The sequence below is a fragment of the Setaria viridis genome, chromosome 8 (genome assembly GCF_005286985.2).
Source record: "Setaria viridis chromosome 8, Setaria_viridis_v4.0, whole genome shotgun sequence".
In the NCBI taxonomy this organism is placed as follows: domain Eukaryota; kingdom Viridiplantae; phylum Streptophyta; class Magnoliopsida; order Poales; family Poaceae; genus Setaria; species Setaria viridis.
The window spans coordinates 645,060-708,125 of record NC_048270.2 but is presented as its reverse complement, the minus strand read 5'-3'; the positions used below and the strand labels follow the sequence as shown (position 1 = coordinate 708,125).

Sequence of the window (63,066 nt, the reverse complement as noted above, 5' to 3'; positions counted from 1 at the left end):
GGGAGATCCGCAACGTGCTCGCCGTCGGCGGCCCGGCGCGCACCGGCGACGTCAAGTTCGGCAGCTGGCGCGAGAAGCTCGCACAGTCGGGGTTCCGCTCGGCGTCGCTCGCTGGCAGCGCCGCCGCTCAGGCCTCTCTGCTCCTCGGCATGTTCCCCTCCGACGGGTACACGCTCGTCGAGGAGAATGGCGTGCTGAAGCTCGGCTGGAAGGATCTTTGCCTGCTCACTGCATCTGCTTGGCGCCCAATTCAGACCCCGTGCCGTTAAATCTGAGAGCAAAATTATTACTATTACTACTAGATCTCACTTGAGGTTCTTGCCCAGATCTTTTGCCTCTGTTTAGCTAGCTGCTCAATTTGGTCAATTCTGAGATTAGGAAAATGAAAACATTTCTGATCACTAATTGCTAGATCTCTTCACAGTGATAGTTACTGATGTAAGCTTAGTTTTTCATGGTAGATTTTGTTCCACTGTCGATCATCTTCATCAATCTTTCCAATCAGTCAAGTTTTCATCTTCATTTTCTAATTAGTAATTCCTTTTGCTTAATTATATAGAGTCCTTTTACAAATGTTGTTGAGATCAGAAGTGGGGCAAGAAGGAATTGTTGTTAGTACTAGCTAGGACCCTGCTTAGCTTGCTTCCTAGTCACATTTCCAAACTGGGTTATCAGCCAATCTTGTTGGAAAACATGACATTCAAGGCTTCATCAAAGCACTTTGCCCCCGCAGCCACAGGGGTGCCGGCCATGCCATTTGCAGGATTGTCCTCTGATAACATGCTGCTTGCTCATTATGGAGTGTCCATGAGAGAGGTTGAGGGAGGCAAACAAAGCATTGTTGGATTGTCATTCCTAGAGGGTGGAGTGCCATGATTGGGGATGGCTCCTCTATCCTACAAGGCTACAAGGCTTGCTTTTGTGGTCTGCCCTCCCTCTCTTTTTTCTGTCCCAGGGGTCCACCATTCTTCCAAGTGACTAGTCCTTTTCTCACAGCAGAAGCCGTGCCCTGTTGTTTCTTGTTCTGGAGTAGGAGGTACTGCAACTGGCACGAGGTCAGCAGCATGGAAAGACACTGATGATTTTGCTAACCCCCTTTGTTGCTCAGCTCAGAGGCTTGGACTCGGAGAAAAAGCTGCGAATGGTTTTTGGGGAGGAATGATGATGATAGTCGACCCGAAGAGCAATAAAGATTGTATTGTTGCTGGAGGAGGCATGGGCGCATATATCCTATTTGTTTGGACCGAGGGAGGATCTGGACATGAGTTCATTCGGCCCGCGTTGTGGGCCTGCTTCAAACGCACCACAGAGAGAGACGGCCTCAGCGAGTGAGTGGTGGAACAGGCCGGCCCTATCTTTGACACAGGTTCAGCCTTTTCCGTTTCCCACAGGACAGATTATACACTTTGTAAATTCTGATCTAATAATAACGAAAGAAACATAAAAAAGAACAGCTTTTTATTTTCAGCCACGGAAAAAATAGCCACAACCACAAAGTGCCTCTCGAGTCTCGATCAAATGTGCACGGCCACGTCAGCATGTGTGGGTGTAGGATGCCACTGTTGGGGATCCGGATCAAGGTTCTTGATCGTCACCCTCGCACATCGTCATTTAGGAATGGAATGTTGCAAAGCTTATCGGATGGAATCTTACCCTCGTCCGCCCTTAGCGTCATCCAATTGTTGCTTACCTTCGTCAGGTCATCAGCGAAGGTACAAGGCTTTTGTTTTTGTGTGGTTGCAGGTTCGCGGATTCAGTAGAGTGGAGCGGAGGTACAGGGCGAACCCGGAGGGGTGATGCGGAGGTCTTGGGCACCTTCTGTAACAACCAGGTGTTTAAAAAAAGCTTAAGAATGGCTATCAAGGCATTAATGATGGAATTTGGATGGTAAGAAGGTATTATGGATCAAAGTCAACTTTAGGTCAAAATTTGACAAAAAGGAAAATTTGAGAGTCAAAACTGAAAAAATTTGACAAAAATGTGAAGGCAAGCTTGGAGGGTATTTAGAACTTGAAGGAATCAAATTGGAAGTGAAATTCAAGTTCTAAGCACCTCAAATGCATAGATAAAGTGGTTAACTTGATGTTACTATTCATCATCTGAAAAATGACCAAGTGTGAAACAGTAACAAACACCCAACTTTGAAATTGATTTCAGAAGAATTTTTCATCTAAGCTTTGGAAAATTTTGGGTGACAAGTGGACTTGGATGTTCAATAACTCTTATGGACATGTTGTTATTCAGAGAAGTCAAAAGTTTCAAATTTTCAACAAGACTCAAAGTTTGCAAGTTGGACTGTTTTCAGCTCAGCTGCTGAATTGAGTTAAGTCTGAAACCGGTGTGGAGTATGCCACTTTTCTGGAGAATTTTTCTTGTACACTCTGAAGAACCTTGGATCCCAAGTGAACTATGATGTCCATTAAACCTTTTGAGTATGTTGACGGACAGGGAAAAGAAAATTTTCAATTTTATTTGGAAGTTCAAAGTTGGGAGTGCACACAATTCAGACTCTGTCGAACTGAATGGCAAAAGCCATTCAGTTCAAAAAACAGTGAAAAATGGCAGTTTTTGGTTCAAATTTCTGGAGGAAATTGTATCTACAAGTTGGACCTTAACATGCAAAATGGAACCCCTATTATATGGTTAACAAGTTCCAGAAGTTGTTGGGCAAGTTACACCGAGTTTAAATGGTTGAAATTGAATTCAAATATGAGTCCATGGACTGTTTTGACACTCTGACGAAACTGAATGAAGGTGGGAGCGATTGAGTTAAAGAGCAGAGCTCTAGGGCGACTTTGGAGCTGAAATTGACAAGGATGGAGTGATTTTTAGCACTTGAGGAAAATCAATCAAATGTAGAGTATGTAGTCCTCTACAACTTTGCCTAAAGGACATCCGAGAGTTGGAATTGAATTTTGGTCGAAATTTTGATCTGAACTTTTAGTTAGTTTTTTTTTTTGGGGGGGGGGGGGGGGGGGGGGGTGGCGGGGCGGGAGGAAGAGAAGAAACAGAGGAAACCGAGTGCAGCACAGCTGGGCGCCATTGACGGCCAGAGCAGCGCCGCCGTGCCACGCGCCGGCAAGGGTGAGCCCCACGGAAGCTAGCAGGCCGGCAGGAGGTGGCGCTCGGGAAGGCGTTAAATTTTCGTATAAATCACTGCTCCCGCCGCCGGCGCCATCTTTTTCACCGCATCCTATGTTCTTCGCTCGCTCAGTCGTCGTCCTGCGCCGCCGCTGTTCCACCGCCGCCAGTCAGTCCACCTCGCCAAGAACCGCCGCCTTGAGCTCCTCAACCAACCCCTACAGCCACCGTCCAGCCTCAACAGCCACCGTCACCTCCCCGCCATGTTCTTCTCCAAGTCCGGCCGCCACTTGTTCTGGTAAGGGTGCCGCCGTAGAAGTGCCTTGTGCCGAGGTTCCGGGCGTTGTTCAGGTGCTTGGGTGTGTTGTGCACGAGCTATATATGGTGTAGACAGTGCTTGTTGGCCGAGCGTTACGCCGGCTTGGCTGGAACGCATGCGCCGCCGCGCGCCGCGCGTTGGCCATGGCCGTCGCCATGGAAGGGCCTGCTTCGGCCACGGCTAGCTCGGGTAAAGGCGAGTGCTGCGCTGCTTAAGTCGTAGGAGTGCTCTCGTAGAGCTTGCTGCCTTGGCGCTGCCGCCGGCGAGAGCTGCGAGCTGCCGCTCTTGCGCGCCGACCGAGCTCAGCCCAGTCCGCCGCCGCTGCCGCAAGCTTCTGTTCAGCCCACCGCCCAGGCCAAGAACCCCACCAGTAGATGCGCGGTAGCCTAGGGAGTCCGCCCAGCTAGTCCTCGTCACCGGCAAGGTCACCGGCGGCGAGTTGCCGGCGTGACCCGCCGGACACCCGCGGTCAAGGGTCGGGCCGTTGTGCCTTGACTCGAGGACCCGCGCGTTAGTGGCCTTGACTAGGAAGGGCGCCGGTGAGGATAGGGTTTCCCAGGGTTTTTTTTGGAAAAATTGGATTTAGGCGTTTTAGATATTAGTTTTAAATTCAGTTTCTTATTTAATTCTTTATAATTTATAGAGATGTCCAAAAATAGTGAAATCAATTTTTTTAGGCTTTTTTATTTTCCTTTATGCATTAAAAATTCTTAAACCCTAGGATAAAATAATAAATTTAAGTATTTATTAAATACCTTTGATGAAGGTATTTAAATAAATACTTAATATTTATAAAATGAATAACATTTTGAATAATATTTTATTATTTACAAATAATTATTAATCCATAGGAATTAAGTTTTATAATCCTTTTCTAAATAAAAGAAAATGCTTAAGCTAGGTTAGATAAAGAAACTAAAATTGTGGGTAAATCTTTATGGGTAGATTAGTGTTGACTTGCAACTTTATCAGGAAGATAAGTTGTATAGTCTCTGATTTCGAAAAGTTTACATCTTTAACTAATGCATATACTCTATCGTAGACATAGAAGTCCTAGAAGTGGATTTCTTGGAAATATCTGAAGAGCCTCAGGATTTCGAAAAAGTTGTTGAATTGATCCCTTGTGAGGGAGGATCTTCTAAAGATACTAACCTTTTGCGGATCAAGACAAGCCCCAGTGCATCTAAGCCTATCTACTTTCAGAAATTATTATTCATGAATCCATCTATTGGTTATTTCCTGATGAATGCATTAAGTCTAGGAATTGATTGCAAACCACTCTTGTGCATGATCCTACCTTGTTTAGAGGAAATCTTTACCACTTGTTCAACTAATTAGTAACTATCCTATGCTTAGCAATGCCTAGATATCTTTAAGTAACTTTGGTTACTCAACTCTAAGATTAATTTGGTCATACATGTTAATCAAGGAAAATAGCCTGAAATTTTGAAACTGTGGACAAAAGCTAGAGATGATAGTTCTAGAGATGATACTTCTGTCTGTTAAGTTCAATTTGGTTAAGGATTGTTCATTGTTTTAACCAGTGATCAAGTGATTTTTACCTGGTTGCTTACTGAGTATGGAGCCAGCAAAGCTCGGCAGGTTAGTTGGCTCTCTGATCGGAAATATTTCGTACCCATGTTTGACGTGCTGGAGAATGACAAGGGTATAGCCTGAAACTCACATGGAGATCAGGACCAGACGTGGGGTGCCATGTGGGGGTGCGTCCCTGGGTTCGGGTAGTCATATTTCCGATCGTTGGGTTCGGCTAATCGAAAGGTTGTTATGTGCAACCTGGACAGTTGTGCATGGTTGGTAGTCGGGTATCTCCTGCAGGATGTAAATCGGTCCGGATCACCACAATTCTCAGTTATGAATGCACTTGATCATCGCTTAAGTATTGTAGAGTAATCAAGTTGAATATAATGTTTTCCTGAAATTAATATGCTGTATGATTTAGTTCCACCTGGTTGCTCAAAAATATTTATTCACCTAGACGGGCTAGATAAAAACTAATTTGAAATAAAATGATAAAACTAAGGTTCTACTAGTAGTAAGTTTTCCGCAAAAATGTAAGTCAGCCAGTACATCATAAAACTATCATATTCAAAATATATTGGTTAGTCAGGTCAGTCTTGCTGAGTACCCTCGTACTTAGGGGATCCCTGGTTATTGTTTTCAGAAGCACAGCAGGGGACAATCGAAGAAGAAGTCCCGAAGAACTAGAGTATTTATGAGTCTCACAATACCCTAGAATAAAACTTGGTTGTATAATTACTTGCCCTTGGACTGGTTTTATATTAAAAACTCCTAGCGATGGTCTAATTTGCACTGTTAAGTTTGTTTCAATCTACGGTTTGTAATAATTCGCACCTTCTGTATGTATGTAAAAATGTAATATTTGTTGATGCTTTCCCATCGTGGAAGCGATCCTGATGTATGGCTATGAAAAATATCGTGGATGTTTCAAGACGTCCTAGGGACACTCGACGGACTACCGGGCTTACATTGTTTTAAGTGTGTTTCATATAATTGCTGCTTAAACAGCGATTAGACGTACTTAAGCTAGTTTAAGTCGGACGGTTCTGCCACACCTTCGCAGTCGACAATTCAAAACTCATTCGGGATCGTCCGAGCGAAGGTGTTTTGGAATAGGGTCTGCATATTACATGACCCTTTAGGGTGTACAAGTTGGATTAGAATTCTTTCTGTACAACGTATTTCTATAATACAGTGGTTGAATGAGAGTAAATTCGGTATGTAAAAGTCGGTTGGCCTCCCTGTATAAAAAGGGAGTACCCCTACTGTATAAGAGTTCATATTTTGAAGAAATACGGGTCATAAGAGAGTTCTATTTCCCATTTATTATATACATGGTTTCTTTATAAGTGTTTGAACCAACGATCAAAATCCATCCACCGCGCAAAGAATCGTCAACTCAACACACGTGCACCTCCCTCGCCTCACTAATTCCCCACGACGGCGATGCAACCCGAATTCATCGACCGCCCATAAAACGACTGAAAGGGAAGCGACCGTCCCTTTCCGGCCCACCAAGCCCACCCACCAAGGCCGCCATTACTGGACTAGTAGTAAGCCGACGAGGCTTCCGACCACCGCCCGCCCGCTGCCGTTCCTCCTCCGCCACCACCAGGGCACCACCACCACCATGTCCTTGTGGCGCGCGGCCGCCTCCCGCCTCCTCCTCCGCCGCTCGCCGCCCCTTTCACCGTCCACCGCCTCCTCCTCCTACGCTCTCCTCCTCCACGCGCGCCCCTTCTCCCCGCCCCCGCCGCGTCCGGCCCCAGCGGAGGCCGAGGTCACACCGGCCGAGGCGCGCCGGCTGGTGCGCCTCGTGGGCGTCGAGGTGCTCAAGCGCCGCCTGCGGGACGGCCGGGACGAGGTGGTGGGCTACTCCGAGCTCCTTGACGCATGTGTCGAGGCCGGCGCGGCACGGACGCACGCCGAGGCCGAGGAGCTCGCGCGGGCCATGGATGACGCCGGCGTCGTGCTGCTCTTCAGGGACAAGGCATACCTGCACCCCGAGAAGGTCACATTTCTGACCGTTACATCATCCAGTTATTTCCTTTTAAATCACCTGCATCTCATGACCGTTTTATTCTGGATTACGATTCAGATAGATCCCTTTTACCAGCCCATTTGGATGGGTTCACATTCTTACTGATCAGTTAAAAATGGAACTTAACCTATAAATTCCCTCTTTATTAAAAACAAAATTCCATCAAATTCCCAGAGAAACACCCTGTTTCAGTATCCCTCTATTGTTTGAGATGAATTAGTCACCCTCCATTTCCTAGTCCTGTTTGTGGCATGTAAGAAGGTAGTCCTGTTTGTGGCATGGGGGTTCTAGCATCAGTTACTAGAAAACTGAGGAAAATGGTAACATTGGGTATTATCAAGAGGTGACATATGTCAAGATGCACATGGAATTACCCAGAGGATCAACATCTAGATGGAATTACAGAAATGTAAAGATTCAATGTAGGATGGTTATATGTTAACATTACAGCTATTTTGATTTGACTGTGTAGCCTGCAGTCCACCTCAACCGTTGTTTGTTCTTCACCTACCCTGGTCAGAACAAAGACCAGAGAAAAAGTGGAATCTTGTTAGTATCGTCCACGACACTTAAAATATCTAATATCTAAGCATCCGCCTCAGATAAAGCTATTATTTTATTCTTTGAGTGTAGATATTACATCAACAAAGGCTAAACGTTCAACCAACAAGGATTGCATCATGTGTTTGAGATTTTTCTTTTCTGTTGCTTTCAGATGTAGACTGTAGTGAAGTGACAATTTTGCTATCGTGACAGTGAAAATAATGCATATCAGCCTATTTAGTAAGAGTCAGTGGTTTCCTTACTTGGGTGCCAAGATGGGCAAAAGGAATCATGATGTAATTTTCTGACTGAATCTTATATTGATTGATTATTCACTTTTTTAGGTGGTGGACCTGGTTAGAAGAGCTGTGCCACTTGCACTCGGACCAGAGAATGACCCGAGAAAAAAGGAGTTTAAGCAGCTCCAGGAAAAGAAGGAAGAGATTGACAAGCTGGCACACAAGCAAGTACGACGTATCCTATGGTCTGGCTTAGGGTTCTTCATGTGCCAAGTCGGGCTCTTCTTCCGTCTCACATTCTGGGAATTCTCATGGGATGTGATGGAGCCAATTGCCTTCTTCACCACTGCTTCTGGCCTGCTTGTTGGCTACGCCTATTTCCTCATCACCTCAAGGGACCCGACGTATCAGGACTTCATGGAGAGGCTGTTTTTATCGAGGCAGAGAAAGCTTTGCGCCGCACAGAAGTTTGATATGGAGAGGTACATGGAGTTGCAGAAGCACTGTAGGTGTCCCCTGGAAGGCCATCACCCTCATGGTCCCAAGATTCATGGCTTGTGACACCACAGGAACTAAAGTTTCTCCTCTGTTACCTGAAGCTTCACACTGCACTCTCTAGGTTGTAGAACGGGCACTATTCACATGCCTTTCATCTGATACTATAGTCCGAGATAGCAATGTAGTCCTGATAGAATGCATGGATCATATAAGAGTTACCCTTTAGCTACATATCAGAGATAAATGGTGAACCCAACTGAATGTTCAACCTTGCTAATATATCATGTGTATTTTGACAGATTGTTTTGAGGACCTAAATACCTAACATGCTGAGCTATGCCGGTATATGTTCCAGGCATAGCCACCAAGAATACAAGATGACACAGGTTATGCAAGTCTCGAATAACACTTTCTTTTTTCGTTTGCTGTGCTTGATCGCAGATCTAAATCCAAGTTCTGTTAGGCACAACCATCTGAATTCTCACTCTTTGGAGAACTGATGAAATTTGTACAGCAAAAAGATCCTAAATTCAAAAAAATGAATGCCATCGAGCAGAACAAACAACCATCCATTACGCTGCCAGTGGGATATCAGCATCACACAATAACAAAAACAATAACAAGCCTTGCGGCAGAGAGCTACAGGCGACTATTTGCTAATTTAGGCATCATTTGCTGTTCCCTGTACATGATGTGCCACAGTCAACATTTGCCCTAGTATTGCTCTTGTACAATGAGCAAAAGAATAGCATAAAAGAAAATTATACAAAACATGAGCAGCAAGGGAACTGCACTTTTGCAATTCCAAGCAGCAAATGAAAAAGGTCATTCATCTGTGTATAAACTGGTGAAAGAACCGACACATCTCTTAGAGGGTCTGTAACTTTACTCCAAAGGTTTCACGCTGGTGTCCTTCTGATGTCTTAGATGCTGAGTTGCTGACAATTGCAAGGTTTTGCAGAGGACATTTCAGTTTATTAGCCTTTTGGGATTTGAGCATCGCCTTCGCAGGGGTGTATTTGGGTCATCTGTAGGCCTGGAGTGATTTTCTAGTTACCATAACTTTGTCAATTCATTAAGTCCATGAGGTCTGCGGTTCAAATGCCCAAAATGGTAGTATTTGGTGCATTTCATGGTACTGTTAATTAGTGGATGTTGCATTCCATCATGAATTTCTCCCCTGTAGTCATGTACTTCCTCCAGTAGCTTTTATAATTGTGTATCCCCAAATCAAGCCAAGGTTTCATGACACCATTGTAGTGTAGAGTAGGAGCCTTTTCTATATCGTCTCGACTAATTCCATAATCATGTCCAAGGCCTGACTGAACCCATGAGTCTTCCAAAGGGTATATCAGATCTTGAAAGGCAAGTATACTAACAGGGAGTGCTTTCAGTTGCTTTGATGTTAGGTTCTCCTTTTGCAGCTATAAGAAAAGCATAGGCAGTGCATCAGAAGATATATACACAAGATAAGTAGGTCAGTGAAAATGGGTAATTCCACCTATGCCCCTGAAATTTCACAGTTCCCTTGCCTGTCATTGAGACATCAATGGCATATAAGAGAACTTCAGAATTTTCAGTGGCATAGGAGGAGTTTATCTGGAAAAAGGAAGATAATGCTAGAGCTAATACATGAAAACCAAACAAAAAACTCTTAAGATAAGCATTGATAATTTCAGGTGAATCTTTGGATAGGACTATGGGGTACTGACCTTTTGGAGTGATTGATGATACAAACTGGTGACACGGAGGTCCCTCCATTTTTCCAATTCAATGACATTCAGACCAGACAACCACACACATGCATCGGAGTTGAAACTATGTTCGGCAATATAAGCTCTTAATTGTCCTAATGTAACTCCACAGAACTGGACAGCACCGACCACTTTACCATCCATATCGAGGTTCCACAGAGATGACAAGTCTTTTTGGACAATCAAATCATCATCCAGAACTACTACTCTATTCAAGCTATGAAGAAGGTCAGGCAACAGGAAATGTGAATGGCCAAAAACAGATATGTACTCAGTTTTCATCTGCCTCTGGGAAGATTCAGAATAATTATGAATTGTAACACGGAATTCCTCTGAAGGCCATAATTGTTGCATCTCAAGTGAATCTTCATGCTTTGGGAACTTCAGATGATCCTCAATGTTAGTTACATGAACAGTAGCCTCCAAGTATGAATTTCTGTCAAACCAATGCTTCATTGCATAAAAGTTTTGCGCATCAGTGAACAAGTGGAAAACAATACTGCCAGAATCCTGAAAATGTGTGTACATAAGTTAGCAATAAGATGGATATCTCAAAACCTTTTCAGTTATTTGAAAATAACAGTATACCTGGGAATTCAAAACTGTTGAATTAATAGTGGTTGAAACTGCAAGCACGTTTCTGGAAAATATTACATAGTGCTGGAAGGTAGGACTTTCAAGCATCTGCTTATTTAGTTGGTCCGTGTGGATTGATCGAGATTTGAAATATTCTAATGTCAATCTCATGTTCAAGCAATGGTGAGTTTTCGGCATAGTCTGGACACCAAGATGATATAGAAATGCACTCTGTCTTGTATGGAAATAAGCTTCATCTTCAGTTATATCAAGTAGCTGCCTAAGTTTCCGTTCAACATTAGAGCATCCTACTTCACAAGACTTGGTTCTCTCAATTGTGTTCTCCATTTTCTCTAGCTTTTCTGTAAAACTGAAAAGATCAAGCAGCCATTACCTTCAGAAACAAATTGAGGACAAAATAAACAAAAATGAATTGCAATGCGATATTTTTTTAGAAGTCACATGCATCATAATGGTCTATGCTACATTCTTCATTGCTTGAAGAAAACCAGATGTCAATTGAAACAAGAAATGGAGCCATCTTAATGAATTGCTATAGCAGTGTAGGCAAAAAAGTTTAGAAAAACAAAAAAGATCATATAATATTTTTTAAATCTAACATGGTACTAACATTGGTGGCAGATCAGCATCTGTGATGGTGTCACTCAGCATGCGTTCATGTTCTTGAATGCTTTGTTTCAGTTCACGTGTAAATCTTTCATGCTGCTTTATTTTTGCAATACTAGGATAATGAGCTCTTGCAATAAAAAGTTGATCTTTAAGCCTCTTCACAATAGCATCTTTCATAACTTCCCTATGCTCAGTAGACCAGAGGCAGTAACTTCCATATTCATGTTCACAGGACTTGGGATTCCCCTCATGCACTGTCTCTTGACCATGGTTCTCTTTCCCATTAACAACAGTATCATGTCGCAAAACAGTTTTAGATTCCTACGGCACAAAAGTAGAGCAGAGCAGTTATGAAGGATCCCTAGTAGAAAAAATGCCAGGCCTTAAATTTAAAGCACAAATCATCACAGGAATACAGGAGTCACATCCTGAACCAACAATTACAAAGCTGTAGTGCCAACATTTAAACTAACTGCAATTGGCTCTTACAGGGGTTTGCTGAAGTCTTGAAGTACTAAGGATGAAAACGTATATGCTTACTTCTAACTGGTGCACATTATAGAGCACTGTATGTAAAACCAATTCACAACATGGTATATGGCCATAAATGATGAGTGGTAGTAGGATTGGCGCAAAAGCCTCATACCATGAACTGAGCTCACATTTTTCTTGTGTAAAGCCTACAGTCTAAACAGCTGTTATTCAAATACAAAAAATACAGAGTTGCAGACTACTTTAATATAAAAAATGCAGCCAAATAAAGAGATTGTCTGTTACCTTTGATCTCCAGGACAGGTCCTTCCTTTGATATCTTTTCAGCATATCAGGTCCTGAAATACCACTGGAAACGGTAAGATGGATACTGGCACTGTCTTTTTTTTCGAACAAAAATACTAGCAATGCTTTGCTGTTTGTACGTTCCTAATGCTTACCATTGCTTTTGAAGGTGTCATTATTTAGCTTAACTAAATACAAAACACCCTTGAGCTTTGCTTTTGATTTGATAGCATGATTCTTAGACTTTGATCTAGGAGACATCTCAGCTGAAATCCCGTTGGATCCAGACGACGCCTTTTTGGAAACATCCTGCATACAAAGTTAAAAAAAGAAAGGAGGTTAGTCAAGATTGAAAAGGAAACATTTGACCTTAAGTACGGCAGGCTCTTGATTATTGTTTTAGGCAAGAGTCAGGAAACATCCATGTGGCAAAGGTGTTCATGTAGCTAGCTAATTGCGCACCAGATTCCAGATTTGAGCAAAGTTTCATCAGCAGTATTGGACACACTACACGCTGCCGGATGATCTGTTTTGGTATCACTACTCACAAGTGTTACAATATGCTTATCGCAACACAGTTAATTCAGAAGCTGTGTAAGAATATTTTGCATTCACTCTTCTATTCAGATATGGATTGGCTGAATGGTGGTCACAGAATATAGAAAAGGCCAACCTCAAATTGTTTCAAGAAGAACGGAAAAGGCCAAGCAATGGAAGAGGAATCGCACAATGGAAGAGAGCATCTTGACAGCAACAGCAGTTTTGGGTACATTTTTATCGGAGGCATGGCAAGGCATGATGAAAGAAACAATCTTGGGTTGCCACCTACAAGAATAGCAACTCTAGAATGGAGAAAAAGGCGGTAGGTTGTTAAGCGTCACAACACGCAGCTATGCAGACGTCCGCAAAACACGCACGCACACGCGGAGCGCATGAACGCCTTGAAAATCCGTAGATGCAAGTAGTTCAATTCCTCATTTTTTTCCGCGAAAAACAGCTGGGAAAAAAAAATCAACTCGGTTCTCGTTGTTGCTGACATAAATTTTAACCGCGTCTCGCCCAACTTGGTGCTGAGCCGCAGTTATTTCCCTTACGCAAAAGATGGGGAAGCAAGGAGCGGTACAGTAGCGTGAATGCGTAATCACTGTAGCAGAGCGTGGTAGTTGAATGGTAGCGGTACCTTGAGCAGCTCGTGCTTCATGGCGCCCCCATTCTCCAGATGCTGCTTGTTACTACGCGCCCCAAAACTGGCCAGCTCCTGATGAAGCAGAAGAACGAAATCAATCAGAGGATGAAGTTTAGTGCTCAGAGGATATCAGTAGAGTTTGAGAGCAGAATGTGAAGTTGGCGCGAGAAGCAGCAGCTAGCTTACGGTGCTGATGACGACCGCAGCGCGCTCCTCCGATCCATAGCCTGCAGAGGGAACACGGTTAGAGAAGCAAAGGAAGGAGTAGTCGTGTACAGATCCGAGGCCCTAGAGATGAGGTAGCAGCGTGTGCACACCGGGACCGGGGCGGTGGAGGCCGAGGAGGAAGACGAGCGGGAGCAGGATGGAGCAGACGACGAGCGCCGGCACGGCGGCGGCCAGGCCGCTGCAGCGGCGCTTATTGGGCGGCGGCAGCGACAGGGGAGAGGAATGCTGCTGCTGCAGCTGGTGCCCCTTCTTCATGCTCTACTCCACTGGCCACTGCTGGCTGCTGCTCTGCGTCCGCTCCCAGCGCCAGCGCCTGCAGCTCGGTAGTGGGGCTGGTGCCTGGTGATGCAATTACTTCTGCGTTAAGCTGCAGGAAACAAGGAAAGCAGGCGGCTTTCTCTGTTCTCTCCCTCTTTCTTCCTCCTCGGGCAGGGCGCGTTGGAGCCTCCTCTGCTAGTCTGCTCCGCTCTGCAACGGAACCAAGCACACCACCGCTACGCCTACACATTCACAAGGCAAGGGTGGAGTGAAGAACTCGCTGGGCCCCTCGTGGCCCCAAAACCCCTGCTTTTGCAGTTTTGCTTTGGACGAGTCTCTCTCTCTCTCTCTCTCTCTCTCTCTCTCTCTCTCTCTCTCTCTCTCTCTCCCTCCCTCCCTCCCTCCCTCCCTCCCTCCCTCCCTCCCTCCCTCTCTCTCTCTCTCACACACACACACACACACACACACACACACAAATGGAGTAGTGGACTAGCCAGCCCTGCGCCCCTACCGGGAAAATACAGATGCTGCTCCGCTTGTTAAATGAGTCAAGACAGATTCAGTTTATCACGAATTACTTTAAATAATGAGAAAGTTTGCATCGAAAACTAATTTTATACTAGCATATTTGTGCTATGTGTTACAAAGATATTATAGCACAAATTAAATTAGATTTCTTTAGAGGCTAGTAGTCTGTAAAGGTTGAGGACAAGCTAAGTTTAGGGGTGAGTTGCTCTTCTTTTCCGCGACATGTTTCCATCATTTCCTTCCTTTCCCACAGGAAGAAACGGAAAGCACCGGAGATGATGGTGAAGGAAGAACTGAACCGAAAGGAGGGAATAACAGTCTGAACTACTGACCGTGGTGGACATCTCTGTAATGTAGTAATGTAGACGATGGAGATGGAGAAGGCAGGGACAGAAGAGGGCCCTGCCTGCGTCTTGTGTGGCCATCACTCACCACTGGACGTGGACGGATTGATCTCATCTTGGGTCCACGCTTTCACTTATACCGTGCCTGGTTGTTGATTGCTTTAATTTGGTACCGTCTGCTCTCGACCGATCGTCCGGATCATCCATATTTTTTTCATGGTACTCTCTTCTTCTTCACATGCTTACTACATGCATTGCATTTGCATCGCATCTACCGCCCGTGGGTATGATGTGCTGGGTACTTCACTCAGTTCACTGTTCCGACTTCCGAGCCAGCTACGCTACCAAAAGCTTAAGGAGGGAGGGAGGGAGAGGGAGGGAGAGAGCTGTGAGTAGAGTACACTAAACAAAAGCTGCGAGTAGAGAAACACGCACCATCTATCATCCGCATATACACTATGTATTAACACAAAGCCAGTATCAACAGCCTGGTCAGCTACCTTGTCAACACACTTGATTAGATACACTATGTATTAAACAAAGCCAGTATCAGTGAGTCAGTCAGTCAGGCGCTCTGCTCTCTCTTGCAAGTTGCAACAGCCACAAGCTTGGGAGGTATCCTAGTACTTAACTTACGTAGTAATATTAAACTATATGGTCGGCAGTAAAATGCTGCGTAATTCGTGCTGATCCATGTCTCAGATCTTCGGGATTCTAATTTTTCTTCTGTTGCATGCACGTGCTGCACTTTACTACGTTAAACCATCAGAATGAGCTAGTGTTGTCGCCCACAATTGTCCGCACAAGCACAACGCAAGATCGCACTACCACATGCTGGTCCAGTAACCCGATCATGCGGGGCCCAAAGCCGCCTCCTTTTAGCCTTGCTACCAATGTCAAGATGGTTGGAGATTGGTGCCAGAATTAAGCATTATCACTTTGAATAGTACCATCAATATTCACTCCACTCCACTCGTTAAAAGCTTCCATGGAACAATGCAGTACAGTGGCGTCGCCGCTGCTCTTGTCCTCCTGACCGAGCAGTCAGAAAAACCAGCATCGACTTCATTTATAATCTTAGAATGATAAGAGGAGGTACTCGTTGCAACAATACAACAAAACAGAGTTCGAGCTACCGCACACGCAGCATCACGTTAAGGAAATCGATCATCACGTTAGTGCAGGAATTTGTCAATACTGTTCGCCAGCAAGCAAAGCGGCCGAGGCAGTGCAAACATGTCCAAAACGCAGATCAGATGCGATACTACGCACAAACCTGAGAAACAAACACTTTATAGCTAGAGGAATCAAATGCCCAAGGCCCTCCTCCATTATGCACATCTTTAGCACCAAATTCACACATACTAGTCCAGTAGCGGGCCAGAGGCACATGCTGGGAACAAGATGGGCAGCATTATGCCATGTACGCCAAACAACTGAGCGTGCAAACCACTTCAAATCCTGCCACTATGCATCACAACTAGCTTCCATCATCATTTCTTCATCTTTTCTTTTAACACTCAGGGTCAAAATCCAAAACTAGAGGTAGGCGTACATCAAGAGCCTTCTTCGATTTGAGACAAAAGACCCATAACCAATTAACCATATCCAAAGCTCTTCCGGTTGGCCTGGGCCCAACAAAAATGCAAGCTTCAAAGTTCCCATTGTATGTTTCCGTGAATTCTGATGGCCTGCTTTGTACACAGGGGGGAAAGGAAGGCAAAGCATCATGAAAGCAAAGATATGGCCACCTGCTTTAGCTTACCACTTCACTTGTTATCATAACTACCCATATTCTCCTTTGACACATACTTTTTCTTTAACTTTCAGAGCTTCAGCAAGGCTTAACATTTCCCCGTGCAGATTAAATTGAATTGGTGTATGAATAGTGACACTTTGCCAGTAATGAACAATGCACATTACACAGTAGGCGCATATTTGTAATGGTGAATTTGTGATATATATATATATAGTAAGATGGATGGATGGATGGATGGTGCCAATAAGAAACTGGAAGTGCCTGTGCGCGTTTAGTAACATCAGAAAGTTTCCAGTTTCCCTACAAATACAAATGCCCTTGTTCTATGGCCAAGCTACACAGAGAGTAATAATTGATGGCAGTGGGATGACATGTTTGCCCCAAGCTATAAAAAAAATCAAATTCTGAATAGCACCAACTATTGACAGCACCAGGAAAACAAAAGGAGGTGGCATGTTCCAAATTACGGCACACTATTGGCTGCATCCCTGCATCAGCTAGACAGCTACTAAGAGCAAACCTGTACTGAGAGCATCAAGATTGCAAGTGCTGGCAGAATCTGGTTTTGGTCTGATCTGATGTCACGTGTCAGTGGATCAGTAACGAGTCTGGAAGGAGAATAAAGAAGGGAGATATAATGTCAAAGAAGCATTTCTACAAACATAACTGTATATTAAAACTCATTGACTGCAGTCTTTAAGGTACCTCTTATCATGACTGAACGGTCACAGCTGATTCCTTATCTGAAGGGCAACAGTGATCTTGATGATTTTCAGATGTTACCATCTTGCTTTGCATGCTTCCATCAGCTGAGAACGGAATAATATGTTGTAATTGTTAGTGTCCTAACAAATGAATAGAATTTTTGCAGCTGCGGGGAATACTCTATAGATTAAACAATGCTTGTCATCATAAAAGAACCAAATTCTGCATTTGAAGGAACTAGAATTTCATAGGCGTAATACACAATATCTTAACATGAGGAATTGAAACTAACCGTCTGTTTTATCCAACTCAGTCTTTTTGGATTTGGAGCCTCTCCTTTGATCATCTCGAGATGGCCTGTTGTATAAATCCTTGTATTTTTGAAGCAACATTTCCTTTTCTTCTAGTAGTCCAAGCATTTCGTATGCATCTTCAACTTTCCGTATAATATCTTTGCTTGGAGGTTTACGACCACATGCTTCTAGTTCTTTGAAGAGCTAAATCATCAGAAAAGCAGGGCAATTCAGACGTATGTGTTGTCACATGAAAATAAGTGAAACATAACCTGAACTGGATCAGAAGTGACGGGGTTAAGGTTCAAACCTTCACAAGCCTTTCTAGCCTATTATTTCTATAATAGATAGCCAGCATAAGATGGCAGAAACGCCAAGGAACTGAATGGAGGTCATGGGCTATTTTCTTCTGCCAGATTTTATGTGCTTCCTCAGCTCTATTATCCTTCTCAAGTGCACACACTAATTGCTCATAAGTTCTCATTGTATTTCCTTGCCCTTTGCTTAGCATCCATTTTATCACCTGAATATGTTGTCAGACGAAATTTACTTCAAATGCATAGAAGACAAAAACAGTTGAAAGTAACTTAGAAGATACAATACCTGGACAATTCTATGCCATTGTTGCTCCTTTTCGAGAGCTGAAAGTGCTTGCTTTAGTGACGCCAGAGGAAAATCCTGCTCAAAGGCAACCCAAGCATCAAGGGTGCCGTAAACAACTTCTCTTGAATCTTTGAGGCCAAGGAGCTGTAGTTGGATAAAGTTCTATTTAGTAATTTTGTTGCCCAGGGCAAATAGCAGCTAAATGACTGCAATGCAAAAAAAATCTTATTGAAATTTTTCAATTTGAACAAGTGGTGTAATTTTATCCACGCTAAACAAGAATGGAGGCTATAATATATGCACCCAGGTCAATATCAAAAGATTAACGCACTGCTTTGTTCATTTTATACATGGAAGGATACGATCCTATTAGTCATTCAAAGAAGAGCCGACAGGTCCTAGCATAATCTACTTTCCTAGGACAACAATTCATTATATAACGAATTAGCTGCTATCATTCCTCCACCAAAATCAAGAAAATCAAGCAAAATGTGAATTAACTACTATATATTATCCTGCAGGTGAAAGAAAACTGTCTATAAAATGTACCATACAATACAATTTGAATCTGGTTAATGAAAAAAAAGGGAATTACATGCAAGCTAAAAAAAATCTTGTCGATGTATCTTTCATTGTCACTTATAATTTTCAAAATGTAAGCACATTATTATCGTGTGTATCATCATCGTTTGAAACATAATATGTTATATCCATTATATGAGAACATATGAGCAGTGTACATACAGTGTTGACAAGAAATTTCCTTTTCTCTGCCGAAGCCAATTTTTTTCCAACAGGCCCTTGTTCCAATTCCCTTGTGCTCTTTTGTACGCGTTTGATTATTATATCAGAGTCCTGTGTAAGAAAGATAAATTCTTTAATCCACACCTTAACCATATATAATGCCACAGTTTTGAAGCTAAACATAAACCACCAACCTCAAGAATCATAAATGCTCATATGGAAGCAACCTTGAAATTGCAAGAAACTATCCTATGCAATCAGTGCATCCAAGTAGAAACACTTAAGAATTACATCTAGTTTGAATATCAACTAGGCTATTTGACATGCTGAGCAAACAAAAATTTTATAGGCATTCTGAATAGTGAACAACCAGAAGGAAAGACTGGCAAGACAAAATAATTACAAAGAAATAGAATTGTTTCAATACAAAACAAAGAGTGATGGTATTGTGCCTACCTTTGCAGGCGTAGTTGGTTCTAACTCCTTTTGCTGATATGCTCGGCCTCCAGCAACATTTTTGGAAGTCGAGAAATCTCTAGTAGCATGCTTAAACCAACCAGATATGGGCTAAGCAGATGTGCCAGAGGTGAAAACGTTTTAGGACTAAACAGCATTAAGGAAGAGCAACTTCTTGCTTAGGATGGGGAGGCGTGTACCTCTATCTGCGAACTCAAGAACCTGCACAATGTAAATAAAAAGGAAAAGTTTATCAAACACTATCTCCTTAAGAAATCATAAACGGCAAACCTAGTAAGAGGGAATGCAATAGGAACTTGCAATTTTATAGTTCAACAATCGAATTATTTAGACATGCAATTTCCACCCTCATGGATATACAGACGATTGGCAACCCAAAAAAAATCTACTTTTTATCTGTAACTGGAAATACTTTAGGCTCAGAAAACATAATTTGGTTTCTAAAGGGAAAGGGGGCAAAATCCCATTGCTTTTGTAACTCTGAACACCTGCAGTGGCATGAATGACAAGCTACTCGTTTCAACAACTAGTAAAGAACAGTACTAGGTAGTTAATTGTTGCATTTTAGTTGGACCACGACCATCCAAGAGAATTATAAAACTGGCAGGAACGTTCAAATGCGAAACAAGAATGAGTAAGAAAAGCTATGGAGAAGTTCCAAGTGTCTCTGTACTGTCACATTAGCAACTCCGATCCATTCAGCAGCAGTTGACAACACTGGGGGTAAATGAGATTGGGGTACCGTAGCGTGAAGAGGTAAGAAGAGAAAGAGCGCAGTCGGCACAAGCTCGGCATCAAGCAACAATCTTTTTGCAATTAAAAGTGAACTGGTTGTTGGGCACCGCTACTACTGCGGCTAGGTTAGTGGTAGACTGGTAACAGTGGTGATTTGCTGGGAGACAAGCATAGTGATTTGAAGGAAGGAAAAAAGATGGGATTGTAGAGTTACGGAAATGGGGCAGGGAAACGGAAGTGAAGGAACTCACCGGTGGAGGGGAACGGGGTCGCAGGCTGCGTGGCCGCTGGCGGGTAGGCGGTGAAGAGCGCGGAGGGATCGTCGGAGATGCCCGAGCATGGCGGCGGCGGCGGCGGAAAGTCCTGGCACGTCCGTCTGCTGGGAGCGGCACAGGCCAAGGCAGCCCAGGCCGATGGGCCGTAGAGTAGATAGAGCCCATATATCCACACAGCAGCGTACGTAATTTTTGCTGGATCAGCAGCCGTGTGGAGTGAGCGAGCACACACATTGCAGATCGACCTGTCTGCCGGTGAGCATGTCACTGCGGTGGCGGGCACGATCTGGCATTTCGGGAGCGTTCCCGATGTCATCCTCACATCGCTGACGTAGCACCGGCAGGACGTATGGGCCGTACGGCAGCAAGGCCGGCGGCGGACGGCGCCTGCATCGTCGGCTTCTGGGGGCGCTCCGGCTGGCTTCTCGATGCCATTGGGGTCTACATCAAGCCATCATGCTCCTCCACAAACCCGGCGTACAAGACCGACCATGCGTCAGGGTAGGGATGAAATAAATTAACTGGCGCTATTATATTATATATACACTGGAAATTAATTGCCATTCTTGTTGATGTATGCTGGTTTGTGAAGATCATTGTTCCTGAAAGAACACAGGAAATCTTGTATTCTGTTTCTATCTGGTGACTGATGAGTCAACCTTGGCGGTGGCAGTTTTTTTTAAAAAAATGGTGGTGGCAGATTTGCAGCCCAAACGTGAAGACTGGCCAATATTCAAATTTCTCAAATTGAAGGAAAGAATAGAATTTTTTTCTGAGAGGGTACAATGAGAACACCTCAAACCTACGCACACCACACTCACACTATACGCACACACACCATGGAAGGATTGGGAGGCTCTAAGCCTCCAGTGCGCGGGAAACGCGCAGAACCACCGTGCACGCGTGCATACCCTATATCTAGACTAGGACTTATCCTGGTGGTAACAAGGGGAAAACCGCCATGAGACACACGAGTGTCGATCCCAGGAATCGAACTCGCGCGCGGCCGCTTGCGCACCTGGCATGAAGGAAAGAATAGAGAGAGGGGCGAATGGGCCGTGACGTAGATAGGTATCCAAGCCACGAGCCCATATAGTAATTTCACGGCTGGCGGAGTCCAGCTCGAATCGACCACCTGCACCAGATTTATTATGCAAGCAAAGCACGGGGTGTGTGGGTTGGATGAAATCGAATAGGCCGTGAAATCTAATCACCGATCCACCCACCCTCTTCGTTCAAGGGTGCAGCAGCAGTACGGCCGATACCCGGGAAGGATCATCAACCAAGACGCCGGTGATCGCGGAGGAGGAGGAGAAGGCAGCTGCGACTGCGACGGTGAAGAAGAAGACGAAGAAGGTGACGAGGAGGGTCTCCCCGGAGCACGTGGAGTTTGTCCTGGCCGCCAACCCGGAGTTGGAGTTGCAGCCCAGGCGGGTGAGCCAATCTGCTGCCATCATCTCCGGCGAGATCGTCAGGGCCAGGAACGAGCTCGTGCGCAGCCTCCAGGACAAGTTCCGGCACGAGTGTTAGAATTGTGTTTCTAACAGGTAGCTTGTCTACCATGTGCGCCATGCATAGGAGTCCTGGAGAGACTCATGTACGTGCGTGACAATTATGATCTTAGAGATAGACTTGGATTGTTTAGAGATAGATCCTTTTGTAATTCAGATTATAAAGCAAACCGAGTCCTAGACGATCACGATTGTATCCATGTAAATCTCTGGGTGGTTTTCACCACATATAAACGTGCAACTGTGGGAGTCAAGATAGGTAATCATGTTTCCCTCTTTTCTTACATGGTAATCAAAGCATCCTCTTCCTAAGCATCCACAAATTCCTACGCCAAAAATCCTCTTGCACCAAAAACATCCTGCGCCAGAAACTTTCCTGCACCAAAACCATCTTATGGAGTCAGCAGCAACCCTGCGCCAGTTATCTTCTATAGAAGGCCCAGTTTCTTCCTACTATTCGAGGAGCTCGACTCATGGAGATCCTAGATGGATCTACCCCTGAGCCGAGACAGCTTCTATGGAAGGCCCAGTTTCTTCCTGCTATTCGAGGAGCTCAACTCATGGGTATCCTAGATGGATCTACCCCTGAGCCGCCCAAGACTCTGGAGGTGATCACGGTGGACGGCAAGAAGGAGATCGTCCATAACACTGAGTACGACTCCTGGATCGCAAAAGATTAGCAAGTACTAAGCTACCTGCTGAATTCTCTCACCAAGGATGCATAAGCACCGGTGGCGACAGCAACTACAGCAGCAGAAGCATGGGGCGCGCTTGAGAGGATGTTCTCGGCACACTCCAAAGCGCGGATTGCAAATCTACGCGTTCTACTTTCCACGACCAAGAAGGGTAACCTGTCCTCCTCCGCTTACTTCACCAAGATGTGTTCCTTTAAAGATGAGCTAGCTGCGGTTAGAAAGAACATAGATGACGATGAGATGATCCACTTTATTTTGAATGGTCTTGATTTTGACTACAATCCTTTTGTGACATCTATGCTTGGTCGCGTTGGTTTTCTCTCTTTGAGCGAGTTATACTCTCAATTGCTTACTTATGATCAACGCATGGAGATGATCCAAGATGGAGGACAGTTTTCGACCCTAGCAACTATAATGCGCCCAAATAGAGTGATCGTAACAATAAGATCGTTTGCTAGATCTGCAAGAAGGCCGGGCATGAAGCAAATCGCTGTTGTTACAGATATGACGAAGATGACGAGCAACCAAGTCAGAAAATAGTAGGAGCAGCCACGACCGTCTATGGGTATGATTCAAATTGGTATGTTGATAGTAGCTCGTCAGATCATATCACAAGTGAACTTGAGAAGATGACAATTCATGACAAGTACAATGGACGTGATCAAGTGCATGCGGCCAATGGTACAGGTATGGAAATTAGTAACATTGGTCATACAACTTTACATACCCCTAGCAAAAATATTATTCTGAAAAATATCCTTCATGTTCCTAGTGCTAGTAAGAATCTAGTTTTTGTTCATAAGCTAGCCTGAGATAATGATGCTTTCATAGAATTTCATCCAAACTTCTTTTGTATCAAGGATCAGGAAACGAAGAGAGTCATCCATCAAGGTAGATGCCGAAGAGGCCTCTATCCATTAGGATCTAATCTAGTGCCAGGAGATTCCACCAAACAAGCTTTTGTCGTCCATAAGCCCTCTACTACACGTTGGCATAGTAGACTTGGGCATGCTACTTTTCTTATCATAGAGAAAGTTCTTAGTCCAAATAAACTTCCGTGTGTTAGTGATCCAAAATCAGAAACTATTTGTAATGCATGTCAGATGGCCAAGAGCCGTCAACTTCCATATTCTATATCAATTAGTTCTTCTGAATCTCATTTTGATTTAATTTTTTCAAATGTTTGGGAGCCGGCACCCCTATCTATTGAGCGGCATAGCTACTATGTTAGCTTCATTGATGACTTTAGCAAGTATACATGGATCTACTTACTCATGAAAAAAATCTGATGTCTTTCAAGTGTTTCAAAATTTCCAAAATTTCCAGCAACTTGTAGAAAGGAGCTTCAATCGCAAGATTAAGTCTATGCAATTAGATTGGGAAGGAGAATATGAAAAGCTAGATTCCTTTTTCCAACGCATAGGAATCTCTCACCGTGTTTCTTGTCCCCATGCTTATCAACAAAATGGCATGGCCGAACGAAAACACCGACATATAGTTGATGTTGAGCTTTCTCTTCTTGCTAATGCTTCCATGCCTCTCAAATATTGGGATCATGCCTTTCTAACCGCCACTTACCTTATCAACCTCCTTCCAAGCAAAGTCATTAGGTATTATGTCCCTGTTTCTCGATTACTTCATGAAACTGCTGATTATAAGTCTCTTCGAGTCTTTGGTTGCGCTTGTTCGCCCAACTTGCGACCATACAATTCACGAAAACTTGCTTTCCGTTCTATTCGTTGTGCCTTTTTAGGCTATAGCGCCAAGCATAAAGGCTTCAAATGCCTTGATATCTCGTCGGCATGTATCTACATATCTCACGATGTTGTCTTTGATGAAGACCTTTTTCCCAACTCCATCCCAATGCCAGCGCCCAATTGCACCAAGAAATCATCCTCTTGCCACCACATTTGCTCAATCATGGGGATGTAAATTGTTTGACTAATGCTACTAATATTCCTGGTGAAGTTGTTGATGTTGTGCAGGAACTTGCCTCAAAAAACTCGGAATCTAGCCTTGCAATGGAAGGAACCAGTGCATCTAATAATGAAACAGGCACTGAAAGAGTTCCGACCGCAAACAATCTTGGCACTGATCCTGTTCCGGATTCGCCTGCTCCCAGATTGCGCACGCACTCCCAAGCGGATTCGCCCACGCCAGACACGTCCACCTCGCCTGTCTCCGCCAACCAGGGCGCGCCGCGTGGGGGGGGGGCAGACCGCGCACTCCCCGCAGCTCCAGCATGCGCGCCCCCATCGTCGACAGCGCGTGCCGTGCACGCGCCCCCATCTCTCCTGCGCCAATGCGTGGCTCACGCGCTTTGACTGCGCCAGATGCGCCCGCTTCTCCTGATCGTGTGCCTACAGCTGGATCTTCTGCGTCGGTTGCTGGATTTGGTGTGCCGCTGCTGCAACTGCCAACAACTGATTCACCTCCGCTGCGACATACACGTCTTCAACATGGTATTGTTCGACCCAAGAAATTTACAGATGGGACTATTCGTTATGGTAATTTATGTGCCACTGGAGAGCCTGAAAATTTGGAAGAAGATCTAAATCATTCAAGGTGGAAACAAGCCATGCAAGAGGAATTCATAGCATTGCTCAAAAATAACACTTAGCATCTAGTTGAGCCACCCAAGAGTGGCTGCAATCTAATTGACTGCAAATGGGTGTTCGAGGTTAAAAGGAAGGCTGATGGAACAGTTGATAGATATAAGGCACGATTGGTAGCAAAAGGTTTTCGTCAAAGACATGGGATTGATTATGAGGACACATTTAGTCTAGTCATCAAGATTGCTACTGTGAGACTTGTCTTGTGGTTAGCAATTTCTAAAGATTGGTGCTTGAGACAGTTGGATGTTGAAAATGTGTTTCTTCATAGTGTTCTGGAAGAGGAGGTGTACATGAAACAGCCGCCTAGATTTGAGAAGCATGGCGCATCATATTTGGTACGTAAACTTGACAAGGCAATTTATGGCTTAAAACAAGCTCCACGTTTATTGAAATTGGGTTCTTAGTCTCAAAGTCAGACAACTCTCTATTTATTTATCAAAGGTCGGGAGTGGTTATCTATATGCTAATATATATTGATATTGTCACTAGCAATTCTAGTATTTCGGCTCTATTATTAGACTTTGAGGAAAGAATTTGCTCTAAAGGATCTCGGTGACTTGAGTTACTTCTTGGGAATTGAAGTTCAAAGAAATAAACAAGGATTGTTGTTATCACAACAGAAGTATGCACGTGAGATTCTAACACGTGTTGGTATGACTATGTGTAAAGGTTGTGGTATGACTAAGTGTAAAGGTTCCACAACGCCATTATCAAGTACGGAAAAACTTTCTAGCTTTGAAGGAGAACCATTGGGATCGGAAGACAGTACACATTATAGAAGTATTGTTGGGGCACTTCAATATCTTATTCTCACATGGCCTGATTTGGCGTTTTCAGTTAACAAGGCATGTCAATTTTTGCATGCACCAAATCTGTTCATTGGATTGTTGTTAAATGAATTCTTCGCTATGTTCAATTTACTTTGGACGTGAGGTTGCATATGAGGAAGTCTAGTTCAATAACCTTGAGTGCATTCTTTAATGCTGATTGGGCTGATAGTGTTGATGATAGAAAATGTACTGGAGGGTTTGCAATTTTTTTTGTCCTAATCTTGTATCTTGGAGTGCTAGAAAACAGGCTACGGTGTCGAGATCAAGCATTGAAGTAGAGTATAAGTCTATGGCTAATGCTACTGCAGAATTGATTTGGTTGGAATCTTTGTTGCTTGAACTTGGAGTCAAATTGACACAACCACCTATATTATGGTGTGATAATTTGGGAGCTACATATCTTTCAGCAAATCCGGTGTTTCATACTCGTGCAAAACATATTGAGATTGATTTTCATTTTGTACGTGGGAGGGTTGCCAAGAAGCAATTACAAGTCAGATTGGTATCCACTCATGATCAGGTTGCGGATGGTTTTACTAACGCTTTGACAGCCGGCAAATTAGAAGATTTCAAGCACAATCTAAACCTCAAGAAGAAGAGAGGTTTAGATTAAGGGAGGATGTTAGAATTGCGTTCGTAACAAGTAGCTTGTCTACCATGTGCGCCATGCATAGGAGTCCTGGAGAGACTTGTATACGTGCGTGACAATTGTGATCTTAGAGATAGACTTGGATTGCTTAGAGATAAATCCTTTTGTAATTCAGATTATAAAGCAAACCGAGTCCTAGGCGATCATGATTGTATCCATGTAAGTCTTTGATGGTTTTCACCACATATAAACGTGCAACCGTGGTAAATCAAGATAGACAACCATATTTCTCTCTTTTCTTACGACGAGCTCGCCACCCAGGGATGCGTCGAGGTCGAGGTCCACACCACCGAAGATGACGAGGCGTGAATGCCATCAATACACAGACCCTGATTGCTTTAATTACGCTAGCTCTACATGCAGACGGATTGGATTGGAAGGAAACTGAACCTGCATATGACGGCCTAAGAAGCCCTAAGACTGAGGAGGTGCAGCAGTAGTACGGCGGAGGAGGGATGACCGGTCAAGACGACGGAGGAGACGCCGTCGTGGAGATCTAAAAATCTTATGCACCGTGTACGCGGATATTTCATATGAGAAATTGCGTAACTTGTGACTTACGATTTGTGTGAGATTCCCTATAATTTATAATAATTTTTGGTCAAAAATTCCTTAGTTCCGGGTGAGTTACCCGTACCCGGGACTAAAGATCCCGACTTTTAATTCTAAATTAGTAGTTCTGGTTTTAAAATTGAGTTCCCTGATGTTTCCTAACCGGAACGAGCTTTCCAGTAGTGAACGTTGTTGAACCGGCAGATTGAAGAAACACGTATGCCGATAATGGTAAAATGTGATCGATAATCATGCACAGCTACTCCCTAATGATGACATATAAAATTGAATCAAATGTTAGACCTGATACCAAATTATAATTCTTTTGAATCTTTTAAATTTATTAATTTTACTATGTACGTAGATATACGTCCATGTCGTTGAAACATATATCCCGAAACCATGCACGGTAACGTCGAGATCGAGCATTGAAGCCCAAACGTACAGCAGGGATCTACGAGAATCTAAAAAAAAAATACAAGGTACAAATCGTGTTTCATGAGACAGGGACGTTATGCAGACTATTCAGCCGCCAAAGCTGACTAAACATTGAAACTACTCTTCACCACAAGAAACTAAAGCACTGTATACAGATTAAAGCAAATATAACTACCAGACTGATGAGTTCACCAGTACACCACAACTAACAATCCACCATGAATCATCAACAAGAGGGAGACAAGCAGGTGAAGCTGTTTGGCTTCTGGCCAAGCCCCTACGTTCTCAAAGTGATATGGGCGCTAAGGATCAAAGGCGTGGAGTACGACTACATCGAGGAGGATCTCAGCAACAAGAGCGACCAGCTGCTGGAGTACAACCCCGTGCACAAGAAAGTTCCTGTCCTGGTCTATCAAGGTAAACCCATCGCAGAGTCAGAGGTCATTATCCAGTTCATCGATGAGGCGTGGAAGGACCGTGGTGACCCCATCTTACCGGAGGATCCCTACGAGCGCGCCATGGCCCGTTTCTGGATTAGATTTCTCCAGGATAAGGTCAGAAATTTTCAAGTTTCTTCTCTGTTAATCAGTTCTCAACTTTTGATTCCAACCTTCAATTACAGTCATTCATCCATAGATCATATAGTTTGGGAAGAACATAAAACAAGCATGTAATTGTATATTCTTTTAGCTCTCGCCACCGATTTGGAAGTGGTTCACCACGCAAGGCCAACAACAGGAGGATGCACACGGAGCTGCCATAGACCAGCTGCTGGTTCTGGAGAAGGAGCTTGATGGGAAGCGATTCTTTGCCGGCGAGAAGATCGGCTTCGTGGACTTATCACTTGGCCCGCTGTCGTATGTGATTCCGATATATGAGGAGATCACCGGCGTCAAGATGATAACAGAGGAGAAGCTCCCTTCCCTGTCTGCGTGGATGGGGAATTTCTTGAGCTCGCCGGTGGTGAAGGATCACCTGCCACCGCTGGACAAGTTGCGACTCAGGTTACAAGCAATACGTGAAGCATTTCTAAACGGCAAAGTTAAGTAGCAGAGGTCATTTTGCCATTGAGCCTCTTCAGTTTGGTCGGGATCAGAGGGTCAATATATGGCACAAATAGTGTTTGCACCGAAAAGAAAGAAATTAAAAAACATTATGAAACTGCGTAGCAATTAATTGTCACTGCCGTTTCTGAAGCACTCCTACCTACTACCGTTTGTAACTGAAAGGAGGAATATTATCATGATACCGTTTGTAACCGAAAACGCAATCCAGCATCAATCACTTTGATCCGTGAATGGCTTTGCCTGCATCTATCTCGATCATGCCCGGTGGTTAGGAGCAAGTAACGACCGACCAGTTCTCTTCTCTAGCTTTCTTTATATCACATTCATACTAGCTAAGAAGACACAAGCAAGACATCAGCTGCACTGTTGCTCTTTCTGATGGCGATGGCGAGACCAAGCATGCAGAGTTGCAAACGACGCAGATCATCCAATCCAATGCATGGTGCCAACAAGCGTGAGCACGAGACAACCCGTTTGCATCGCCAGCCATGAGACAAGTTCATTCTGCATGCACCAAGCTCAAGCAAGTTGGGCATCCCATCCCATATACCGAAAGGTGAGCGTGCTGTTCCCCCTTTCCCCATCAGGTCTCCCTCCATTCACTCAGCCACGTCAATCTCACACTGCATCAGATTCTCCTCGCTCTCATGCCCCCTGCCTTTCGGTTGCCCAGAAAATCGGCAAACCGGACCAAACCTCCACAAACACTTTAACTATTATCACCAAAATTGAAAATTCTTGTATTCCAAATGGGCATTACATTCTCTGTTCACCTGTCGATCAAATGCTGCAGAATGCATTCCAAATGAGCTTTAGAATCAGAACAAGCAGTTGTTTTGTGCAGGAAAATCTAAAGCAAACATAAGCCCTTCACCATATAATAAAACCACATTATCGAAACATGACAGAGATGAAATATTGGCTGATAATTACTTTTCCATTTCTTTGTCTGCTACCTCCTGCTGTTCTACAAGGGTGAAAAGAAGAGCAAAAGGTGGATGCACAGACCCAAGGAGTGCTGCAAGCATGCAAGACGATGCAACAGCAATGGGCAAAATAGGACACGGATGACGGGTCCATGCTGAACTGCTCATGTGAGTGCTCTGGTCCCTCTCGTCGCGTCACTTTTCCTTGTGCTGTTGTGCAGCTGCAGCACTATGACTGCCTGGCTTTTGTCCACTCCTCTACCTCTCTGGCTTTTGTCCACTCCTCTACCTCTCTAGCAGTCTAGCCTCTGTTTTCTTTGGATGTCTGTATGCAGCCATGTCACTTCACTACAACTGGCTGCCAGGTCTAGTTACTACTACATCATCTACGGTTTAATGACTGTATCATTCTGAGATCCATACTACAAACGAGCTTACGAGATGGACCTTTGATCTTTGTTCTTGATACAGGCAGGAGCTACTAAACGACTATTATTTATAGGACTACTATCATATACTTAGACCTAGAAGTCTAGAACTAAAACAACCTAGATTTGTTTCTTTCTTGTTGTTGCTGTTGCTGTTCCCTCCCTGAAGATACACCTATTATTTGTTAAAGCTTTCTTCTACCCTTTCCTCCACTTGATGGGGTCATGATAGTCCCTGCAGGCAGCACATCAATAAACAATAACAGGACCATCAGCAGGGGGAGGCTAATTTTATATGCATCATGATTGAGCAGCTGATTGTTACAGCACTCTCATAAACAAAGACAGGGCTGTTGATACTTACTCCCAGATTAGAGGAAAGGAGACCCCTTTTGCTCTGTATTCACAGGCCAATGGCTTCATGCCCAGGAGAAAACCTGAAGAAAAACAGAGGTAAAACAATCTTTCTTATCACATAAATAGCAATAAGAAAACATCCTGCTGTTAACCTATAACTTCTTTTAGATAATAAGAAACACCCGTGTATAAAATCCGATTTTTGCCCAACCCTACCCATGACAGGATGAGGCGAGTCCATGTATGCATAGCACCTCTATTAGTTCATATGGGTGTTAACTCATAGCACTACGTTTGAAGAGCTAATAGGTTAACCCGACCTACCTAGACTACCAAGGTTCAACTAATTCGACCACAACAAAATATTTTAGGTTACACAAGCCGAAACTACAAATAGAAAGGGACAAGGGTATTACAAAAGATTATGCTTTACTCAAACAGTAATGGACAAGCCAAAACTTCGAACAGTATGAACAAGAGTATGAAAGATTAAATTACTGAATATTTACCTGGGCACCTGAAAGAAGCAGGAGTTGTATGGGGGCAGCTCAAGGGTGGATGTAGGTGGGAAGAGGGATGAAGCCACATGATGAGGGCTGGTGTTGCTGATGTTGCCATTTTGACCTGTTGTAGAAGTATCAGTGAAGGCCTTGGTGGGTGATGCAAAGGGGCTCTCAGGCAAAATGTGCTCCACCACGCCACTACAATTCAAACAAACAAGGAACATATCAATCCTGGAAAGATCAAGACCAAACCCAAAGAAAGGGAACAAGTTGCAACAAGATACTGCTTAAAAATAGCCATTAGTTTCGTTTCTCCTTTCCCCTACCCTTTGCTATGGCTTTTCTTTTCCCCTTTTGTTTCTTCCAATCAAGAGAACAAATCGTCAGCCACCCTAACAGCCTATATACCTCACCTCCATTAACAATTCGTCAATTCCTTTTAGAGGAGCGTTAGCTTTAGGCCAGAGAATAAATAGAGCATAGACCAAAAAAAAACATTTTCATTCAACTATCACATATTGCCACCTCTTTGCTAAACAATGACCACAGATAAGTTTCCAACAATTTGTTAGCAGTGGCAAATTTAGAGTCAATGACAGATGGCAAAAGTGTGGCATGGCTACGTTTACATTTATCAACCAACCAAACATGCCCAAAGAAAGGAAAAATTAAGCAAGCCAGCTTTGTTTCTCTATGCTGCCTTTTCTCCATTCCTTTCCCCTAAAAGAAATACCAACTAGCCGTGCCCATTTGGTAAATATTTACTCCACAACAACAATCTTACCTTTCTTGGAATGCGCAAGCAACATTGGGTGTTGCTGTCACAGGACCAGATTCCCTCTTCTCCTCTTCCCCAGGGTTGACCACCTGCTTGGGACTGGCATCACCATCCTCTTCCTGCTGCTCCTCGTGCCTGCCTTCTGCATCAGTTGCAGAGACAGCAGCAGCTGCAGGCGCACTCATTGCAAGACTTGTACTGTTCATCTTGCTATCTACAATCAGAAACCATGGATTCACAAAGTCACGACCTCTGAACCTGCAAGCACCTCACCAATGCAAGAGAGCCAAGAATTTGTCAGGGTCAAGAAGTAGACCTTGGATGGTGACATCCTCCATATGGACGGCATTGCCATTCCCATTGATGCTGCCTTTGCCATCAGCTTGTCCCAGAGGCACAGGGAAGCCGAGATGGTGACCCCTGCTCTTGAGGTCGAGAAGCTGCAGCCTTACGAACCGGCATCCCTCCAGCTCAATAGCTTGCTGCAGCTCGGCCGCCTGCTGCTGCTCTTCGAGCTTCCTCCTCAGAAAAGCCTCATGGTTAGCAATGTTCCCGTACATCATCCTTGGTCCTAGCAATTGCAAAATCAACATGTCAAAACACCTGCAATCAGCAACGGAAATGCTGCTAGGGACACATGCATGCAGAAAAGAGAACGGTTACTACTCACCAATCTGCGGCTGCTGCAGATCCAAAGGGTCCCTGGAATCGAGCAATCCGGTGGGCGACGTGCAGCCGACGAAGTCGCCGTGGTGCGCGTGCTGCAGCTTCCTGCAATCAAACAAAAAAAAAAGCAAAAGTTGCTTTAGGAACAGAAACCGCCAAGCAACGTGCAATGTAGGATGGATTGGGATGCAACGGACGGACCTGAACCTGTCCGGGACCTTGCCCTTCTCCTTGTATGGCTTGACGAGCACGCGCGCGTTGCACACGAAATGCGGGTTGCCCTTGTTGAGGATGATCTTCACCGTCTCCGCGTAGACGAAGGTGACGAAGCCGAACATGCGCTTCTGCTGGTAGGGGATGCGCACGTCCTGCACCGGACCGTACATGCTGCTCGATCGAAACCAAAGGCAATCGATTTCGTCCATTATTGGAGACAGTCCAAACAAAACAGAAGCTAATAATAATGGCGGCGTGCTTGTTACCTGAAGTAGTTGGAGACGTCCTCCTCGCTGAAGGTGGAGTCCGCCGGGAAGGTCAGGTAGATCTGCCGGGCCGCGGGGCTGCCGATGAGCTCGCCGCGGTCCATCCGAGGCGACCGCTCCGGGAACCTGTGCATGTCCTCGCCGCCGAGCAGAATGCCCGCCGCCGCCGCTCTGAAACAGCAACGCAAAATCAGGAAAAGTGGGCACAAGACCCAAACCAAAATGCAATCTTTGCAGGTAAAAATGGCACCTTTGGTGCTCGTGCTGCTGCTGCTGCTGCTGGAGCAGGAAGTTGAGGCTGACGCCTTTGGGCGGCGACGGCGAGAAGGGGAACGCGGACGCCATGAGCTGCTGCTGCCGCGCGGCGGCCAAGGCCTTGGCGCGCACCACCGCCATCTCCCGCTCCGCCGCCGCCGCCGCCGCGTCGTCCTCGGGCAGGCCGTGCAGAAACCGGCAGGAGGAGCCGTTCTTGCAGTAGCCGCGCGCGAAGTACATGCACGGCCTCCACGCCGCCACCTCGGCGTCGCTCAGCGAGAAGCTCCGGCGGTGGCCGACGCTGGCCGGCGACCAGCAGTCGTACTCGCCCTCGGGGTAGAACGCGTTGCCGCCGTCGTACCCCACCTGGTCGGCGGCGAACGGCGACTGATGGTCACCTCCCCCGGGGCTCGGAACGCCGCCCCAGGGCGAGCCGAGCACGGGCGACGGCGGGGACGCGGGCTTGGCGGCGAGGTCGGCGCGGGCGGTGGCGACGAAGGCGTGGAGGAGGTGGTCGGGGCCGAAGGCGAGGCGGATGAGCTCCTTGTCGCTGTTGTCCTGGATGAGGAGCAGGCCCATGATCTTGGAGGCGTTGTCGGGGTCCAGAGCGCGCACCCGGTCGAACACCACCTTGGTGGCCTCCCAGGCGTCCATGGCGTCCGCCGCAGGGAGCAGGAGCAACGCGGCGGTTCTTTCGCTTCTTGAAGGGGGGGAGATCGATGGAGACGGACGGGAGGTGAAAAGGAGCGGAGTTACAGGGAGGGGAGAGGAGCGGGGTGTGGGGGCACGGTTGTAAAAAGCTAGCACTGCAGCACAGTGAATTAAATAGGCTTGGCTGTGGTTGGGTTGGAGACGGTGCACACCCAAACTGGCCCCTTCGGTTTCCCTCCATCAATGTTTCGGGGAAATTTTTGGTGGGGAGTTTGAATTGAGCAGTTGTTTTGCTTGCGTGACAAGGAGTCAAGGCCCCGAGAGATAGTATTTTTTTTAAAAAAAGGACCCAAGAGATACTATACTTTTATTTGAAACTTGGATTGAAAAATGACGCAACGTTCAACTTCTAGTGTTAATAGTTGCACACCTAGTTTGATTTTATTCAATTTTTTTGTTATCAATCTGTCACATGTAAATGTAAATAAGTAAAGTAGTACTTAGCATTGCTCAATCGATAGTAAAGCCACTCCGCACAAGGAATTCAAAATTTGAACCATGGGCGAAGAACTTGAGGAGCGTGCTTTCGATTATTTTCACATGTTTAATAGTCATGATTATCTAACGGTAGTTGTGGTGGCTTATGCAGCTTCAACCTATTTGTTGGCATATACGCCTTTACTTAAGCAATTTACAACCCCTCATGCAAATAGATATGGTATTGATGAACACTCCAATAATTAGGATGGTTGGCCAATTTCTTTACAAATTAGAATTTAATGTAGAAAAGACATAGGTCTTATGCTCGGTGAAATCAGGGTTCTATTGGTCTACATCTCTCGCTGATACCGAGGAACTAATCCGCCGATGCTAAGGATGTCAATTCTTCACCAAGCAACAACACGTCCTTGCCTACAAGCTGATCACCATACCACCCCCTTGGCCCTTCGCATGCTGGGAGCTCGACATGATCAGTGCACTACCCACGGCGCCTAGAGGATTCAACCGAGTACTGGTGGCAATTGACAAGTTTACCAAGTGGATCGAGGTGAAACTAGTAACCTGCCCCAAGGCAGATAGAGTACTCGACTTCCTCGATGAAATTGTCCACCGCTGCAGCTTCTCCAATCGCATTATCATAGATCTGGGCTCCAACTTCAACAATCATGAGTTCTGGGAATATTGTGAGAACAGCAGGATCGACGTCCAGTACGTCTCTGTCGCTCATCCGCGGGCCAACGGCCAGGTTGAGCGCACTAATGGGATGGTACTGGAAGCTCTCAAGAAAAAGCTGCATCATATCGGTAACACGAAAGGAGGCAAGTGGCTCAAAGAACTACCCAATATTCTCTGAGGGCTCTGTACCCAGCCATGCAAGCCTATAGGGCAATCGCCCTACTTTCTGGTCTACAGATCCGAAGTTGTCCTACCTGCCGACGTTATGTGAAAATCTCCAATAGTCGAGCCGTACGAGGAGAACGCAGCAGAGGAAACAAGGCGCCTAGACTTAGACAGCCTCGAAGAAGCTCGCTGTGCAGCACTCATCCAGTCTGCAAGGTACCTTGAAAGAATCCACCGCAATCATGATTGCAACATCAAAGAACATTCATTCAATATAGACGATACAGTCCTCAAGCATATCCAAGACACCAAGAAGCTGCACAAGCTAAACTCGCCATGGGAGGGACTGTTCATCATCTCCAAGGTCACTGGACCTGGGTCATATAAGCTCTAACATCTCTTTGGCAAAGACGTTGATAACTCGTGGAATATCAAGCAACTCTGTCGATTTTATCCCTAAATTTTGATTTACATATTCATGTGAATTGGCCATAGGCCCTAGTTAAAAAATTACAATTCAATAAAGCAGTCATATTTTTTTATTGTAATTCAACTACTTATTTCTATCTAATCACGGCTTGCAGAAACAAGTTTGCAGAGCTATTTAGCTCTCTGGGCAAAATCACCCAATTGTAGCTTGTAATAACAAGTCTACACAACTATAGCAAGCTATTCAGCTCTCTCGGCAAAATTGCCCCAGTGCAGCTTGTAATAACAAGTCTGCAAAATTTTAATAAGTTATTCAACTCACTGGAAAAAAATGTCCAATCACGACTTGCAAAGCAAGTCTGTAGTAAACTCAATGAGTTAGTTAACTCATTAGATAAATTTGTCCATTAGTAGCTTGCAAAAAAAAAGAAGCTATCAGTACCTCAGGAGTTAATTAAACTACTTAAGTAACTATTCACTAGACAAGTCTGTCTAGTCGCGGCTTGTAATAACAAATCTACAATTCCATGCTTTCCAGAGCATAACATCAATACAACTTAGAGAGGTTGTAAAGATAGGCTCTACTCGTTGAAATCCTAAAGAGACCTCAATTAAAGAAGTCTATCGCCCAGCTTGAGTACTCGTGCATTACAAACAAAGGAACACACAACAAGAGTACTCACAATTAGCACCTGATGAGGCTCATCAAAGAAGCCTTGTGCGCAAACAGTCATATCTACCGTACAAGCAAATATCAAGGAAGATTGTGAGATGCACTAAAACAACAAGTCGGAAGCACTAAAAACATCTTGCAGCGGGAGCGTTTGATGACATCCTGCGCCACACAATAAGTACTCGTATCAAGGCATGGGTACTAATTGCAAGTTATAAGCCAAATAAAGCATACATCTGCTTAAGCATCGATACGGTGGTGCATCTCCATCATCCCAGCAACCACATCCATGTTCAGCAGAGGGTCGTCGATCAGTTGGATATCTTCAAGACAAATTTCTCCAGCCGACAGAGGATCCGCGTGAGCTTTGAAATCAGTTGTGCTGAGCGGAACCATGGCAAGGCTTGTCGATGGACCTGGCTTGGAAGACACGTTGATAGCCATGACTTTCAAAATTGTTGTCGCTTCAATTTTCGCCTTTGCCTCAAGGGCTACGAGAGTAGCCACGATGCTAGAGGTAGTCGCCACCACTTCTTCAGGTGCTTGTCACTCAGGGGCTAGCACTATAACGTCAGTCAAAGATGATATAACATCTTACATCAATGCTGCTACAAAAGACACAGCACTTGGACTACTCGTCGTCGCGGGCTGATTCTCCAGCTATGGACTTGCTTGAGCCAGGGCAATGTCCTGGACTGAGAGGCTACTACCATCGGTCACAAGCCTCAAGCTAGGCCCTCCAAAGTCCATATCAGAGGATTTCCTGCATAAGACAAAATCTCAGAGACTCAACAAATCAATCATGAGCTACAATTAGTACTCAAAGGAGTAGCAAGACATACCTTATAGATCTCCTCAATTTCAAAGAGGGTTCTCCTATAAGGCACAATGGTTTGATGGTTAGAGACGGTCTCTTTGGTGCATCTTGAATGGTTGCAGCATGATCATTGCCAGCCTTAGTCACCGCCTCTGCTGTTCGAGTTGTTCTTACGCCGGCAGGGTCCATCACTAATCCAGATGTGTTGCTACCAACAGCAACAGGAGGCTCCGGATCATCTTGCATGTTGATCACCTCCTCAATGACTGGCGACCTATCTTGCATAGCTAGAGTACCTGCCTTTTTAGCATCCATCACCGGCTCGAGTACCTGCAAACTACCAATGTCATCTTGAGCAAACACGGTGGTGTTATTGGAATCTCCTACTAGGAGTACACGATCCTTAGAATCTTGTCCTTCCTCATAAGGAATTACCGTGGAAGGCACATCTTCTACAGTGACAGACTTCTTCATAGCCCATTTAGCCGCAATGGTATGTTTCTTCTTTGGTAGCGGAGGGATTGCGGCTTCAAGCTCATCATTAGCTGTGCGCTTCCTCGATCTAGAGGACGATCCAACCTTAATAGATGGCTGGGCCTTGACTTCAAAGTCCTCCGCAGTATCAGAGCTAGTGCCGCTAGAGGATTCGAGTACTTCCTCCTCTTGGTTATCATCACTCTTATCGCTCTCCACCGTATGCACGTGAGGAGCAGCTTCACAAGTATCTTCTGATCCAGGAGGAGGAGGAGGAGTAGAGAAATACAAAGCATCATCTTCTTGCAATGAAAGATAAGTTAGCAAACCCAACAAACTTCAAAATAAGTACTCGGGGGCTACGACTACGGGTACTTACAGGCTTTGGCGGGTTGGCGGCGCTGAATTCCCGCACAATAGTAGGGATCTCGCCCACATTTTTGAACATCTGCTTCAGTCTCACTATAATTTCATCTATGTTGAGCTCATCAGGAGACAGTCTAGACGGATCATTGACACCAGAATACTCATAGCCCTAGTGGCATTGCTGCTGCAAGGGCTGGATTCGTCACTTCATAAAATTGAAGGCTACTCCAACTCCAGTGAGCCCTTATTGCTTCAACTTGGCTACTCTATCAAGGAGATCAGGTAGTTGGAGGCAATCCCCATGTGTTGGCTCATCAAGCCACCAGTTGTTCCAGGAGGGGTGATGTCCTATCAGCTCGGGTAGTTTTGGATCATGGTTACCAATGTAGAACCACTTTTCTTTCCACCCGGCATTGGAATCTATCAACTCATAAGCCAGATACTGGCTACCGAGTTTCTCCTGTATCTGGATAGGCTCCTCCGACTACTTGAGTGTGATCCCTTATCGGCTGCGGCTTTACACGGAGAAATTTTCGGAATAACTGGAAGTGGGGTCTGATTTCTAGAAAAGCTTCGTAGAGGTGAACAAATATGGCAGTATGGAGAATTTTGTTGGGATTCAGATGAACCAGCTCCAACTTATAGTAGTTCAGAAGACCCCGAAAAAAGTCAGAACCGGGCAGTGCAAGACCACGCTCGATAAACTTGGTGGCCACAAGCGCCTTGATCTCCTCTTCTTTCAAGGATGACCATTTCCAAGCACAAGCGAGAGTTGGCGGTGCGGTCTGATTGGTTTTCCCGTACTTGTGCGCCGGCAACTGAAGATCTTTTTCCTTGCCAAATCCTTTGTTCTTCTTCTCCCCCTCGACAGGCTTAACAGCAGCAGCCTTCCTCCTTATCCTTGATGTCACGAGCTTCTTCTATCGCATACGCTCGAGGGCTGAGTGGTGGTGGTGTGTGTGTGGGGGTGGGCGCTAGTGCTCGGATATTGGGCAGCGGCGGCGCTAGGGCTACACTGTGGAGATTAGAACGACAATTGGCAAAGGTAAAACGGAAGGGATAATTTTCTCCGTTATTTATCACCGCGGCGCAGTAATAGCAGCGCGAATAAAGGAATTTCAGGTTTAACGGATCCGCAGATTTCGCGACACTTAATTGGCAGTTACCTCTATTTTTGGAAGAGATAAGATTTCCTTTCAAAGATAATCACGTTGACCATAGGTTGACCCTTATACCTACCAAACTAGTCGGTAAAAGGCTCGGGGGCTGTGTGCCACGTGTCCATCGACGAAAAAGTTTTTTCTCTGAGTTTTTAAGGGGAAAGTGATGCAAATTATAGATTGACCCTCAGCCTGATTCTTTGATTCAACCTAAGGCTCGCGAGCTACTCCATAGAGAGTGTAACTTTCATCGTACTTCCACATAAAATTCAAGATTGGAAGACAAGAGACTGAGTCAAATGAGACTTGAGTACATTCTAGCCGCATGACAGTCTTTAGGTACCTTTGAAGATTCAACCAGATGAAGTACTCGAAGAGCACCAAGAACTAGTCGGCAAAGTCTATAAAAGTACTCGGAACTGCTATATTTGACTAAAAAGTACTCGGGGGCTTGTCGTACATACATCTATGGGCCCACCAGAAGGTTTAGACAGTCTTAAATATAGGGCTGGACACTGAGACGTATCTAACATGGAGACTATGGCGCAGGACGGTGTAGTCTACATAGAAAGACAGGAACTAGTCGAGGATTAGGAAAAGTACTCATAATAATATGAGTAGAACTCCTCTAGTCGAATCCGACTAGTATTCTTGTAAATCAACTGACCTGTAACTCTACCCCCGACAATATAAGGTGAGACAGGGACCTCCTCCAAAGCAATTGAATCCCACCAACACACATGATGTAGAGTATTACACTATTCAATGGCTCGAACCTGTTTAAATTATGTGTCTGCATTTACCTTCGAGTTCCTGATCTCGACGAGCCTAAATAACCAAAACACTACCTCAGGCAGCCCACTCGGTTGGTTGCCGAGTCTAAACACCAACGATTATCAAAACTGAAGTGATAGTGGTATATTATGGCATCGAGTCCTCTTTCTCCCCAGCCATCATCTTGAATTATATTGTTGGAAACTCGTAAGTGATTGCCCCCCTGCTACACTTGTTTCGTTTGTGTTGTGTGCATGAATGCCTGATCTCTTGAGGCGCGCTTTATTTGATATCATACTGTTACATACTTGGTTGCATACACAACGAGGCCTTTGTTAAACTTAGAAGTTAGAACTTCCATCAGCATCACTAATCAGAACTAAAGCAATTAAGCAGGAGTTTTAATCAGGGAAAAAGCAAGCTAGTAACAAAAAATTGCATTGAGCAACAAGCAGTGAGGTCACTGGTGGCTGGTAGGAGCTTTGCTTTCAGTCCCGGGCTGCCTTGCATGAAACAAAACTGATTTGTCCTTAACTTATCTTCATGCCTCGATCGCCGTCCATGTGTTTGGTCCCTTTGCTCATGTGTACTATGCTGCAGCACCAGCACAGCACGTCGATGCATAGGCATAGGCGGCTGAGCTCACACGAAACAGCACTCGTATGCGTCGCACTGCACAGCGTTTATTTCAAAAACTCCCTCAGATGATGATTACAAATTACAGGGTGCACTAGCAACGGCGTACGTACGCATGCATGTTGCTAGCTGTTGCGTGAGTTGTCGCTGCGTGCCAAAACTCCGTTTCCAAACGCGACAAGAAACGGCTGCATGCATCACTGCTGTTACGCATGCATGGCTAGCTTGCCTTCAGTTTTAATTGTTGCGAGCTTGGCTTTGGATGCATCAATAATTCTACCAAACACCCATCGACCGAAGCGATCGAGTACGTGTTTTTGTTTTTGTTGCTTGGCATTGTGGTCCTAATCGCTCACTGCATGTATCTATCGTACTATATATATGAAATCCAGCCATGACCTAGCCTCCAATGATTCTTATGAACTTCCCACAAGCACACTGATGGTGTTTGTTTTGTTCGCACTAAGCATGTATGAGTATGTGGCTACCTCGGATTCTTAGAGAATTAAAAAGAAAGTATGTGCACTGAATTCAGGTGTCACTTTGGAGCCGCACTCGTATCAAATGTTCAAATAATACAGGTTGCATGTGCATGTGCATATATGTCAAAACTTTGTGCATTGGTAACTATTAACTAGAGCAGTTAAAAATTTAAAACAACACATGTTAGTGCCACTGATCAACACTAAAGCAACTTGTAGTATGTAAATGGGGGAAAATGGATAACAAAAGGTGCTACAGCGTTTTGGCCTGCTTGCTTCACTGCACGACGATGCAAACGCTTAGGTGCTGAGCTCACGCATTGCATGCAACACAGCTCCGATGTGCATGCGTCACTGTGCCATCGCGGTACACCGGAAACGCGCAAACGCATGCACACGCAGGCACTTGACCTGGGGTGGTTGGAGAGTTTTATTTGACTCTTAATTTTGGAACAAAGAAAGAAAGAGCTTGAAAATTATAAAGGTGGAGGGGACGACATGCATTCAGCCACTCATGCAACAGGGTCCACTAGCTAGCTTCTGTTGACGCATTTACGCATGAAAAGCTTGGGTCAATGGTCCCCGGTCACATGGCAGCATGAGTGGGCCCAAGTTGGTGGACCCGGTCCGACTTGTCAGCTGCTGACACCAGCAAGGCAGTGGCATGGAAGACATGAGTTGTTGGTTCCTCCTGTTGGGGAGCAGCCGCCGAGCTTGCATGGCAGCATATGGGATGGGGCACTGCCTTCTCGATGCAGCGCCTTTTCTTTTTCAATGAACGATATCCAATGCTTTATGCTTGTCCAACATAACAGGAAAAATGACTGTACCATACTCTGTAAAAGGCACTGAGTGGAGTTCCATTCTCATTTAATGATGCGACACATCAGCAATTTTGATGACACAACATACTAAATCATAAAGAGAGAAAGGGAAGGAGTTTCATCAGGATAAAACTCTGTGTACACTTTTTCCAATACCATGAAATCTGATGAAAGTAGCATTGGGGACTAGATAGTTTCATCTCATCACGTCTAATTACATGCCTCGCAATTAAATGGTATGTCCAGCTTATGAAACCGCGAAATGAAACTCTGCATTGGGAGACCTTATTTCAACATCTGCTCAAATCTGTTTCGATGATATGTCACTCTTAGAAACCACAAATAAAACTTCCCATTGGGAATAGCCTAAGAGCCCAATAATAACTTGCCGCAATTTCCTTAACACTACCTCATTGCAAAGGGCTCCGAAACCAGATAATTCAGTTTTTGCAGGTAATGGGAGCCCTGGACAACAACTGACTGCTCAACGATCTGTCCTAATAGCTCATTGTTAACTTTTGTGATGCTTAAAAAGGGAGTCCAGTAGTCAAGATGCTACCACCCAATTACCATTTCAAAATTTAAGCTGCAAAAAAGTGATGGGAGTCTCTAGGCAATCTTTGTCTCAACATGATGCTAACTAGGGTATATTAGTGTTAGAAAAAGACTAATATAAAAATATTCGACGGTTAAGCATATGCTATTCTACTCTCTGCACGACTGCACTCAGCCACTCAAGCAGCAATGTAGTGAGCTGGAACTTAACCCAGCCGGATTAGCTAGTGAATGTTCATCGATTCTGTTTGGTGCACCAAATAGCTAGGTCTACTCCTACATGCTAGTGGTTGAGTGACAAATTCGGTGACCAAAGTTAATGCCCCAAAGATCATTTGCGCCTGGTTGATTTGGGTTACAATATGTCTGATGCTGCCCGGCCAGCTGCAACGTTGCCTAACTCTCAACTGGAGATGGTAACGTCGCTCTCAGCAGGATTATCTGGCCTGGCCACAATCTTTCCGATGAATTACTGTTTTCTCTTTAGATATTATTAGTAGCCCTGTTTGCTTACTGTCAAGGTTCGACACTGACATGTCCATAAACAATCAAATATTTTGTGTGATTATATTCTGTCCAGAACAGCTGGCAAAGTATAAAGAATGACCAAAGTGGGCATTAAAGAAATTAGTAAAATATTTCAGATAAGCCCCCCCCCCTGATTGCTTCTTATGTACCTAAGATTATTTGGGGCCCAGTTACATGTAGCTTTATATTTTATAAATTGTTAAAAAATGTTCAGAATCTGGCCCCTATATATTAATTATTATCCATACTATACTTCTACCACTTTTATTCTGTTGGGCCCTGCAGCTGCAGGTAATGGGAGCCCTGAACAACAACTAACGATCTGTCCTAATAGCTCATTGTTAACTTTTGAGATGCTTAAAAAGGGAGTCCAGTAGTCAAGATGCTACCACTCAATTACTATTTCAAAATTTAAGCTGCAAAAAAGTGATGGGAGTCTCCAGGCAATCTTTGTCTCAACGTGATGCTAACTAGGGTATGCTAGTGTTAGAAAAGGACTAGTATAAAAACATCCGACGGTTAAGATTAATTGGATATTACTGGAAACTTCCCTTATGGTATAGCTAGTATAGGAGAGTAGTATAGATAGTATAAGAGTATTATCATCGATCCCTCAATGTTCACCCTCGATGCAATTTGCCACAGGCCGAGATGCCCCTCTCTCTCCTGCTGAGTTCCGGCACTCGCACCACCGTGCATTGCCATGGCCGAGCCAGGCAGCACCGCCGCTATCGATTGCTATGCCAACATTGCAGAGTGAATGCCTGAAGATCAACAAACGGAAACACCCCCCCCCCCCCCCCCACCCACCCACGCCCACGTTCTCCTCTCTCCGTTCACTGCTCTTCTCAAAGTCCTCACGCGCCGGAGCACCAACAAGGACGGCCACTAGAGCCACCGGTAGGCCAATGAGAAAAAGAGCCGCCGCCTCGTAGTCTAACGAGGAAGAAGATTTGTTATGTTTTGCACGAAGACCCTGGAGGAATTCATGAACAAAGCTCTAATTTATGCGTCTTGTACAACTTGCACATAACCCCATAGGAAAATTCCACCTACAGCAATCAAGTCCAAGCCCTGTTTTTTGCATGCTTAACCCCGGTCTTTAACCTATTTGCAAAGGTGCCATGAGGAATTGAGAGAATTAATCTAGTAATAAACTAACCTTAAGATCTTCTCTGTACTGTATACCCAGTAAAGTACAGGGTACCGTAAAAAATCATTCTGCAGACTGCAGAGTTGGTGCTCACTCATTCATTTAAGCCAGATTAGACCAGGACATTCTTATCCTAATATAGCTAATCAGGATGTGACCTCCACAATGTGTTGTCGATATATGCAAAAGCAGTGTGGACTGCAGGCTAATCATATCATGAGAAGGTATAATTAAGCTGTCCTTGTTACTGTTTGATATTAACTTAGCTAATGATTGATATTATTAGATGACAGGGTATACACGAAAATAGCCTTCTGTACACGTTGGGAACCCTCTTAGTACCAGTTTCGCAACCGATGTTGTTAGTTTGGTACTAAAGAGGAAGCCTTTAGTACTGGTTGAAATAACCGGTACTAAAAGAGAGAGCCTTTAGTAACGATTAAAATAACCGGTACTAAATGGATATTAAAAAATAAAAAAATTGAAATCCACCCGCCAACCCCCTCCCCGCCGCCCCCGGCCTCCCGCTCGCTGCTCCCGGCCTGCCCGCCCGCCCGCCGCCGCTCCCAGCCCGCCCACTGTTGCTCCTCACTACTGGTGAGGGGCGAGCGAGGGGGGAGGGGAGGGGAGGGAAGGCAGAGGAGGAGATAGAGGAGAGATAGAGAGAGAGCTAGAGGATGAGGAGAGATAGAGAGAGATAGAGGACTAATTTAAAGGAGCAGAGGAGGATCAGGGGAGCAGACGGATGGATAGGGGGGAGCTCTTTAGTATCGGGTGTGAGCTCCACCTGGTACTAAAGTCACCCATTAGTACCTGGTAGAGGCTCCACCCAGTACTAATGTGCCTTAGAGCCTTTAGTACCGGGTGGAGGCTCCACCCGGTACTAATGGGTGACCTTTAGTACCGGATGGAGCTCCCAACCAAAAATAAAGGGGCTCACAGGGATCTATCTGTTAGACCCGGTATTAATGCTAACATTACTAAGGTTGAGGACGAATGCTTATATTTCTAGTAGGGTTTGCTGGCCGGTATTGCTCAGGCTACACAAGTTATCTGCTCTCTGTAATAAGCTGCTTTTATTGTCGGTACTGCAAAATAGGAAGAATCAAACATACAAAAAAGGATACAGTGATTTCAGTTCAAAAACTGAAATAATTAGCGATAGTTGATTATATTTGTTGTATGAACAGTTCACTTCTTGAGGCACGTAGGTGTGCATATGGTATTGCTGTTAAATTTGCTGTTAAACATTTACGATTGTGATGAAGTTGTGAACATGACTGCATAGCACAACTGTTCCGTCATTTTGTCCAGCGGTTTCGATGGGATGTGTGTCATGATAATTGCGTGGAAACAGGAAGGTTATTAGACTGGATGCAATCAGAAAAGAAAGGCTGCATGACCAGCTTTGGCCTACTGAATAAAGAGGAAACATGCAGTAGCAACCAACCTGCTTTTGTCTTAAAAAGGACGAGGTGATCATACCATAGAACAGCTGCTCTGATCCTTTCTGGTGCAGATAACATGTAATCTGCCACTTTAGGCATACTGGCATATTCTGCATAGAGAGTATTGACCAGGAAAAGTGGGGAATTAAGTAATCTGATTATTGGTGGCAATGCATTCAGGTGTCCAATTCTGAACTTGTGGTACCAGCCAGGGGATGAGGGGAAGGCGTTGAGGAAACAGAGACAGAGAGCCTGGAACTTGAGGAATTTGGGAGCATGACTAATATACAGCTGATATGATGCAACGCATAAGAAAGAATTGGGATAGGGAAATCGATCAGTTGAAGGGAACAAAGGCGAGAGAAACAGCGAACAGTCCTGCATCGCATTGGCATGGCATGTGGTGGAGTCGTGGCGATCAGACTGGAGCCTTGACGCCTGTCCAATGTCCATGCTGCTACGAGTGATGTCCGACGGGCGGGGTACGAGAAATCAGTTGGTGGGCTGCTGCTTCGGAGAGCGCAGCCCACCAAATCAATTGTAGGCCACCACAGGCCCAAATGTTTTTTGACAGTTTTTTTATATTTTTTTAGTATTTTGCAAAAATATATGTGCTAATAAAAAAATTACAAATCTATACCTATACCGCCTTTTGAAACGGCTATAGCCATGTTGGGTTACAAATCTCGAGAAGACTCGAACACAACAAAGCAGAGGAAGCACTTGTATTTCAATTCCAAGAAAATGAGCGTGTCTTTACAACAGGTAGGGCTCTCCTTTTATAGCGTTTCGGAGGATATTTTACATCCCGTAATTATCCTTACTCAACCACTACATTTCTAGAATATGCATTTCTAGAATATGCTATACACGAAGATTTTTTGAGGTCACGCTTCTCACGCCTCCCGACAGCTCCGCGAATCACGCTCTCATATGGTTCCGCAAATCTTGCCTTCACGTTTCCAATACCTCTACGCTTCCTGACCTCATGATCGATACCATCTTAGCTTCGGGCATCATGATCGCCCTAGCTTTGCACCTAAGAGATGCGCCCTGCTCCTTGACTGATTCAGCGACCTTGCATAAGACGATAAACAACTCGGCGCTCGGGTTAGCTTCGGATGCATGATTATTTAGTAGTCTTTCCGGGTCTATACTCTTCCTGGGCATGCATGTGTTGTCTACGTACAACATGGTCGCATCTTTGCTGATATACATGGATTTGGCATTGATCCTATATTCCTATGTAATAATCTCTGGTATTAGAACCACTTTGTGTGTTGTGGTGCCGGTATTTCTCAAATTTTAGCCCAGCTGACGAGGCGACACTTCTATCGGAGGCAGTCCACTAATTCAGCAGCTGGGCCTAATCTTCTTTTATTTCCCCGAGCTTACCTGACAGCCCAATGTCAAAGTTGCACTGCAGCCCACTATCCATTTCCAAAACCTCGTGATGAATTAAGTAAGGTATCAGCTATGCCAACGAGTACTCGTTGCTGTTCAAATTCATTTGTAGTACACAAAAAACACAAAAGAAAAGGACTTGTTTACAGAAAAAAAGTAAGCATGTTTTGGCTCTTCATTTACTCAGGGTCCTGTAATAAGTCCATGCATGGACAGCTAGCTAGTAAGCATATAAGTATGTACTAGGCGGACACGCTAGATATACAGTCACAAGGAGTTTATGCCTTGTTTAGTTCCTAATTTGGAAGTGTCAAAGTTAGGATTTTATCATAAATGCGCAACTGTAGCATTTCATTTGTATTTGTGAATTATTGTCCAAACATTGACTAATTAGGCTCAAAAGATTCTCTCGCAAAGTACAACAAAACTGTGCAATTAGTTTTTGATTTCGTCTACATTTAGTACTCCATGCATGTACCATAAGTTTGATGTGATGAGGAATCTTCTTTTTGCATAGTGCCAAAGTTGGGATTTTGGAGCGAAATAAACATGGCCTATATATATGATTGCAGCTAGCTGCAGTGAGCTACAGCATGGCCTATATATATGATTGCAGCTAGCTGCAGTGAGCTACAGCATCTCAGCAGTGTTGTTTCTGACAGTGACAAAAGACCATATATACGACTTTGCATGCATGTGCTATGACCTGTGAGTGATGTTTGCAAATAGACAGGGACAGGCCATATGATATATACAGCATGTAAGAAAGTCTAACTGGTTGATCCAATCAGTTTGCAGATGATATACAAAATATAGAAAGTGCATGCTGAAATTTGGAGGGAATGCTCATTAGCTGGGGTCAATGTTGTGACTTATCATGCCAGCTAAACCCTAATATACATGACTATAAGTCGATGAAGCAGGTGTTTCAGTCAAGAAAAAGAAAACTATTCGCTTCTTTCTAGGTTATTCCTAATGAGACTAGCTAGTTTGGCTGGTGTTGTGTTCAACGCACGCACGCGTGTGGATGCATGGACCATATACAGCAATACAATACAATTAGCTGGCGTGAAGACTGAAAGTCCGAACTGAAAGAAGAAATTCCGGCAAGCGGCAGAGAGAAACTGAACAAGTTGTCAGGCATCTTCGCTTGGGCTGATGGAAAAGTAAATATGAGTATTGCATTGGGCCGCCGAAATGGATGAAGTGCGGCCTTCATGTATATACAAACGAGCAAGCCTCTAATTCTACTATATGCGCGACGCCATAAAAGATTTGTGTTGGTGGGTAAAATACATTTACGCTGGCGGATTGCCTAACCGTCAGCAACTTTGAGCCAGTAGAAATGGGCATCTATACTAGCGGGCGAGCACCCGCCAGCAGAAATGGATTTGTGCTTGGCGGGTGTCTTAGCGCCCGCCAACAGAGATGACGATCTATTAATTTTCCCTGCCAATTTTTATAATTTTATTTCCCATCGATTCTAAAATTATTATTTCCTGCCAATTTAAAATATGTATCTCCAACCACGAAGCAAATTAAAATATGAACAGTATATAAATTTTCATATCATTAAACATTCCAAGCAATATTACATAAATATGAAATATGAAATATTCACTACTACATAAAAAACAAAATAAATATATATATAATATAAAAAGAAAAAGAAAAAAAAGGCCGGCGCGTCCCACCGCCCATGCCCCCTTGCGCCAGGGGATCCGCCGTGCGCGCCCCTATGCCACTCGCCTGGTGCCGGCCCCACCTGCCGCCCAATCCCCGGCGCCTGGGCCGGCCGCCTGCCCGCTTGCGCCCGCCACCCGCCGTGACGGGGTCGCTGCCGCCGCGCACCCGTCGCCCGCACCTCGCGTCTGGGGCCGGCTGCCCCGCCCCCATGCGCGCCCACTGCTCGGCTGCCCGCGCCGGCCAGGGCCAGGGAGAGAGTGAGAGATGAGCGTGGGAGGGATTGAGAGAGATGAGTTTGAGAGAGATAAGGCCTAAGCGTGTGGGTGGGAGTGAGAGAGACAAGGTAGCCGTGCCAACCTCGTTCAGCCAATGGGAGATCATCATTTTAGAGGTGTGGATCGCTGATGTGGTGACCACCATAAATTTAGAAAGCATCTGTACTGGTGGGCAATAAAGCCACCCGCTAGCACAGATAATTTAAAAAAATTAAAAAGTTTTTTAAAATTAGTAAATGAATTCAAACATGTTTGAAACTTGTACATATGAATATACATGTCACATAGTGCATCTAAAAATTACAGTTGGATAGAAATCATAATTTTTATGAATTAATTAGTTCACATGTTACTATAGAATTAAGTTAGTTTAGAAGCTTAAAGCCTCACTTGAGTTACATGAAATGTTGTCGGTGAAATATACATTTGTGAACAATATATATTCCAATTTTTTTATAACATATTGAAGCTTTTATGTCAAGATTGTGAACTCATAAAATGATTCCATACCAATTTATATAGTTTTTGGACCATGTTTAGATATTATTAGAATTTATTTCACTAAAAGTTTTAATAGAAGTGATAAATGTACCTAAAAACTTTGTGAATCTTTCATGGTTTGAGTTAAAATGAAACATGTGTCTTTAGCGTCATTTTTCTGAAATTTTTGGATCTTATTTGTGAAAATTTTAGTTCAAATACATATTAATTCCAATAAACATCCTTATAATCATTAAATCACTTATAATTTTTTTGCAACACCTACACAACAACATATACGTAGTCTAATATATGTTAAAAATATATCATGATATGTAAAATAAAGTTTTTAATAAATTGAAAAGCATTAATTTGTGTTGGTGGAATGGAGGTCATTTGTGCTCGCTAGAGAGGCTGGGTCGAGACAGATGCTACCGCGTTCAGAACTGCAAGCCGCCGGTAGAATTGCTCTCTCATCCAACTCCATGCTGCTCCTACACATAGGTTCCAACAACAAGAACATCTGACTTGTTCCGGTAAACTAGCTAGGTGGCAAGTAGGTAGGTAGCCGGCCGGCCTGCTGATCAAACTGATGGAGTGGATAAGAACCTAGCTGATGGCATCTATATATAGTACGTGTACTACTGATTACGCACGTGCAGCTACATATAATATGTTCGGCTTACCTTATTGCGTGCAGTGTTTGAACAACTAACAGTCCAGAGTGTCATGCTTGTTGACCTGCTGTTTTGCATTGCATTGCATCCTATGTACACGCACACTCTCGCCTACACACTTCGGTCATTTGCACACTCTCGCCTGTACTGTATATCGATCGGCATGCATATGCTAGCCAAGGGTTTGGATCTGAGATGATGATGTGCACAGAGAGAGTCTCTGAGAACAGTAACACGACACATGAGCGTCGGCGTGCTGGATGCATACGCATGATCCATGCAGAGTCATATCGATCATTGCTAGCTAGCTTTATGTGTACTACTACACTGCATGTGTGCATGTGAAGTGCATGCATGAGCTAGCTAGCTAGCTCGTTGAGCATGCGTCGCTCGCGCCTCTCGATCGATGGACGATAGGCATGCATATGTCTCTGTCGTCCTAGGAAAGAAGGTGTGTGGTGGCGATCGACGAATCAGACCGTCCAAATAATTGGCTTCTTCTCTCTTCTGTTGCGTGACCATATATCCATCTCATCGATCAACACGCAGCCAACCAAGTAATAAGGTGCCAAAGGCACAGGTGGCACTGCAGAGAAGATGATCGATCGATGCGGGTCACCCTAGCTAGCTTTTCCCTCCATCAGCCACCACCACACGTAGTACAGATCATCAGGCCATTCGCTCTCAGCTCGTACGTGCAAATAAAGCTGTTATTATTATTGATGCAGTCGATCCAACTTGTCAAAGGTATAAGCCGGCCACACCTGTCTGAGATGACAAGTACTCTGCTACACAAGCAATTCATACTATCGCATCGCTTTCGCAAATTTCGTCACTCGGCCCGTCATCAACCCCGTACCAAAGTCCAGATTCTTGACCTTTTATTTCCCTCTCAGGATCAGAGCCACGCGCCCCCTGTTTTTCAAAATTTTTTGTCCGAAAGTTTTTCTCATGGATTCTCCAAAATTTGTCTGTATAACTTTTGATTTAATTTTTTGCCCAAACCCAAAAACTTTGGTTTCAAATTTTTTCACAATATTTTTGTCCAAAATTTACTTTCTTAAAAGTTTTTTCCAAGAAGAGGGATGTGGACCCCACGTGACAGCCTCTTCCGTAGGCTGTGGGGACGTGGAGCACATGTGGTCGGGGAATCGCTGGGATGGAACGATCCGCCTGGGCGCCCGTAAATTTGAGCTGCCCCTGGAATCCGGCTATCGTATTTCTGATATTATAACCTTATAAAAATTGGCCCATATGTAGGATGCTTTTTTTAAAAAAAAACCCTCCCGTTGAGAGTAGGCTCCCTATGGAACTCTTATATGATTTCTTTGTGAAGTCTAGGCTCAACCAAAAAATATTATACACAAATACGACAATCAAATGCAGTTGTGGATACCAAAGTCAACCACCTCTGAAAACTCTTCCCTATTGGAACCATTCAAAGCGCAATTTCAATCCACAAAGGGGCGTATCGTATGGTCCTCTCTTGATTTTTTTTTCCAGTGACTATGACTGGTAGTGCAAACAAGCATAAAACATCAAAACCAAAACGAATTTAGAATTGAGGTGGCGCATGGTTTCCACGATGTGGGCCCCACGCCCCCACCAAATGGATCAACCTCACGAGTTGAGCGAAGGACCAGTGAAAAGCCACGAGAGCTCGCCGCCCGCAATGGCATGCCTGCCAGTCCGTCACACATAATTGGCGTCGAGGGCAGGTCGACACGTGGCGCGGTAGACGTCACGTCGTCGTCTTCATCCGTTCAAAGCCATTCTTTTGCTTTCGTTATCCTCGTTCTTCCCCCCTTGCACACGGGTGGCTTGCGTGGATCCACGCCGATAACTACGCGGCCAGGGGCAAATTAGTCATCTGCAAGCACGCACTCCATTGGCTAAAGCTCGAAAACTACTCCCCCGCCCAATGGTTTTGTGTCTTTGACGCCGCATACTCTGAAGAACGACGCATTAGCTTAAAGTAATTACAGTACTTGATACTGATTAACTAGGTGTGAAAAGAGTGCAGCCCCCCGTGCCAGCAGGCTCTCTCGATCCTGCCCCCGTGTACGTCATCCTCATCCACAGTCCACCAATAAAACTGCACGCCCTCTCCATCGAGGAAGAAGACAAGGGCATGGCGTCTATAAAACCGAGGCCCAGTCCCTCCATCTCAAAAATTTCAAGACTCATGCTTGCCTTCTAAGCACGACTAGTTTGTTAGCTGATATCTCATCATCTCCTCCGATCCGATCCGATCCTTCCTTTGAGCCTGTCTAGATCTCTCTCTCTACAGTGGTCAACATAAACTCGATCTGTGCTTAGTAGACTGTAGAGGTAGAGCAATCTTAATATACCAGAGCAGATGCCGATCGCCAGCAGTAGACTGCCAAATCTTCCAGCTGGGTTCCGGTTCCACCCCACAGATGAGGAGCTCATCGTCCACTACCTCATGAACCAAGCTTCCTCCCTCCCATGCCCTGTCCCCATCATCGCCGAGGTCAACATCTACCAGTGCAACCCGTGGGATCTTCCTGGTAATTTAGTTACACTATCTGAATTATATTCTGACAGCAGCAACCCAATCATAGCCTATACTAACAAAATTTCCACCAAATATATTTTCCTTTCGTTTGTTTTCAGCCAAATCTTTGTTTGGAGAGAACGAGTGGTACTTCTTCAGCCCGAGGGATCGCAAGTACCCGAATGGCGCCCGCCCCAACCGTGCCGCCGGATCGGGCTACTGGAAGGCCACCGGCACCGACAAGGCCATCCTGTCGACTCCGACGAGCGAGAACATCGGAGTGAAGAAGGCCCTTGTGTTCTATGGGGGTAAGCCTCCCAAGGGCACCAAGACAGACTGGATCATGCACGAGTACCGCCTCACAGGAGCCAACAAGGGCACAAAACGTAGAGGATCATCCATGAGGGTGAGATTATTAGTTTCCGAATTGATTTTTTTTTCGGTTGCTTGCACGGTTGCGCTAGGCAACTAGCTGACCTATGCAAATCTTCTGAATTTTTAATTTGTTTTTGTCTGTTTCAGTTGGACGACTGGGTCCTCTGCAGGATCTACAAGAAGAGCAACAATTTCCAGTTCTCTGATCAGGACCAGGAGGGCTCAACTGTGGAGGAAGAATCCCTCAACAACAACATGAACAGCACAAGCGCAGCCTCGCCCAACAAGTCTGACGCCAATGATCATGATGATCAGTTCCAATTCCAACCGACGACCATGAGCATGAGCAAGTCATACTCGATCACCGATCTCCTCAACACCATCGACTACTCGGCGCTCTCGCAGCTCCTCGATGCCCCAGCTGAAGCTGAGCCACCGCTAATCTACCCAACAACAACACAAACACACCAATCACTTAACTATAACAACAACGTGATGAACAATAACAGCCACTTCAATCTGCCAGAAGCAGCAGACGCATGTCCAGATTACGTTGCGCCTAATAACTGCAACGGTCTGAAGAGGAAGCGAGTGATGACCATGGACGGTGCTGAATCCTCCTTCGATGATGGCAGCAGAAAATTACTGAAGCTGCCAAGTGATTCAAGGAGCAGCGGCCACGGCCATTTTGTTGGCAGCACGAGCAGCTACTGCAACCAGCAGCTTGTGGACACGAGTGGCTTTCAGTACAGCAGCCTGCTGAGCTATCCATTCATCGAGATGCAGTAGCGTCGATCTGTGCGCTACTATTGCAACCAGCGAGATGTTGATGTGAATTCATACCACGGAAACTTCACTGGGTCAAACAAACAGAACTAGAAAAGACATACTGGATTGTTCCTGCTTGTGACCGGAAAAATTCAGAATTGCTCAAGCATTTCGTTTTCATTTTCATTTAAAAGGTTGTAAATTAGGGCCAGGTGTACGTACTACTGAAAGTCACGTGTGGATGGGATCAATGAAGAAAAGCTAAAGATGACCACGTTTCTTGTACTGTGTGTTTTTGGCATGTGCTGTTGTTGGTGTCCTTATCCAACTGGAGAGGGTTGGATCCCTCCACTTGTTGCACTATTGGAATATACCTTAGCTGCTTCCTGTTCCTGCTGATGCCATTGTAGCCACGGATGGATCAGAGCGCGTACAACGCGCGTGCATGCTAGCTTCGGTGGACCAATGCCATGGCAAAACGTCAGCAGCGGAGCTAGTGATATTCTAATGGCACCGGCCGGAAAGGCAACGGCGGCGGCGGCGCACGTTGCTCGATGATCGAATACCACTTTGGTTACTGATTATAAGCATGCATGCATGCACGGTTGGTGATGGTCCACATATGACATGCTCCATCAGCAGTTAGATAAGCCCTGTGTTGATTAATCCTCCATTTGGGTAACCAAGTCTCCTCATTGGAGACAGCCATTTGTTTATGCGCTTAGCGTGCACCACATGACAAGAAGATAAACGCAAACAATGCAGCTAGCTATAACTTTTGGAGATGGTCATCTATCTCTGCAAAGTAACCCATGCTTAGAAGCAACCACCAAGAAATTAAACTAGTTGCAGCATGAGGTCACATGTTAAAAGAGCCTAGTTAACCATGTACGATAGTCTAAGTGCTTGGGGAGGATAGTCTAAAAGAGAGAGGTGATGGCCGGATGGGAGTAGATAAGAGAGGAGGGTAATTAAGGTCCAAATCCGGTTGCTGAAGTCATGCCCTAAGACATATCATAGATTATCTCGCTCTAAGCATGCTCATGATAGCTTTGCTAACTCGAAGTTTTTTTTTTTGTGGAGCTTACTAGGATCTTTGAATTGCACCTGCTATATGCATGTAATCAAAAGGCTAACGACTAGCTTATCCACTATGACATGCACGGGCAGTTGATTCCTTTTCTAGAATGAGCTAGGCGCTAGCCACTAATAATTGGTTGCTTAAAGTGATATGAACTGACATCAGTGGTCTGATCCTGAATCAGCTTGGAGTAATCATGATGTTTGGTACTGGTGTATCCTTACAATGCTTCGCCCTGATGAATCACATGCACGTAAATGGTAGTTTGGATGGTAACCCGGGCCAAAATTTCATATGGGCTATGAAGCCCATGACGCGCAGATACAGGCCACAAATAGGCTGTTTGGGGCGAAATTAAACTTTGCTTTTCACTTGATGTTTCTTTCTGGCTGGGGGCAGACATCCATTATGGTAAGATAAGCCTGCACTGTTGCGATAATTCCGTAGTGTGAGTGATACCCATAAAAAAAATTAGATAAGCCTGAATGGATAAGTTTAACATGACACAACCAGCTACTACCATATATTGTTTTGGGTCATAGTCCAATAATTCTAGGGCATTTTTTATATACAATATATTTTTTAGTATGTAGGACTCTTTACCAAAAATAAAAACGTAATCTTCCCTCTCCTAATTTGTCAGCCTACACGTGAAGTCAGCAAAAACTGTGCCAACTTTGGACCAATCGTACGGCTTAACTTATCATCAGCTTGTGCCTAGCTGGATGGGTCAAGATCGGCTTTACTGAAAGCCCACCGGTCAGAATGAGCCAGGTCATCATCAGATCAGCTGGACGTCGTGCACTCTGCTCTGGAGGGAGCATGCATGCACGTGCCATCCCATTCCACAATTCAGGGACCTCTGACTGTTCAACCTGTCATTCTGTATGTCATCAGCCATATGTTTACAGCTGCCAACTAATTTCATTTGCTCAGCTACAAACTATTAGAGTGTGTACATGCATCATATGCAGCGGCATGGGCACTATGCTGTACCAAAGAAAAGGGAGAGAAATTGACCTGGCATAAAGATACTAAAATCTTGTGTGGATTGGCAAAGAATGGATCCACCCATGCATGCATGCGGGCTGACAGCGACGCGCTCAATTTGTCAAAAGAGATGGCAATTACCAAGAAACACAGTTGCACAAACCTCTAATCAATTAAAAATCAACATCCCATACCGGTGCTTCTTGATAAATACTCCCTCCATCCTAAATTACTATTTATTTTGACTTTTCTAGATGCATAACCGGTGACGGAGTAGGAGTCCAGAGCAAGGTGAATTCAATGGATTTATCATCAGAAATCAGCCGATCGGTAAATATAGCTAGCATGATGTAGATGTGCGCGGTTTTTACAGCAAAGTTTATGTGAATTTTTTTATGGAAAAAGTCAAGTGGCTTACCTCAGAAGCCTCCCGACAGTTAGTAGTCCCCTAGCTGTAAATAGCTGTCACTCACACCACTGTAAATAAGAAAACAAAAAATGAATGCCAAAATGAATTACCATACTATGCTTCTGATGAAACCTCTTAATTCTGATTAGATGGCCACGTAGGAAAGTAATTCTGAATTAGACGACCTAGTAGCTAGTTGATGCATTTTTTTATGCTGTCCTAATCAAAACCGAGTGAAGACTGAAGACTTCATTACTAGGCAAGCCAAAGGAGGCTTGACTCTTCCAGAGGAAGATCAGGTCTCACCTCTCACGCCACTATAAAACTTGGCTTCCTCCTCTCTTTATCCCCTTTCTATTGATTCCCAAACCTTTCTTGTGTTCACAAGCTTCCTCTAGCAAGCTTAGCTTCTCTCTCTCTCTCTCTCTCTCTCTCTCTCTCTCTCTCTCTCTCTCTCTGCTTTTTTCCTCTGAGATCCTGGTTTGCCTCCTGTTCTTAGTGAAGCTGCAGTCCATAGCGTTTGCAATTCCAACAAGAGATCGATCATGGTGGAGCGTAGTGTGAAATCGGAGCATGGAGGCGGCCTGTTCTTGCCTCCCGGGTTCAGGTTCCACCCCACAGACGAGGAGGTCATCACGAGCTATCTCCTGCAGAAGCTCTTGAACCCTAGCTTCGACCCACAAGCCATTGGGGAGGTGGACCTCAACAAGTGCGAGCCATGGGATCTCCCAAGTAAGTCGTGTACCTTTTACGATCCCAGCTTTTGTTCTTCAGTTGCACCACAATCATACATGTAGTTTCAGAAAGCTAAGCTTAATTTGAGCTGATTATTTGGTGTTTTCTCCCATGTTGATCGATAAACAACAGGCAAGGCGAAGATGGGGGAGAAGGAATGGTTCTTCTTCTGCCACAAGGACATGAAATACCCGACGGGGATGCGCACCAACCGCGCCACCAAGGAGGGCTACTGGAAGGCCACCGGCAAGGACAGGGATATCTTCAAGCCGGCTGCTGCTGGAGGTGCAGGCCGTGAGCTGGTGGGTATGAAGAAGACGCTCGTGTTCTACATGGGCAGGGCTCCAAGGGGATCCAAGACCAACTGGGTGATGCACGAGTTCCGACTCGAGGGAAAGTCCAGGCACAACAACTCCAAACTACGCTTCAATCCTAAGGTATATACATGGTCTACGTACTTGCTTGTACATGCTGAAAAATAATTTGCAATTTTGCTTCAACTTAGCGTGTCATGAATTAATTAATTAATATTTGGTGAAATGTTCAGGATGAATGGGTTGTGTGCAAGGTGCACCACAAGAATGGGGAAGCCAAGAAGCCCGCCGAGGAGTACTCTGCCGGCACGCCCAACGTCAGCTCCGTGATTTCAGACGACGCCGGCGAAGGAGATGATCATTTTCTGGACTCCATGATCAATTCCATGTACTTCAACTCTGCCGGCAGCAGCCTGCCCAGCACGACGAACGTCAACGCCGCGGCGCCGCACAACGCGGACTACAACCCAATTTCTTGTACCGTCAACCCAATTTCGTCAACCTTCCTAACTACGGCTTCAACGACACAGCAAGCATCAGCAATCTGCACCAGGTCGTCGCTCTGGCCAAATTCAGCAGCTCCAAGAAGCAGCAGTAGCGGTTACAGCTCCTCGTGGAACATGCTTCACGCAGACCATAATCAGGCAATGGGAAGCTACAACTTGCATCACCAGGCAATGGTGGCCAAAGCTCTAGGAGGGGTCACCTCTCCAAATTTCGCTGGTGTTTTACCAAGTTCGTCGGTTACAGCAGGGTTTCTGCAGCAAAATTCAGTGTGCATGCCGCAGCAGAAGCTAGGGAACTACAGGGAAAGTTATGCCACTAATCTTACAAGTAGTAGTGCTTCTACCACTGGACCAGCTGCTAAGAACTTAGGTGATGGGCTAGTGCGCTACTAATTACATAGTAGTACTTAATTGGTTAGTGATCATTGTAGTTATTTTGTGGCAGTTTTGTTGGTTGCTTAATTGATTGAGTTAGTTCTTGGAACACAGAGAGATCATATATACTGTTTTTTTTAGTGTTGTAAAGGACAGATATAATGTTTGTTTGTTGGTGAGAATTGAATTTGTTTCTTGCTGGTGCTGATATTTTCATGGCACGTAGTTCTGGAAGAAGTTGATATAATTTTAGGAGCTGCCAATTGCACAGTCGTGGGCCAAACACTGGATTTTCTTGACCATCGTTCTTCCATGTAACGGCTGTAGCATTCCTTCTTCTTCCATGTAACGGCTGTAGCATTCCTTCTTCCTCCACTCCCGCGATTTTTGTTATGCGTGATTTTTTTAGTACTTATTTTGTGGCAGTTTTATTTGTTCAAAATGGGCAGTTTACTTATAATCCAATAAGTTTATTCGTACAATGAGAAATCATACTATTTGTGTTGTGAAATAAAGGATAGTGTTTTTTGTTTATGTTGGTGAGGATCTGTTCCCTGTGTTGGTGCTGGTATTTTATTTCTGCATGACACAGTTTTGGAACTTGCTACAGTTTTAATGTCATTACCAGATACTACGTCTTTTTTTTAAAAAAAAAAACTTAAGCAATGGAAGAACAGTAGCTTGTCTATTTATGTGCGTACCAGTACCACACTACCACTACTACTGAATCTCCTTTTGAAAAGCTGATACTAATTAAATTTGATTAATTGCTGGACTATGAAAGAATGGCACTAACTAAAGACGGAGGCTTGTAATCTTGGCTCCCAAGTTAGATCGGCAGTGGCGACCCTCTCGATGTTGATGTACAGCTTGGTGCACCGATGGATTTCATCAGGAAATCACGTGCCGCCAGGTTGGTGCAGCATGCATTTTGGACGGCAGCGCATGCAGTCCACATGGCATGCAGTCCATCACAGAAAATGGAGGAGCAACTACGGAAACCGCGTCGCTAGATACCTGCCAGCTGATGCTGGAAATGCATGCTCTCAACTGCTCATGTGACTTGAGCAGTTGATCCATCCACATATATGCTTGCATGATCTGGAGTCCTGAACGATCGATCATTTAGTTTGTCTTCTGGGTAGCTGTTTGTTGGGCTGAAATTATAACTGAAGTTTCCGTAGCCATGGCATCCAGCTTGCATTGCATCTGATGGTTGAAAAGTGTGTAAGATGAGAGGAAAAGATTAATGAGAATCACCTTTAACTATTGATAATTCCTGCTGTCATGGTCTTTCTTACAAGCAGTCATGTTTTGCAGGCCACCGGCATGGTTCCTCAGAACCTAACATGCATGCGCTTATCTGGCAGCCTGCTGCGTATGGCCGGCCAAAATGTCGTCCACGGCACCGACCATACGAAAATCTAGAGCATCATATGTTGCACGTTGCCATCAACAAAAAACAAGTTTGCTTTCATCTCTCTATATACGTCATTTTCAGACCAGTATCATATCAAACCGGTGTCGATCAATCATAGATAGCAAAGCATGGGACGAACGATCTACTTGTACACAGTGTGTTACATATTGGACAAGTGGCGGCAGATGAGGCTTCAAACTGATATGAGCAGCTATGTGAGGATGTTGGTCAACAAAATAAAGATTGCAAGAAAAAGTCGCGCAACAGCAAGGAAAAAGCAGGCAAAAGTGCTAACGAAAAGGGCAAGGTAAAAAAAACAAGACTTTTTCATAATTCACCTCAGTGCACCATGTGCTACAGCTGATGTAATCTTAAATCATTGGCAGAGGCTTCTACTTGTAGCATCCTTAGTAGTTGGACGTATTTTATTTTCAATTTTGATATTTCATTTTCACCCAATTTACTAGCTCATGAGCATGATTACATATCTAAATGAGTTAAAAAAAAGGCTTAGCTAATTTCCTCCTTTTTCTTAACAATCATCACTGAGAAAAGTGATCTCTGATCTTTTAGTTCGCTACAGAACACAGTTGTACAACTTGGGTTTGCCTTTACCTCCACAATAACGAGGAAAAAGACATAGTAAGCATTTTCCAGGTGCTTGGGTTCTAAGCCAAGACAGACATATCCCCCCACAGCATAAAGGACAAATTGACCCTAGAAAGACTCGGAGCTACTTTTAGAAGCTAATTTTTCTTGGGCCAAGTCATCACTTGCGCACTAAGGTTGCCCTGACAGTAACCTCACAAGTGATGAGGTAAAAGCTACAAAAGCGGTGTCCTGATCAGCCAAGTATAGATCCACTTAAATGGTCTAGTAGTACCTGTTGATTCATTAGCAAGTAACGAAAGTGGGCCCCACACACGATCTTGGAAAGTAACTAGTAGCCAGAAAATAAGCAAACATCTTCATCAGGGTTAAGGCCCAAGGAGGTTATCAATGAGTCAGTGCATTTCACATGAAAATCAATGCATTGCTGTCGCAGACCATACATGTTGACAGCAGCAGAAACAGACACAATTCACAGTTTCAGTTGAGGCACAAGATGCAAGTAGACGTGACACATGTTCAAGTACAGTAATTTCTGATCAAATAAATAACAAGATTCCATTTTATTTGATGCACAGTGCCATCTTATTGGTTACCTGAATTTCAGGTTATTCACAGAAAACACTGGAGGCCATGGGATGTCTGGTACAATACAAGCCTCACACATGTATTTGTTTGCAATAGCTCAGCTAGATCTCTGTAGAATATTACACCAAAAATTGAGCACATTGTAAATAACAGGTGGCTCAGTAAAATACACAAGGCACTTTGGAACAGGAAACTAACAATATCCACAGTGCAGACCAACAAACATCGGTCCTTCATCCTTCTTGTGCCTCGCCAAGCTAAGCTCCCATATCCTGCATTAAAGTGCGATCAAGATTCCTGGGGAGCTTCAAACCTCGAGGGAGTATCAATTCCCATCATACACATGAGTCCTGATATCAAAATGATAAGAAGCACTATGCCCTGCACATAGTAGACAAGTGTGAGAAAATAGTGCAAGGATACAGGGTATGCTAATCATTTTACAGGAGAGCACACGTTTCAGAATAGAGCTAACCAGTACTGAAACAGAATACAAGTAAAAACTTACAACAAAAGTTCCTTCCAGAAGAGTTGATTTGACTAGGCACTCCCCATCACATTTGCCCAAGCCAGCTTTAGTAGTATTGGTCTTCTCTGCAAGATACCTGCCTAATGGCAGGTCAGAAGGTTTTTCCAGTAAAGCTGATGGTTGAGAAGCATAAAGAATGGTATATTCAGCTCCAGACTTCTTCAACATGGCAACCAGGTCAGAAAGCAACTCTCCTGCAGTGACGTAGTACTAAATTAGCTTTCTGCAGTACAGTAATTAAAAGTAAAAGAGCAATGCTAGTAGTCTTATCCTAACCTTCTGATTTCGCAGGGTCTAAATCCTCGAAACCACCATTGCAGAAGACAATCAGATCGGTCTGTCCACTTGGGTTGTTTCCCATCCGTGATGTCACCAAGTCCTGTAATGTACATGTTGTCAATGTACAAAACAAATATTTCATTGAAGAACCAAAAAAAAATATATAACAACTTACACGAATAGAATCCATGCTGTGATGTTTCTTCACATCTTGACCAGTTACAGTACATGTGTCTGTGTAGGTGACACGATTTCTTTCAAAACCACTGTTACAATTCTCAGCAAAGCCGGACAGCAATGAATTCTCCAATTTCTCATCATCTGTAGTGGAAACATAAGGGAATGCCATGGAAAACTCTGAACTTGTGAAGGAGAGCTGCAAGAAGCATAGTGATTATAAGCCATTGAAAATTTGATGCTTCAGTTAAACAATAACAGAGAGAGAATGCCTATGATTACCTTCAATGTATCTGCTAAAGCTGGATCAACTTGCTTATCTTTAGATATGTCTGATGATTGTAGCTAAGGAAAAAAGAACAAGTCAATGGTCATTCAAAACTGAAGCAATGGCTGTCTTAGTAATAACTTCATCATACAGATTAAAGAATTTGCTAGTTTTATGGCTTCATGAAATTTAAAAACGCTATTTATATCGACTTTTTTTTTTTGCACAAGCACTGCTTTAGTATAAAAATAATTTAATTCAAACAAAATTTGCACAAGCAGACAATTTAAAAGTGATAGAAAAATAGATGTGTATCAAATAAGTACCTCTGAGCCAAGAAAAACAATGGCGACATTAACATTCTTCTGAGCATCATCCTTTGAACACTAAGAATGAAATCAAAAGATCAGAAAACTGATGAAACTAGTTCCAATGCAAGAGCTGACAAATTAAAAGAAGTTGCATGAAAGCTTAAGTTTCACCAATGAAGATACTTACCATCAAGTTTGACCAGCCACCTTCCTCAAGAACGGACTTAGCTAAACTCTTTGGAGACACTGTCTGATAGTGGACTACTTGCTTAGCATCATCGGAACGGAACCTGGATGGAAAGATTGATGGAATGTTAGTAAATCCTCGAGTAGTGAACTGGCATGTGCTTGCTAAAACTAATAATTCGAAGGTACAAGAAATATTTGAACTGATGAGCGAGTAAGTTTGGATCAAGTCAGAAAAAAAGTGAACTGATAAGACAACAAGGTTGAGGAAGGTATCTTAGGATCTGATCAGCAAGCGACTGAACTCATGTAACTGAATAAGACTGATTAGGGATATATGATATATATCAGAGTCTAGGAATAGTATTGCATCCATCATCAGAATCAGAAACCAGGTGTGACATACTGAGTTACTAACGTAACCTAGGTAGAAAGCGTTCAGTGCTTAAGATGTATTACTGATGTAAAATTCTCTGATAAATGAAACTCTTGATTGCTAATAACAACTCGTTGTTTAACTGAATTCATGGCTTCAAATTCCATTGCAATTTAGAGGCTACAGGTGGTTCGATAAAAATTAAGAGCCCAAGATTAACCCAGTTCATACTCTAGCTACCAAAATTAGGGCATACAATATTTTCAGGCATGAGCTATAGTATCCCAAAATGTGAACCGTGCAACATCAAAATACAATTTTTTCCTCAAGTCTCAACTTTTGAGGAGGGCCATTCGTTTTTTGTTTTCCCTAGGCCTAACGTCTCAATCTTGATTTTTTATTGATACATTGGACAGACAATGCTTTTTCTTTCCAGAATCAAATGTAAAAAATCGATCTAATACAATGTGATAATCCACAAGTCAATCTGCACTAAACAGCTGTTTCCTCCGAATAAGATGATTCTATGGCATAT

At 44.4% G+C, this 63,066-nt stretch overlaps 9 protein-coding genes and 1 non-coding gene across 11 annotated transcripts in view; 6 read left to right on the top strand and 4 right to left on the bottom strand.

The window, feature by feature from the left end:
• The window catches only part of LOC117833491 (protein SCARECROW), a 3,206-nt gene extending 2,684 nt beyond the window's left edge, over nucleotides 1–522 (top strand). Inside the window, exon 2 of the mRNA XM_034713005.2 lies at nucleotides 1–522. This exon is cut by the window's left edge and continues 173 nt beyond it. Coding sequence (XP_034568896.1) covers nucleotides 1–269 — 269 coding nt within the window. The 3' untranslated portion in view covers nucleotides 270–522.
• A 5,909-nt stretch (nucleotides 523–6,431) lies between these two features.
• LOC117833353 (calcium uniporter protein 6, mitochondrial) lies at nucleotides 6,432–8,558 on the top strand. The gene is made up of 2 exons (XM_034712810.2): nucleotides 6,432–6,950; nucleotides 7,868–8,558. Exons 1-2 carry the CDS (start codon nucleotides 6,570–6,572, stop codon nucleotides 8,321–8,323), a joined length of 837 nt encoding a protein of 278 aa, XP_034568701.1. The 5' UTR covers nucleotides 6,432–6,569; the 3' UTR covers nucleotides 8,324–8,558.
• Nucleotides 8,559–8,814: 256 nt separating this feature from the next.
• On the bottom strand, nucleotides 8,815–14,030 carry LOC117833351 (probable galacturonosyltransferase 7). Of its 2 annotated transcripts, XM_034712809.2 has the most exons (9): nucleotides 13,501–14,030; nucleotides 13,370–13,410; nucleotides 13,178–13,255; nucleotides 12,153–12,306; nucleotides 11,998–12,050; nucleotides 11,222–11,541; nucleotides 10,603–10,960; nucleotides 9,973–10,524; nucleotides 8,815–9,684 (listed from the first exon to the last, which is right to left on the bottom strand). In XM_034712809.2, exons 1-9 carry the CDS (start codon nucleotides 13,664–13,666, stop codon nucleotides 9,406–9,408), a joined length of 2,001 nt encoding a protein of 666 aa, XP_034568700.1. In that variant the 5' UTR covers nucleotides 13,667–14,030; the 3' UTR covers nucleotides 8,815–9,405. The 2 variants fall into 2 exon arrangements, with proteins under 2 accessions (XP_034568700.1, XP_072151679.1); XM_072295578.1 differs by lacking the exons at nucleotides 13,178–13,255; nucleotides 13,370–13,410; nucleotides 13,501–14,030 and adding an exon at nucleotides 12,671–12,890.
• A 2,514-nt stretch (nucleotides 14,031–16,544) lies between these two features.
• On the bottom strand, nucleotides 16,545–20,271 carry LOC117866343 (pentatricopeptide repeat-containing protein At4g18975, chloroplastic). Its single transcript, XM_034750538.2, has 9 exons — nucleotides 20,109–20,271; nucleotides 19,302–19,323; nucleotides 19,102–19,191; nucleotides 18,646–18,756; nucleotides 17,902–18,045; nucleotides 17,609–17,821; nucleotides 17,298–17,502; nucleotides 17,006–17,109; nucleotides 16,545–16,908 (listed from the first exon to the last, which is right to left on the bottom strand). The coding sequence occupies exons 1-8, from the start codon at nucleotides 20,195–20,197 to the stop codon at nucleotides 17,012–17,014; spliced, it is 972 nt and encodes a 323-aa protein (XP_034606429.1). The 5' UTR covers nucleotides 20,198–20,271; the 3' UTR covers nucleotides 16,545–16,908; nucleotides 17,006–17,011.
• A 2,289-nt stretch (nucleotides 20,272–22,560) lies between these two features.
• On the top strand, nucleotides 22,561–22,699 carry LOC117834896 (small nucleolar RNA Z247). Its single transcript, XR_004635851.1, has one exon. It is a non-coding gene; the product is annotated as a small nucleolar RNA Z247 (small nucleolar RNA).
• A 4,880-nt stretch (nucleotides 22,700–27,579) lies between these two features.
• LOC117833363 (glutathione transferase GST 23) lies at nucleotides 27,580–28,720 on the top strand. The gene is made up of 2 exons (XM_034712824.2): nucleotides 27,580–27,976; nucleotides 28,113–28,720. Exons 1-2 carry the CDS (start codon nucleotides 27,641–27,643, stop codon nucleotides 28,470–28,472), a joined length of 696 nt encoding a protein of 231 aa, XP_034568715.1. The 5' UTR covers nucleotides 27,580–27,640; the 3' UTR covers nucleotides 28,473–28,720.
• Nucleotides 28,721–29,405: 685 nt separating this feature from the next.
• On the bottom strand, nucleotides 29,406–33,669 carry LOC117833362 (zinc finger CCCH domain-containing protein 53). The gene is made up of 9 exons (XM_034712823.2): nucleotides 32,880–33,669; nucleotides 32,630–32,800; nucleotides 32,349–32,534; nucleotides 32,152–32,252; nucleotides 31,798–32,052; nucleotides 31,488–31,695; nucleotides 30,710–30,901; nucleotides 30,208–30,280; nucleotides 29,406–30,078 (listed from the first exon to the last, which is right to left on the bottom strand). The coding sequence occupies exons 1-8, from the start codon at nucleotides 33,536–33,538 to the stop codon at nucleotides 30,247–30,249; spliced, it is 1,806 nt and encodes a 601-aa protein (XP_034568714.1). The 5' UTR covers nucleotides 33,539–33,669; the 3' UTR covers nucleotides 29,406–30,078; nucleotides 30,208–30,246.
• An 18,189-nt stretch (nucleotides 33,670–51,858) lies between these two features.
• On the top strand, nucleotides 51,859–53,663 carry LOC117866380 (uncharacterized). Its single transcript, XM_034750578.2, has 3 exons — nucleotides 51,859–52,248; nucleotides 52,355–52,641; nucleotides 52,758–53,663. The coding sequence occupies exons 1-3, from the start codon at nucleotides 52,077–52,079 to the stop codon at nucleotides 53,397–53,399; spliced, it is 1,101 nt and encodes a 366-aa protein (XP_034606469.1). The 5' UTR covers nucleotides 51,859–52,076; the 3' UTR covers nucleotides 53,400–53,663.
• A 2,540-nt stretch (nucleotides 53,664–56,203) lies between these two features.
• LOC117866619 (NAC domain-containing protein 77) lies at nucleotides 56,204–57,996 on the top strand. The gene is made up of 3 exons (XM_034750875.2): nucleotides 56,204–56,590; nucleotides 56,726–57,030; nucleotides 57,141–57,996. The coding sequence occupies exons 1-3, from the start codon at nucleotides 56,404–56,406 to the stop codon at nucleotides 57,804–57,806; spliced, it is 1,158 nt and encodes a 385-aa protein (XP_034606766.1). The 5' UTR covers nucleotides 56,204–56,403; the 3' UTR covers nucleotides 57,807–57,996.
• Nucleotides 57,997–60,361: 2,365 nt separating this feature from the next.
• LOC117866801 (uncharacterized) overlaps nucleotides 60,362–63,066 on the bottom strand; it is a 3,380-nt gene continuing 675 nt past the window's right edge. Inside the window, exons 3-9 of the mRNA XM_034751082.2 lie at nucleotides 62,157–62,259; nucleotides 61,985–62,044; nucleotides 61,673–61,735; nucleotides 61,389–61,589; nucleotides 61,211–61,313; nucleotides 60,914–61,128; nucleotides 60,362–60,786 (exon numbers count right to left, since the gene is read on the bottom strand). Coding sequence (XP_034606973.1) covers nucleotides 60,694–60,786; nucleotides 60,914–61,128; nucleotides 61,211–61,313; nucleotides 61,389–61,589; nucleotides 61,673–61,735; nucleotides 61,985–62,044; nucleotides 62,157–62,259 — 838 coding nt within the window. The 3' untranslated portion in view covers nucleotides 60,362–60,693. The remainder of the gene's footprint in view (nucleotides 60,787–60,913; nucleotides 61,129–61,210; nucleotides 61,314–61,388; nucleotides 61,590–61,672; nucleotides 61,736–61,984; nucleotides 62,045–62,156; nucleotides 62,260–63,066) is intronic.

Coding starts and splice junctions, on each gene's coding strand:
- LOC117833353 (XM_034712810.2), top strand. CDS start 6,570: ATGTCCTTGTGGCGCGCGGCCGCCTCCCGCCTCCTCCTCCGCCGCTCG. Junction 6,951..7,867: donor CATACCTGCACCCCGAGAAG/GTCACATTTCTG, acceptor TCACTTTTTTAG/GTGGTGGACCTGGTTAGAAG.
- LOC117833351 (XM_034712809.2), bottom strand. CDS start 13,666: ATGAAGAAGGGGCACCAGCTGCAGCAGCAGCATTCCTCTCCCCTGTCG. Junction 11,542..11,997: donor ACCTGTCCTGGAGATCAAAG/GTAACAGACAAT, acceptor TTTGTGCCGTAG/GAATCTAAAACTGTTTTGCG. Junction 9,685..9,972: donor ATCATCAATCACTCCAAAAG/GTCAGTACCCCA, acceptor CTTTTCTTATAG/CTGCAAAAGGAGAACCTAAC.
- LOC117866343 (XM_034750538.2), bottom strand. CDS start 20,197: ATGCTCGGGCATCTCCGACGATCCCTCCGCGCTCTTCACCGCCTACCC. Junction 19,324..20,108: donor GACCCCGTTCCCCTCCACCG/GTGAGTTCCTTC, acceptor TACATTGTGCAG/GTTCTTGAGTTCGCAGATAG. Junction 18,757..19,101: donor AACCAACTACGCCTGCAAAG/GTAGGCACAATA, acceptor TTTCTTACACAG/GACTCTGATATAATAATCAA.
- LOC117833363 (XM_034712824.2), top strand. CDS start 27,641: ATGAATCATCAACAAGAGGGAGACAAGCAGGTGAAGCTGTTTGGCTTC. Junction 27,977..28,112: donor TTAGATTTCTCCAGGATAAG/GTCAGAAATTTT, acceptor ATATTCTTTTAG/CTCTCGCCACCGATTTGGAA.
- LOC117833362 (XM_034712823.2), bottom strand. CDS start 33,538: ATGGACGCCTGGGAGGCCACCAAGGTGGTGTTCGACCGGGTGCGCGCT. Junction 32,535..32,629: donor GACGTCTCCAACTACTTCAG/GTAACAAGCACG, acceptor TCGATCGAGCAG/CATGTACGGTCCGGTGCAGG. Junction 30,902..31,487: donor GCTTGCGCATTCCAAGAAAG/GTAAGATTGTTG, acceptor TTTGAATTGTAG/TGGCGTGGTGGAGCACATTT.
- LOC117866380 (XM_034750578.2), top strand. CDS start 52,077: ATGCCGATCGCCAGCAGTAGACTGCCAAATCTTCCAGCTGGGTTCCGG. Junction 52,249..52,354: donor CAACCCGTGGGATCTTCCTG/GTAATTTAGTTA, acceptor GTTTGTTTTCAG/CCAAATCTTTGTTTGGAGAG. Junction 52,642..52,757: donor GTAGAGGATCATCCATGAGG/GTGAGATTATTA, acceptor TGTCTGTTTCAG/TTGGACGACTGGGTCCTCTG.
- LOC117866619 (XM_034750875.2), top strand. CDS start 56,404: ATGGTGGAGCGTAGTGTGAAATCGGAGCATGGAGGCGGCCTGTTCTTG. Junction 56,591..56,725: donor CGAGCCATGGGATCTCCCAA/GTAAGTCGTGTA, acceptor GATAAACAACAG/GCAAGGCGAAGATGGGGGAG. Junction 57,031..57,140: donor AACTACGCTTCAATCCTAAG/GTATATACATGG, acceptor TGAAATGTTCAG/GATGAATGGGTTGTGTGCAA.